Raw genomic sequence first — 72,089 nt, 5'->3', positions numbered from 1 at the left:
ATTGAGATATCTATGACTAGGGGTCCCTTAGGGTGCCACAGGAAGTTACAAGGTCAACTAGCAAGTGCTACAGGATAAAAGGCAGTTTCTACAGGATCGTAGAAATTGCTATATGATTGCAAAACAATGCTACATGACCTTGACGAGAAGTGAAAGAGGATTCAATTTGATAAGAATTTTCCTCCAAACCCAAAAAATATTGAATAAATCATCTAGGGAAGGGTAAGTAGTGTTTTCTCCTCACCTTCCATGGTCAAAAAAATGAAATAATTTGGTTGAAATTCTTCCTATACAGACATCCAATAGCAAACCCTTGTAGAATTGAATTTCTCTTAATTTTTTTTATTTTTATTTTTTTTCATATGAGAGAGGAAAGGTGGCAGCAGAGGTAGTTTACTTGAATTTTGGCATATAATTCTCCTCCCTCTAACTAGAATAAGAGTACCAACCCTCTCACCCCTGTCTTGAAACCCTAGGCTACTCAGAACACAACCCTTCATAGAAAATTCTTTGAGAAAACTTGAGGAAGAAATAGTAGGAAACATGGGAGGGGGTTTCAATAGAAGGGAGCCCACAAACACTAACAAAATCCATCAACACCCTCCTATCAGAGATATCTTCCTAAGCCACTAATGGATAGGGTTCTTTGAAAAATTAAAGGGGTATGATGATGAGATAACCCATGAATTTGCCATGGCCCTTCACTCTCAAGGGGAAGACAGTGCCACCATTGTTGTAAGGGGACTTTCCATCCATTTGAATGCATAGCTCATTATCAGAGTCACCACCATTCCTTTAGGATATATGGGGTAAGGAAATGACAACAGAAGCCATCACAACCAAGAAAAAATTCTTCCTCCCTGAATAAAATCTAGTTGAAGACAAGAATGGAGTTAGAAGGGAGAGCCTTCCTTACCCTTGGGATGAAGTGGCCTATAGCATCCTAAAGTACATATCTTGTGAAGGAAGGTTGAGTGTTGTGTATGCCTATCAATTTAGACTACTCTATGAGCTAAGGTTCCAAACAGAGTTTCCCATCCCAAGTAGGCTCAATATTCCACATTTTTTCCTTCAGTCAATGATTGAAATGAGCCATAGGGTGAGAGAGGGAAAGAACTCATATATTTACCATCATGGAATCATAAGGCTCATTATTATGAATGACTTAAGTCACCTCAGGAGCCCTGTGCTATGGACTGATTTTGTGGACATGGATAGGGAGGACTTCGTCAAAACACAAGCTCAATCTCTGACAGAACATGAAGAGACAACCAAATCTAGCAGTACTATGGAAGAAGGTGAAAAAGAGAAGGAAGAGGAAATTGAAGAAGAATTTGGAAAAGAGAGAAAGGAAAAGGAAAGGAAAACAAAGGCATAAAAAGAGACCCTTGGGGAGCCCTCTAGACCTCAGAAGAATAGAAACAAAAGCAACAAGTAAGACTCTTAGGAGGGGATGCAGAACAAGAGGTGACTGCCACCATGGCAACCCTTAGTACACCAATTAAACCCAAAAGTATAAAGCCCAAGTAGGTCCCCTTATACTTAAAAGGAGGAAAATCACTAGGATCAAATAAGGGAAGCCTCAACCTCCTTCAATAGTCCCAATCACAATTGAGGAATTTGCCATCCATCGAGAAGGAGAATTGGGACGAGAAAAAAGGAAAACTGAGGAAGTCACCTTCCTCAAATTTAAGGGAAATAAACCTCAGGCATACCAAAGGATGCCAACCACTAGGGTATATAAAGTCAATCAGTCACAAAAAGAAACTACCCTACTACAGGAAAGAACATAATTGCTACATGATAAAGAGAAACTACTACAGGAAGGGATAAAAACACCTCAAGAGGGAGAAGGAGGTCCACAAGGACTCCAAGAGCCTGATCCACAACCTGATCTTGGATCCTATTACAATTTTGTTGAAGCAAGAAGAATTATACCTGAAAATTTTGCAATTCCCCTCCTATTTGAGTTAGAAAAGGAGAGAAGTCAAACTCACCAATGGATGCAGATTGCCAAATCGAAGAAAGTGGAGGATGTAGGCTTCATGGAGGAAAATATGCAACAAATGGGTAAGGAAATGGCTAACTTAATATTCAAAGAGTCAATCAAGAGATAGTAGTGCAACTAGAAAATCAAAGGTTAAGAGAGCAACTACAAGAAAAGGAGGCACAACTTGCCACCATGGAAAGCTTGTCCATGGAGGTCATCTAGTGTAGGCAACCATCCAAATCATATGCCATCTTCCTCAAAGAATAATGGTTGAAATTTCAAATAAAGACATTGGCACAATATGGCTCTCTCCCATTTCAGGATTATAGGAAGTTCATTGACTTCTGCCAACAAGAAAGCATTGAAGACAGGGCCAAATTGGTTGAATTCTATATGCACAACATGATCCTCATAGACATGAAATTTTGGGACCCCAATTCAAGGTTGGGATATGCACAACTGATGGCCCTATCCTCTTGGCTTGTCCATGAGGAAGCAAGGGCTGAGGAAGTGAATAAAGTTATGGCCAAGGAAGCAAGTGAGCCTCTATATATCAGAGCAGAACTAACAAGTCCCAAGGCTATCATAAGCAACCATAGCCTCATCTCTGCAAACCCTAAACTAGCCCCTCACTACCTGGAGAAGCAAGAGAAAGTCATCCTTCATTTTGAAGACATTTTTAGGCTTTTGGGGACTGAGATTTTGTAGGTCTTCTAGAGGAGATGGCATGCTCTGCCCCACAGTCTATAGATCAGGGAATACCACTCCCCTAAGAGGTTGAGGAATGCCCTAGAAAGGACCCCACTCTACAAGAGAATTGTTCAAATATTGAAGATCAATTGGATAGGGCTAAATCTCAGTCCTCCCTTTCTATTAGGCTTACAGGAGAGAAGAGATCAAGCAAAGGAAAAAAGGGAGTGGGAAGCCATAGAGGCAGATGCAACGTATCCACAGTAGGGCACACCATCTGAGGTACCTTGGGATGTTAGAGAGGCCACTAAGTCCATGCATGAGTTACAAATCAATGAGTAAGTTTCTCAAAGGGTGAGAAACACCTTCAGCAGGGGGGTGATGATGGGCTCCATCAATTGGTATATTATAAGGCAAGTTTCGTTATCCTTCGGCCTATAATTTCCTCTTTTCTCACATTAATTAACATATGTTTTGCCATAATGTGCTTAATATGAAGACTAAAGGATGTTTGTCATACTTCGTGGCCTAATGTGGTGAATGTGCAGGAAAAAGAGCATTTCTTAGTGCATTTTCTATGAAGAGGCACGTTGGAGGAAACTAGAGCAGATGTAGGAGGTTTTCCCCTTGCATTTACTCTCCTTAAACTCAACTGGATCCCTAAAATCACTCATCTAGTTCCAAGGAGGTTTCCCCTCAATCATCTTTGTATAAATAAACAAGACTAAGGGTTCAATAGGATTGGAATTTTTGAGCAACGAAAGAGTTGCTAAGAGCTAATAGATTGAGACTGTCATTTTAATTTTCCTTTACATGATGTACTTGAAATTATTTTAAGTTAATGAAAGGCTTATTGTTGTCTTCCATTTGATTTTGTTTTAGACGGATGAGTTCCCTTGGGCTAGGACCCAACTCAGAGGCTCCAATCTATCTTTATGTGTCTTATATATGCATTAATTTTTTAGTAGCAACATCTCTTTCTTTCTTAGTAGAAGTTTACTCGCAAAAAATGTTGTTGTTGGTCTAGTTACCACCTCTCTTGTGTGAAGTGTGGTTGGACTATGCAGTAGCAAGCCAAAAATATGTGGTTATTTTCCTTTGCAAATTGTTAGACCTTAGATCAATGCTCTTTTACATACTCTATTTTTGCATATTTAGGAGTTAAATCACATTCTTCTTTAATATTTCATGGATATATGGCAGAAGCATGTTGCAAGATAGATTCAATTTTGATGAAATGAAATTTAGCCCATCCTTTTGTGTTATTTGGTTTCATAAAATTAAACTCATCTTTTCTTGTTTAATTCATTTTGTTGCAATTTGATCATTAGTTTAGCATTCTTTTCAAGTGCAAAAAGGGATTTTTTGTTGGTCTGCAGGTACTACCAGTGGCTTTTAGGGCCAGCACACTCATCCTACATTCCTATTAGGGTCATCAACCTCTTCCTTTTAATCTCACATTTCCCTCAAAACTCTATCACTGAAACCATATTTCTAAGTCATTGAATGACACCATGTGCATTTTATTTTGTGCAAGATGGGCCTTTGAGAGGTGCTAGGCTTGGGAAAAGCCTCATCCAGCCTTCATATGCTTTCATTTACCCTTTTCCGCCTTCAAGAATCATTTTCCACCCTAAGGATGCTCACGAATCCAATCCTGTAGAAAAACAGGGAAATCCTAGAGGATCATGTAGCAATCTTGTAGCAGTCATGTAACATTCTTAAGCATTGTGTAAACTTGACCAGATGTGCTCCAAAAGATTTATTTTTGTCTCTTAGGCTTGAATAATGACCCCTACGCTCTGAATCCATGATTGAGGAGGACCAAAGACCACTTTAGACCTACCTTTTCTTCACTGCAACACAATTATGTAATCAGGGTTAGAGGACATATTTTCAAATTTGTATAGTAATGATGATTTTCTTATGAAATGTATATGGATTTTGTCACTAAAGCTAAGTTTCTTTCAAAACAGTGATTGAGAGGGTGATTTATCGATGCAAAGTAGATTAGACCTGTTTCCTTGAATTTATGCTCTCTTAGGGTTTCAATTACAAGCATTGTTATTTCATGAGTTCATTTCCTTTTTAAAGCAACTTTTCAGCTTCTACAATTAGACCAATGCTCACATTCTTGCAAGTAGCATAGAGTTTACATTCTCCAAGTAGATTAATATTTCCATTTTTGCAAATAGCACAATCTTTACATCCCAACAACTAGGGTTAGCTTTTACATTTGGATGAATAGAATTTTCATTGCTGCAAGTAGAATAATGTTTCCATTCCTGCAATTATAATAGAACTCTATCTTTTCATGCAATTTCCTTCCTTGAGCTAGCTGAAAAAGTGGTCTCTATATGCTTTAATATGGTCCATTGCTTGAAGATGGTATGAGTAGAACTTGACCCACTGTACATATAGCACTATCACCTTTTGAGTTTGTACGAACCCCAAGTTGATAATTAAAGTTGCTAGCCATGGGAATCTCAACATTATTATTATGATAGTAAAGCTCATCACATTACAACATGATAAGAAGAATCAATTTCTTTAATTAAACCATTAATCTCAAATAAAAAATCAATAAACACTATCAAATCAATTTCCATAACAACTGTGAACTAATTCTAGGGGACCACAAGTACCACAAGAATAAACAACCTTTGTGATTTAATTACAATAGTCATATTCATGATTAAAAGGTTATAAACTCTTATGAGCTTTTATCTCTCTTACCCTATGTTGACCTTAAATTCTATCTTTTTTTCCTAATATGTACTTAAATTATTTATTTCGCATATTTATTTTCTAAAATTTTCAATGTTTGAATATTTTATGGACTTCTTTTTTGTGGCTTCATTGTCACATTTTATCTTCATTCCATGTAGCCTTTCTTGGTTCACACATTTCCTTTTTTGCTTCATTCCCTTGTATTGTGTTGTCTTATTATAATTTTTCTTTTTCCCTTGAAATTAATCCATATTCTATTCTTATTTTAGAAATACATAGAAAAGTCATTTATCTTTCTCAACTTGAATATTAAGATACCAAATTTTCCACAATAATTTGGTTATTATTAAAATTATCATCCTCTAATTTCTTCTAAATTGTCAATTCATTAATAAACAAGTGGTATAATCATGTCTCAAGTAATTTACATTGTTTATCTTATTTTACATGTATAAAAAACAATATCAATTACATAAAATATAGTGTATCTATAATGATATACTAATTCTACATAATAATTTCATTAATAAACAAGTGATGTGGCATGAATTAAAAATTGAGATGTGAAGTGAAGAAGTTAATTGTTTCCTTAGGCCCAAGGTCCTACATGAATTTTGGTGGGTAGTAACTGCTAGTGAGCCTATACGTTTACAATTTTACAAAACATAAGTGCTAAGAAAAACATAAATAATTGTGGGAAGTAACTCTACGTAAATATATATTTACATAGTATTCTTGTTATTCATGTGCATTTTTTATGCAAAGATTTGCATAAATTATGGGGAAGTAAAGTATGAGCTATTTTCAAGGATTTTTTTGAATGGTTTTAGTGCAGAAGCTCAAGAATAAAAAATCACTACACAAATAAAAATCCTACATGAATATTGCAACCACATCCATAAATTATGACATAAAATATGTGAGAGTGTTTCCCACATGACACTATATTGTGAAAAAGATACAATAAAACCCTCAAATTATGATCCAATCAAATATTTGAAAAATAGTTTTTTTATAATATTAAATAAATATTATCTTTCAAAATTATACATTATAAATTACATTAATTAATGCTAAACTAATAATAGTCTCTTAGCAAATTGATTACTACAATCTTTACTTGACCAATACTAATAAACAATATAATCATGATATTCGTCTGAAATAATTTGCATTATTTATATTATTTTTTACATCTATAAAAATCAATATCAATTATATGAAATAAATATATTAATAAAAACACAATTACCATCTTCCAATTTCTACATGCATATAAAACAATATTTTACCATATTTATACTATTTGTTACGCATAAAAAAGTCTCAATGGTATGAATTAAAGGTAATAATAAAAAAATAATGGCCATCTTCCAATTTCTATAAAACAATATCAATGATTGAAATACACTGCAGCCATAAGCACATCAATGTCAAATTTTATTATCCCCACATGTTGATTGATTGGATTGACAATGAAAACTTTGGCATACACATTCCACAGTATTAGGTTTAAACTTGCAATGATGTCTTTAAAGAATATAAAAGGAAAATAATGGATTCACATTACAGAATTCCTTTCATCTTTCCTTTCAACTAATAATTCCTTCGAACCACATCATTAGATCTTTAAGCGAGAAGTCTCTTTCCCCTGTCATAATATGACCTTCACTGAGAAAGCTATGCGGCATGTGCATGGTGGTTGTCATCTGCATCTCTGTACTGAGAATAACGACGTAGGCAAACAGTCTTATTTTTTTCAGGGGAAGTGCATCCCTCCGAAGAAGTAACAATTACATATATATGTCGAAGCGAACAGATACAAATAGCCGAAGTTGTGGAGCGAATCTATCACAATACATTGATATACATTCTCATTACATTTTCAATGAAACTATATATGTTGCAGCGCAACGTCACAAATTGGGACTTGATCACTGGTGGGACTTGATCACTGGTGGGGTGCGTGGCAACCGACTGCCCCAACCGTTGACCCGTGCACTCCTGTGCAAACAGTCCTATGTGAGCTGTGGTTTATTGTTGATATGGGTTTTCAACTCTCCAATAAGTTTCTGTCAACCAACCAACAACATAATGTCAATGTAGAATAATAGTAAAGAATTTAGTTTTTGATATATTAGACTGAAGATATTAATAATTATATGAGATGGAATTTGATGAACAAATTGTTTAAGTTATTTTTCCATAAATTAAACATTTTACAAAATTATCGAAAAATTTTCATTTAATTTCGTAAAAAGGTGTTAAAACCATCCATTCTATTTTGAAATTTCAACCCTCAAAAAGCAACCAGTCCAAAGGAAACTTGGCGATATTCACTTGAATTTATGAGGACAAAGCAGCTTCAACGTGTCTGTCTATATACCAATCATTGAGGATTGATTGTCCTGACAAGGATGGGGAATTTGGAATAAACTTTAAAGCCTGTGAAACGAGTTAGAAATCCTGCAGAAGATTTCAAATATGTACGAAATGGTAAGTAGGAAACAGCTTGTGCAAGCTGTTTTGGGTCCCATGATATCTCTAGACATAGGAACAATAATTAAAAGGATTTGATCAGACAAAAGAGAGTTCAGATTTTGCTTTCAAAATAGTTTTCATGAGATTGGAAGAGAGTCAACTTCATTCCTGAGATATTAGTTTAAAATATCAGTTGTTAAGTAGTGGCTTCTATTTTGGAAGGTGAAAACTAGCCCATGAAAAAGGTGCATACTCCATAATTATGATAAGTTGTATTTTAAATATTTTCCAAATTTTATATTCATTTTTTCATTCATTATATATATAAAATAAAAAGCTTATTGAGCCAATATTACTGGTTTCACTTCCATTATTATTTTTTAGTCAAAAGCTTATTGAGCCAATATTACTGGTTTCACTTCCATTATTATTTTTTAGTCAATTAATTGGTTGGATATATATTTTATAGTAAATTACATTTAGATATTTCTCAATGCACTTTCCACATTTTTTTAACATCTATCCAAATTACATTATTATATTCCAGTAAACTAAGTTTACTAGATTGTTAGTTATATATTTTATAATAAATTGTATTGAGATATTCACAATATTTCACATACATTTTCGCACCTAATTTTTCTTGTCCATAACACTTGTGCATATTACATCACTATATCGTATTAAACTAAATTGTTGTGTGGGTGTATTCCATAATAAATTGCATTTAGATATTAACTCCTCATATCACATACACTTTCACACCTAGTTTTTCTGGTCAATAACACTTGTCCCAATTGCATCATCATATCCTTGTAAACTAGATTGTTTGTAGTTATATGTCATATTTAATGAATTTTCTTTATATAGTTGAGGACTTTTTTCACATCCACTTAATATTGCCCCATTGGGTTAGCCATAACGTAGCCAACAAGTCCCATTTATTGTATGATGTCTAGTTGTTTATTAAGCCAATCACTTTTTTAGCTAGACTTTGATGTAGGAACATTTTCATTAACTCTGGTTCACGATGGATTTAAAAAGTCATTAACCTTGATGGTTTAAAACTAAATTTTGTGACAGGCTTAGAAAATTTGTAGTTTATTGTTTTGCATTTTTCCCCTTGTTTTTTGGACTTTCTTTTCCTTTTTCTTTTCCATTCTTAGAGGTTAATATCTATAGAATTAAAGTGCTACATAAAATTATATGATTTATTTTTAGATTATAGTTTCAGCCAGAATAATAAGCAAATTTTAAGTTTCTTGTGAATGTGATTTCAGTTAAAATTGTTTTTCGATTTTAGAATAAGAGCTAAAATTGATTTTAATTGGTTAAGAACTTGTTTTTTCTAAACATAAAGAAATATATCATGTATTTAATAAGAATGAAAATTTACCTTTTTATACAACTCCAAATGATTATTTCACATAACATAATTTTCCTTAAATAGCAATGATAAGTCAATTCAAATTCACATATAATAATTAATAATTAGTATCCACATTACTAAATAATAACTAAATTATAATAAATTTTACTACCTTAAAAAAACATTTCTATAATATTAAATCTTAATTTCCATTACTAATACGCTGAAAATGTTATCTCACTATAAATTAACATGATAATCAAACCTTCACTCAACCCTATCATTCCTATGTCACCTTTGATCATAAGTTTTCATTCACATACCATACTGATTACCACATGGGATAACCTAAAGTGGATTCAGTGGTCCTCCCCGGGGTTTTCTTAAGTGGTTTTCTTAAGTACATATACAATTTTTTCAAGAAAATCTTTCATATATATATATATATATATATATATATATATATATATATATATATATATATATAGATATTGATTTATACATCTTTATCTAAGTATGTATGAAGAAATATTGTCTTTCCAAGTACATGGAGAAATAGGAGAATAAAATCTAGATTTTTCAAAAGAATAAAAACAAAAAGTGGGCCATGCAAATAATCATGGAATTATTTCTCAATTTTTCTCATAAAATAATTTATGGCTAATAGCTTTGGTGCTTTAAGAAGAATCATCATTGTAAAGTTTCATTATGTTTTAATGATTTTATTTACTTTTTCATAATATCCAACTACTTGTTTGTGCCCTTGTAACTAAGTGAATTTAGCATTGGTGTTGGTTTTTATGTGAAAATTGGTAACTCAAATAACATAAGTAGTTCATGGGGTATGCTTATCTATAGAGATGTACACACCAATTCTATTTATATTGACTTATCTCTCTTCACCTTCTTTGACATTGTCAACTTCAATTTGGTCCACATTGATTTCTTCATCACTAGGCCAACCACCAATCAACCAAGTATTTGTTAACTTAGTACCAAAAGTATAAACAAGGTCAAAGTGTTTTCCTTAAGAATTTTCCATATTTTTATTTAGGAGAACATCTATTCTCATTTATTTATGTTTTCAATTTTGAAATAAATAACATAAAGATACGTCTTTTTAACTTATTGCCAAACTTTGAATTGAAATTATTATATATACATCGCATCCAAACATTCTTAAATGCCAAGCATAAGGATTCACACTTATCCAAATATTATTATAGAATGACACCTTCCACTGTACATTAGGAAATCATTTATTGAGGTAAGTCATCAATTGACTAATCTTTACCCAAAATAAGTTGTCAAGTCTTTCTTATGTCACCATGCACATAGCCTTCTTTTATAAATTCTTATTTTGTTGCTATATCACTATCTTTTGTCTTGGTGTATAAAACATTGACGGATAACTTAAACTTACTTTATTTTTTACAAGAAACATGTACACACATAATTCTTCTACCAAAGTTTATTCCCCAATTATTTTAAGGATTGACTTTCAAATTAGCTACATTGTTATATCACATTTATAGTAAAAGAATAGAGGAAGAAACACAACAATGAAGATCACATCAACACAATCATAAAACGCACACCAAATTGGATTTTTTATTTCATTTATCTCAGGTTCAATTTATACACATAGGTATTTTACTAAAGATAGACACACTATCTCATTAAAACTTTAAGCCAACGACAACTCAACTCCACATTTTAATATAGGAAAAAATATACTTAGAAAGAATATGTGATATCCAACTAAGATTCAATAAACTTCACAATGATAACAATTGCATATATATGTATACAATTTAAAACACTCATTAGACACATTAATAATAAACTCTAGAAATATAATGATTTCTTCAACTACTAGACTCATTTTTTCTAACACTCCTTGAGGATAGTGGTAGGAATGCACAAACCAAGTTTGGTCCTACAATATTCAAATTTTGGCTTACGTAAGTCTTTTATGAGTATATCAACTACCTTATCTTCAGCCTAATAATACTCCATGTGAATCTTCTTCCTGTTGATCAAGTCTTTGATGAATGTACTAGATCTCATGGGTTTTGACCTATCATGAAATAAGATATTGGTTTCAAGCTTCACAAGTGACTGATTATCAAAATAGATAAGAGCAGGACCCTTCTCCATCACTTTAAGATGAAGAATCAATTTCTTAAGCCATATTGATTTGCACCTTCGAATAGTAGCAACAATATATTCAACCTTTATGACAAAGCAATAGAAGTTATCTATTATTCCTCAATATATAAGAGTACAAATTTTCTCCATCGTTTCAACCTCAAGAAGCAATTTCTTAAGCCATATTGCTTCATGATTACAAGTAGTAGCAATGCTATAATTAACCTATGTGGGTAAAAAAGCAACATAATCTTGTCACTCCAAGAAACCATGCTAGAGCTTAATGGGAAACAATAACTTTGTTGTCGCTGCAACAAACGCCCTCCAAAATTTTTCCTACATACAAATTTTGGAGCCTCCTTATGATCATGACACATTTCATTTCAAGCCCTTAATTTCATGCTTAGTCATGTCATTCAAGTGTTCAAGTCCTCCTTTAATAATTCTAAGTGTCAAAGCGACCTGCTTTTACATACCTATCTTGTCATGCCTCCATAGCAAAATTCTTTTGAGTAAGCCTAACAGTCAATGTGTAAGTTCTTTAAATTCAAGCATTGTGTAGTGCTTAATCATAGTGACTCTGCAGTCTCTAGAGACAATGCTTGAGCAGTCCTTGATGTCAATTCTTGCACAGTTCCTAGAGACAGAGACTATGTGATCCATATCAATAGAGATAGTGTGAGGGCATCCTCTGCAGATAGAGATTTCACACTCTTCGTTGATAGTTAGAGTGTAATTCTTCAAGTCATTCAGTTCAATTTTGGATCCTAGTAGCTCGACATACACTAGGCACCCTAACAAATCTTAACCATAACTACATTTATGCTTTCCCTATGTAAATATTCTAGTCTAGAGATAATCTTTACATTCATATTTTGCTCATGAGCTCTGAACACTTTTGGAATATAAGGATCATCCTCTCACTCATGGTTGCAAATGCTTCATCTTCTGGGTGAGCTTCTCAACTGTCACTTTTTCTTTTACAAGATTCGCTTTTTCTTTCTTTTTCTCGTACATGCATCAAATTTTCTTGATTTATCTTTCCCAAGTGTCGCTTTCACCTTCTTTCACTCTTACACGTGTCATTTGTGTTTTTTTGTGTGTGTTTTCATGCATCGCTTTTGCTTGTTTTCACACATCTTTAATAGCACCATGACACACCTTATAGAGGCAGCTCCAACACACTCTCTTGCACTAGTTGATGTTATCTGTCATAAGAACATGTTTCGGACACTCTCCCATGGCATAGTGCATATTTTGACTACAGTCAACACTTGTGTCACCACTTGTATTTTAAGTTTCAAAATCTTACATTTTAACTGTCGCACTCAAAAACAAGTGTCGCTTTGTTGTCGTTTCAAGTTATGCATGTTGGTTTTGGCTACAGTACATATTTTACCTTTTATTTGATGGTATACATGTGTGGGATATCTTTTTGGGACTTGTCTGGATGTATTTTTCTCTCATGTTCCATTGATCCCACACTTAGCCATTTTGGAACTCTTCTTTGTCCTCCCATCAGGCATAAGTTATGAAAGCACTAACCCTCCACCAGATGATGAGCACTATGCATTCACAAGCCTAAGTTATGAAACCATTACCTCATGGACCTACACACTGATCCTTTCTTGAGGACAGCTCCCATTATTTTTCTTTGAGCACTTTCAGAGCATAGTCATTAGAACCTTGTTGCTTGTACTACCTCACTACACAAATCATTGATCAATTATGCCCTGTATGGTGCATTGATCACTTCTAGTTGATAGTGAGTACTTCTCTATCTCCTTGTAATAACAAACTGTGTAATACAAAAGATTCCTCCCCTTCATTGTGTAGTGAGCATCCCCAGGGTATAGTGACCTAACATTTTATTACTTACAATGATGTCCTCTACACAGTTTCTTCACTAAATGTTACTCCTATTGCACATTACATAAATCTAGTAGACAATAAGCTCATCCCTAGGGCACTGTCAAGGAAAATTTTAAGGACAAAAAATTATCTTAAAGTTTCAAAACCTTGGAAAATGTTACTAGTCTCTAATATGTAAACTATAAAATATTTGGTGGTATCTTTCTAAAAATATTCAAATTTATAATGATTTTACATATTGTATTTATATAATTTTGATGATCTTTAAGGTAAAATAATTCTACACTATAGAACTTGGGCAATTCTTCTTTAGAAAAAAATTGAAATTGGCGAATCTTATTTTTTGAAAATGATGTAAAATTATCCCACCTGCAATTATTAGCCCCTAAAATTTTCTTTGGGCATTGTTGATCTCAACTGCACAATCCTAGAGTCTTCTCCTGAAACATTGTACATTATGCAGTTACAATGCATAAGTAAATTTGTCACTCTTGTTGACTGGATCAACCTACTGTGCAATTCCTTATCCTTCCTTGCCTCAACTACACATTGTGCAGATCAGTGGACAGTGGGGTCATCCCTCAGTCCATGTAGATCTCAACTATGTAATCCTTGCCTCCTCTTCCTTGAACACTACACATTGTGCATCCTTAGTGAGCAAGGCTCATAACCCTTGCCTCCTGGACTTTCCCATTGTGCATGACCTTGATAAGCCTTCCCTAACTATGCATTGTACAATTTCAAAGGATAGCATGGTCATCCCTTATTCCCTACAGTTCTCAACTGCGCAGTTCGTAAACCTTTTCTTTCAAAGCCCTTGCATATTTCCCCATCACATTCAATATATTACATGGCCAAACAAAGTTAGAATATGTGATTATGGGATTGATGTTTCATGAGTAAGTTTCATTCGCAGGTGATCTCATGTCACCATGACAAGATTAAGTCAAGGAGGTCATGAAGGAGAGTTTCAAGAAGGACACTTGTAGAAGCAAGACACGAAAATTCTTTCATTCAAGTGTAAAGGAATCTTGGACCACTACAAAGAGATGGAAACTCATGTTCACTTAGAAGGTTATAACACTCATCCAGGCCCTTTTGAGGGTGAAGATGAAGCACATCCTAGATCAGTCATCAAGAGTTGAAGACATAACAACATAGAAAGGAACCTCACATCAATATGTTGCTATCAAGTCTCATGTCACAGTCACCAAACTATGTTCATTCAAAGTGTCAACACAAGAGTGTTGTTTGGTCCCATTTTTTTTTCCACTTTATATGTGGAATGTAATATTGTATTTTAAAAAGTAAAAAAATGTAAAATGTGTGGAAGCCCAAGGGTCCCACATGGAATGTGAAAAGTCACTAGAAAGTTCTAAATTCATCTAGAAACTCAAAGGTTGCATAGGAATTTGAAAAGTCACATGGGAGTTAAAGAGTCATGAGGGAAGGTCAAGAGTCACAAGGGAGGTGGAGAGTCACCTAATTTGTTATATATACACTCTCATAGTTCAATAAAAGGAATTTTCACCTTGGCTTTTCTAGCTTGGCATAGGAGAGAAGATCATTATTTGGAGCGAGTGGTGACTTAATGTTCCACTATTGGGGTTAGTGTTGCATCATTGTAATCATATATCTTATGAATTTCACTTAATATACGAAGCTCTTAGAGCCGACGCACTTTCATGCATATGTCGTGAATGATTGTAATATTATTCTTTCATTATTTGTGGTATATGTTTATGTTTACACATACTAATGAAAATGAACTATTTCGTTGGATTTAGTATGCATCTTGTTGAATGTGCATTTTTACTTGCTTTCATGATCATTGTTACTATGTGAACTATTTCGTAGGTTAACTAATGATTCTTTCCATGCTATTGTGTGTCTTTACTAGAATAATACTATTATTTTTCTCTCAAAGGATCACTCTTTCTACTCTGTTCGTGGAAGACCCTTATATGCATTACAATTGTATGCCTCATAATGTCAACTTACTTGCTTGTTTCAAAGGTTGTTTGCATAATCTCTTATGTTGATAATTACAACCAAGGAAAATATCTAAGAAGAATGGTGGTTAGGCCTACTATCCAGATGGGGCTCCTACTCCAAACGTTTTGAGGTCTAGTTGGGACTTCATACTGTAACACCCTCCACCCACATTTACCCAAGTTAACTAGTCCCCTGGGGTAAAAATGTGACGAGAGGCTACTATGATGTGATTCAACTCCCCATGTACATTTAAAGAAGTGGAACCGATAAACCCAAACCAATATGACCTTCCACACATGTTATAGAACCTTTAGGAGCCAACCAATGCTTCTAGGTGACCAACCCTTGAGGAAGCTTGACATTTCATTGGTCAGGACCTCCAATCACTCACATGATAAGCCATGCATGAAACTGAGGCCTTCCAGTCACTCCCACAGCAATGACATCCCAGTGACTATGGACTTTTTCAGCTAGTTCTGAGCTAGCGACCCCATATTTTGTGCCACTTTTTCAAGGCCAAGACTTAGGCCACTTCCTAGAACTTCATGAAAATTTCATAAATGATAAATGATATTAGAACAAAGGTACTAATGAAAACACTTTATAAATGACTTGACTGGACCCCTACTAGCCATGACATGAATTTTGTCAAACATATCACAAATATGTAATCTACAGGTCATAACAACATATCTGAGCATAAGGGTCTCATATTTATATAAGAATCATAAAGAAGCATTGTTTCCATATCACAATAGATGCATTATCATTAACTAGGTCATGTATTCATTGTACTATAAATTAATAATCAAAACATTATGAGAGCCATACATCAAGTTTTTCATAAAACAAACTCATAACCAATATATAACCAACATAAATAATAGTGAATATCCTACAATAAACTAATGAAGAGCAGTAGAGAGATTAAAAGAATGAACATACTAGTAGCACTACTACACCAAGGGAACTTTTAAGACATTTTTTCAAGACAAAAGAAATCTTTTGTCTTAAAAAGTCACTTTTTATTTTAGTTATTTTATATTAAAATTTAATATCAATTGAATTGTCTTAAATATAAAATTTAAGACAAAAACAATTTGAGACAAAAATATTTAAGACAAACCTTTACATTTAAGACAAAAATATTTTAAGACAAGACTTTACATTTAAGACAAAAATAGTTTAAGACAAAAATATTTTAAGACAAAACTTTATATTTAAGACAAAAACAGTTTGAGACAAAAATATTTTAAGACAAAACTTTATATTTAAAACAAAAACAGTTTAAGACAAAATTATTTTAAGACAAAACTTTATATTTAAGACAAAAATAGTTTGAGACAAAAATATTTTAAGACAAAACTTTATATTTAAGACAATGGCCACTTAAGACAAAACCCATTTAAGACAATTAACAATTAAGACAAAAACATATCAATTTAAGAATTGGCTATGAGGATACATTTTCTCTTGTAGCAAAGTACTCATCCATTAGATCAATTCTTGCTTTGGCTACACAAATGGGGTGGAAGATCTACCGAATGGATGTAAAAACAACATTTCTCAATGGGGTTATTATGGAGGAGGTGTACATCGAGCAATCAGAAGGTTTTGAGACATTTGAATGGGAATCTCATGTGTACAGACTCAAGCGAGCATTGTATGGTCTCAAATAGTTACTCCTTGCTTGGTACACCAGGATCGATAGTTATCTCACCAGTTTGTACTTCACCAAAATTGAAGCGGATGCAAACCTAAATCACATCTTGATAGAAGGTAAATTTCTTATTATTGTCTTATGTGTTGATGATTTTATTTTAACTAATGATGAGCAGTTGATCAGATCTTGCAAGGAGGACCTTTCAAGGGAATTTGAAATGAAGGACATGGGTCTCATGCACTACTTCCTTGGATTGGAAGTATGACAAGACGATGGGGAGATTTTTGTCTCTAAAGGCAAGTATGCAAATGAGATACTCCAGATATTTTGCATGGATATTTGTAAACCCATGGAGACACCTCTAACAAACAATTGGAGGAAGGAGGATGCCACTTCAGGTGAAGAAGTGGATGCTACCATTTATTGACAACTAGTGGGTTCACTCATGTATCTTGTGAACACATGACCATAAGTGTGCTATGCAGCCAACCAGCTAAGCCAAGCTATAGTTAGGCCAACCAAATTATTTTGAAGGTAGTTAAGAATGTTTTACAATACCTCAAAGGCACTACCCAATTTGGACTATGGTACAAACAGGGAAAGGGAGTGAAGTTGTGTGGCTTCGCAGATGTAGATTGGGCATGAAGTCCATCATACCAAAAGAGTACATCAGGTGGAATTTTTAGTGTTGGGTTTTCATTTGTTTCTTGGTACAATAGGAAGCAAATATATGTGGTTCTCGGCTGGACAAAAGTAGAAGACATGGTTGCAAGTCAAGCAGCATAAGAGGTGATATGGATGAGAAGGACACTTGTTGGATTGTTTGGTCAGATGATGGATCCAACTATGGTCTACTGTGATAATAAGAGTTGGATCAAACTCTCTAATAATCTTGTATTTCATGATTGATCCAATCATATATATATCTAGTATCACCATTTACAGGACTATGTGCAAAGGCAGATAATGTTGCTACACTACATTCTGATAGAGGAACAAGATGTTGACATTTTGAAAAAAGCTTTTTCAAGAGGGAAGTTCGAGTTCCACAGGTGTAGGATAGGGGTGGTTGATAATCCCTTTCTTGTTGAGAGGAGTGTTTGAAAAATGGAGCAAGAAATTCTCAATTTGATTTTGCCTTGATTAAATTGATAAAATTTGAATTTCCACATCAATAGACAACTTGGATGCAGTTAACTTGTGTGACATGGCTTGTGTCACCCAATTTACTCAGTAAATTCAATTTGGAGGAGTTAGATTTTAGTTAAGCATGTGTGATTGATAATTTTTAGCAATCAAAGTCAGTTATCTCAAGTTATTTTCAGTTAAACTAGTTCCAATTGTTGGAGGAACTAGTGGAAGGTCAGTTGTGTAGTGGGACTTCAGTGGCGAGACACATGTGGATGGTGACTACAAAGTGAGTTGTGAATTGATGAATCCAACAATAGACCTTGTTGATGATGGTGAAGCTTCCAATAAATAAGTGAATAACATGTGTGATCTAGTTGGTATGATTGTAGTTGATGATGACCTCTTTGCATCAGAGTTTGAGGCATTTAAGTTTGAGAATAGATTCAAAAGATGATATTATTGGTATTGACTGCACCTTATTTGGAGACATCATTTGTATTGTAGGGGTTGGTACCTTTCCATTGGATGTGGTTGGTGATGTGAAGACTACTCAACTTCTAGTAAAGATTCATACTGACTCTAACAATCCTATGGATGCTTGTTTACAAAGGGAGACCCCTCTCGACTCAGCTCATTGGATTCTTTGTTTGTTCATGCTATTTTTTGTTCTCAAATTTCCTTCTCCAAGGGGTTGAGACTATTTTCTTCATTTATTTTACATGGCCCAGTGAAATAAGAAGAATGGAGCTTGTCTCCACAACTTTTCCATTTCGCTAAGTTACAAATAAAAAGAGTCCAATTCTATAGCCAATAGACTAATAGCCTCTTGATACACCTTTAGTGAGCTATGCATAGCTCTCACCTATCACTATAGCTCAATGAAATGGAATCTAATAGCTCTAGCAGGAAAGAGTCCAATTTTATGCCCAAGACACTAATATAAATGGAGTAGTTGTGAAGGAAATGATATCCATTGGGGATTTCCATTTTTACTACAACAGACAAGAAGAATCTTGGTGTTGGAGGAAGAGATAAAAGATATCTGCCAAAAACACAATATCATCACTCTCCTGGTGCCATTATTTTTTGTTAACTCATTCAAATGTAGGTAATGCATAAGGATTCGTTAGTATCTATGAAATTTTCTCTCTTTCCAATAGAAAAATAGGTTCATCCTAATATTAATATATAAAATAAGGTTCATTAATATGTATGGTTCAATTTTGTTTGATGATCCTATTTCTCCAAAGGATATATTTTTTTTTAATTTTGTTTGGTATAAGATATGGTGATACCTTTAAATATGAGGTAATTTTGGGTAAAATTAGAAGTGGAACAACAAGTTGGGGTTTGAATTTCCTTTGTAGTAGTAGGCTACATGAAATTTCTATCGAAATGTTTTGTTGTGGCCCAACATAGAATAATATTTGGATGGAAAGGTTTGTTATGGGTGGTATGTTTTTTAGCCCTTCAACTCATTAGATTCTTTGTTTGTTCATGGTATTTGTTGTTCTCAACTTTCCTTTTCCAAGGGGTTGATACTATTTGCTTTATTCATTTTTCATGGCCTAGTGAAAGAAGAAGAATGTGCCTTGTCTCCACAGCTTTTCCATTTCACTAAGTTACAAATAAAAACAGTAAAATTATATATCCAAGAGACTAATAGCCTCTTGATACACCTTTATTGATTTATGCACAAAGACCTTGGATGAGGGTATAACTACAATCTAGGTTTTTGAAATCAAGAGTTGGTTGTTACACACATTTAAAATCTACCCCTTTTCCCATTTGATCATTGTTTTCATACCAATGTTTTATATTTTAGATCATTTGATTAAAATTTGTAAGTCTATCCAAATGTATTCATGATTTCGCAAGCATATTTTGATGTAAATGAAGCTTCTATATCTTCAAGCAAGACCTTTCCAAGAGTGGACAATGAGGTAGTGAAAAAAGTTATATGTTCACAAATTCTTTGTTCCTAGTGTTTGGATTATTATCTTTAATTTATTGGTTATATCATTGTTTCCAATTCTTGCATCTTAAATTAATTTGTTCACATTTTATGCTCATGTTTCTTGGGCTATATTGATCTCAGTTTTTTGGTTTTTCTCTAGATATCTTAGTGAATTGTTGTCACTATCTTTTAAATCAATGGTTGTAGATTCTTCACTAGCATCATAAAGTGAAGGCAAAGAGTTGCAACTATTTTTAGTGCCATGGTTATATTGTTAGTTGTTGTATAAGCACTTGAAATATCATAAAACAACCCATTATAGTTGGAACCAGATTCCCACAATCTATATATGTAACCATGATCAACAGGATCCAATGTTTCATGATGAGAATAAATTAACAGTCTCATATGTGGGGATATCATGTAGTCACTCTCATTCATGGATGATGTAGTGTAAGTCCATTACTTTTTTCTGAATTTGGATTATAACAAAAGGAGCCTTCAATTGGGTTCAAGATGTTGTAGCCATGCAATGTATTTGAAACTGGGAGTCCTTGAACCTGCAAACCATTGTGCCATTGTAATATATATTGCAAATTATTATTCTTACATTTTTTGTTTCTAGAGATGGTTAAAATTCTTGAATTTTTAGCATCTTACTCTCATTGCCGAGAGTTACAGATTATTCAAACAAGAACTATGGAAAATTAATATGTACTTTGGAAGCCTCAATATTCTTTGAGATTATCTCACCCTTAACAAGCTCTTTCTTTATCCAAGAGTTCTATTAATTTTAAATATCATTATCTATTCTTCTAGGTGGATGGAATGCTATGTATGCACACCTACACATATTCAATCCATTAAAATATATCAAATGTCAATCCTTTAATGCACCACCATGAACTAATAAATCGATGAAACTTAAACCAACTTGTTTCTAAAAATGGTATGCAGATGAGCGATAAGCTTTTATTCATTTGGACTAAAACTACCTCACTTGATATCAACTCTCAAATAGTTGATCCATCGTAATCTGTAGCTCTTTCCACAATGAATGTTGAAGACCTGCCATTAAAGTAAATATGAATCGATGCACAATAATGCTAAAAAAAAGCATAGTTTCAGTTGTTGTTAGGCATCTTATTGTTGGGTAAGGAGGGTTTATAGCAATAGGAATTGTTGGTCCCACATTTGTTCAACCAATATTTGCATAAGGATGGATTTTTAGGAGACTCTTGATTTATTAGAGATTTGACAAAGAGTCGTGGCCTTACCTTTTCAACACCAGAGGAACCCTTGGAGTGGACTCACTATGCAGAGCCTTGGAAATTTATTTTCCCTGCTAGAATCACTGTGCAGAGCCCCAAAAAATTATTTTTCGGGCTATTGATGTGATGATTAACTAAAGAAACTTTACCGACTACATTCAATGGTTATGTGCTTAAACCCCATGACGAGAGAATAACAGTGTTCAAAGTTGATGAGTGAAGCCCAATAAATTCCATATGGTCAGAGCTAGATCCTTCAAAGGAGAGTCTCAAAACTAACCCTATCTTCGTGACTCATCATTCTCACTCATGGTTGAGGTTGCATCCACACTTATGTTGACCAGGCTATTGAAAAGGATCTATTAGATTTTCCACAACATTAAACAACAAAGCATGTTGAAACATAGCAGCAGATTATGGAAGTGGGATAAAGAAAGCGTTAAAGAGTTGTCGCATGAAACATACCTCACTAGGGATTCCTCGGAAAACCTCAAGAACACTAGAGATTTTTTTTTTTTAATAACATATTTAGAGTGCGCTCAAAACACACTACCGTTAAATGGAGAAATGTCATTTGGAGGTACCGAGTATGCTGAGAAAAATGTAATATTTTGATTCTAGCAATTTCATTTGGAGGTACCAAGTATGCTGAGAAAATTTCATATTTTGATTCTTGTAACACTTATCCGTTGAGTAGAGCACTTACTAGAACAAAATACCATTATATGGATATTCCATTCTATTTTAATAAGCTATATGATGTGGAACTGTCCAACTAGAGTAGACAACACCGTTTTCACACTTATCAACTCTCTAGTTTTATTAACCCTTCAAGCTTGTCTTCGTGCAATCAAACTGTAAAATAAAAGTAAACCTAATCCACTCTCATAAGGAATCATATCCTATATGAAAATCTCTAAACCCACCCTATTGGAGGTGCCAATCCTGATTTCATGCATCTGTTGGACTTGAGACTAGCTCACATGTTGATTAGTCCACTGATATATCGAACTTATCCTCATGCAAGAAAATTGGAATAGACTAGAGGTCATGCAAATGCTGAGCTGGGGTGGTGGATTCCATGCACCAATCCTATCTAATGTTGTTGTTTTTTGTACTTGCAATATCATTTTAATGAAATGAAACACTAACCTTCAAATAATCAAAATAACCATTTGCGATGGCAACCTTTTCAATGCTATAACTTCGTCTATACTCTTATCACCTTCTTATGTCTTCTATTCATTATTGTAATGCAATCAATTTAGTTTTTAATTACAAGTCAACACCATAACAAAAACCATAGCAACTTTTAACCTTTAAGCCTATTTTTTCCCCACAGTAGGATAGTGTTGTAATATTCTCTAATGTCATCTGTAACAAACCCAACACCTTGAGTGTTATCCAAGCTATAGGGTCAACTTCTCTGGAAACACACAATGGGAGAGAGATATTATCACTTTAAAAGGAAACTTCCTTGTGATAACGTCTATAGGTATCACTTGAGATGAACCCAACACCTTGAGTGTTATCCAAGCAATAGGGTCAACTTCTCTCAAAACACACAAAGAGAGAGAGATATATATTATCACTTTAAAGGTTAACGTCCCTACAATAATGGCTATATGTATCACTTGAAGTGTCATTTATCCAGTGATGTAGGGTATAGTGTCACATAGACCAAGTGATGTAGGGTATTGTGTCACATGGAATAAGTGTTTTCTAATGATAAGGGGGTTGGAGATCTTTCTTCATTACATCAAAATTTCCTTCTCTAGTGACATATTCTAGATATTGACATATTTCCCTCTCAAAGAAGATCACTGAGAATTATACACTAAACCCATAAAATTTGAACTCAAGTCCAAACTAGACCCATCAAAGTTGAGCTAAAGTCTAAACTATTGATCAATACACCATAGGAGAAATATTTGGTGATCTTGGTCAACTAAGAGACTATTGATCAATACACCATAGGAGGAATCCTTGGTGATCTTGGTAAATTAAGAGGTTGGATTTTTCTAGACTCATAACTAGGATTTTCATGTGAGCTCTAGGTTATTTTTTAGGAGAGTAGAATGGGTTGTGCAAGCTATGTTTCATAGTTGACTTTGCTAACCAAGAAATATGTCATTTTTGGCCCAAGGAAATCATGTTATTTATGAGAACTCGCTCCCTTTAAAATGAGTGTCATTGAAAAAATAGAAAGTTACTTTCATAGGAGTAAATAGCTTCCCAAATACCTTCATTCAAAAGTTTCGAAAAATGGCTTCTAGTCATTCTAATCAGTATTGTCCCACTAGTGTATCTTTTCATACTACAGATGAGGGTATAGGGTGTAACCATATATGTTATATCCCTCAACAATTGTTTCTTATGTCCCATTTCACAGGAGTATAATGGTGGCATATATCCATATTTTCTTGGTGTCTATACAAAATGGTAGACCAAGCATTTATATTATTTTTGGTACTTGCAGTATCATTTTAATGAAATGAAACACTAACCTTCAAATAATCAAAATAACCATTTGTGATGTCATGAGAAACAATCTTGAAATAGGTTTCAAATGGGATCTTTTCCATGTGTTGCTGGCAGTTGGGCCATGCTTTTGAATCTTTGATGGGTTTTACAACTTCTTATAGGGATTTCTTCTAGCATTGCTAGAATTTGTTCCTTGCTACAATTTCTTCTAGATTTTAGATAGACTATGTAGTAACACAACATTCAATTATAATTTCCTTTAATGGTCCTAAATTATCCTTTTGGTGGCATCCATGCTTATTTGGTTTATTTTGGTTATGAGTCCCACATTCATGCTTGGAATATGGCACAGGGGTGATTGGCTGAAGAGAGATTTGGTTCAACCAATCTATGGTCGGGTGGAACATGGAAGTCCCAAACCTAGTTGGCCTATTCATTCATTAATAAGAGTTTCTTCTCCTTGGTATTCTATGTGTAAATGATTAGTTCATACGTAGCATTTATGGTTGTTGTATCCTTGTTTTTTTGTTATCTATATGTTGGTTATGAGTATGCTTTATGATAGTTATGATGTATGAATCTCATCACGTTTTTTATTTATAAATGAACGAGAAATGAATATATGACCTAATATATAATATTGCAGCTAATGTGATAAGGCATCAATGCTTCTTAGCAATTCTCATATAAGTATGAGACCCCTATGCTCATATATGTTGTTATGACGTGTAGAATGCATATTTGTGACATGTCTGACGAAATGACTGTCATGGTTGGTATTGGTTATTTCAATTCCTTCATCAAGTTTTTTGTTAGAGGCTTTGTCTTGGTGTCATTCATTATCTCAGAAAGTCTCATCAAGTTCCAGGCAGAGGTTTGGAGACTAGCCCTGGAAAAGTGGCTTAAATCTCACAGTCTCTAAGACAGAACTGGTTGAAAAACATTGTAGTAGCTCCCTTGCAAGCATTGTAGGAGCGACCGTAGGGTTCCCTTCGCATGCATGCCTTTTTATGGGAGAAACTGGGGGTTTAATCCATTGAAAGGCTAGGTTAACTTAGGGTTTGGGCACCAGGAGTGGTGGATTAGCTCCTGGGGTTCCTGTAGCACCTGAGGGAGGTGTATAAAGTGTTGGTTAGTCGGTTCCACTTCCTTAACTACACTTAGGGAGTTGAATCATATCATAGTAAATCTTCATCACATGTTTACCCTAGTGGATCAATTAGTTTGGGTAAATGTGGGAGGAGGACGTTACATAATAGAAATTATTTATTCAAGCATAAGCTTGTATATTTATTTGTCTTGTGTTTGCATACTTATATTTTCCTCTAACTAACAAGAACTTATATCCCTACACTTTTCATGTAAGAAAATTGTGTCATGACTTGTGAAATGACCCACCAAATGATGCTAGACATTGGGTCATGACTTGTCTTATGGATGCTTGTTTACAAAGGGAGGCCCCTCTCGACTCCTTTAATGTAATTTCTACTCACAAGTCTGCAAAATCTATTGGATGACTATATGGATGATTCTCAAATTATTTCAATAGATTAGCTTGATTGTATGGATATTTGTCTTCCACACTATGTTATTTGTCTTTAGTGGAAATATTATTTATATGCAAGATGGATTTTTTATTTCCCCATGGTATCTTGGTTTCTCTTGGATGTACTTTTAATGGTAGTTTTTGTGCAATTGACAAAAAGTGTGGTCCTTGGTGCTCCTCTAATTGAGCAATGTACTTCACTAGTTCCTTCTTTCTGACTTCAGCCAAAAGACCCAATTACCAAGTTCTAGTTCCTTCTTTCAGACTTCAGCCAAAATATCCAATTACTAGGTTGTGGAATGATGTTGGTATTGGTACTATATTGTTCACTAAAATAACCTTTATTGGTACTATATTGTTCCAATTTTTTACTCTTGGTTAATTCAATTTCTTTATTTCCTCTTGCCCCAAGTTAGATACATATGTCTCAAGTTTTCTTGTGAGATTTCAATTATGAGATAAATTAATAAGCATAAATATTTGTGAACACTAGGCAATCTACTACATTTTGAAAAATAATTAGGTTGCAATTGTGATCGAACCATGTTTTGTCGATCCAACTACTTGTTTGTGTATTCGTAACTAAGTGAATTTAGCATTAGTGTTGGATTTTATGTGAAAATTGGTAACTCAAATAACATAATTAGTTCATGGGGCATGCTTATCTATAGAGATATTCAAATTAATAAAATTTCTACATCGATTATATTTATATTGACTTATCTCTCTTCACCTTCTTTGACATTGTTGTCTAGTCAATTTAATGTCTTAAATTGCTCTACATAAATTATCAATCCGGGTATCGTAAACTGATGAAGTGTGGTGCACCATATGTGCTTAGTTAACCTTTTTCTTACTTCGTTGTTTTATAGATTTTATTTTGTTTTGGGGTTTTGTTTTTGTTGGTTTCCTAAAGTGTCTAATGCAAATGGAAATCCTATTCTAAGGTCTTAAGAATACTTTCAAAGGTCAAGTATGGGTAGAGATTTCAAGACAAGGTTTATGTCCCTAATGATAACTTCCAAAACTTAGCACTTCAAAAGATCTCAAAACATGTTATTGATCAAATCAGTACCTGAACAAAAGTGTAAATATGTAGCTACTTAAATCAAACAAAAGATGAATATTGATCGTGAAATCATTGTCTCTGTTGCTTTTCTAAATACAAAAATAAAAGTTAAGCTATTGCACTCAAACAAATCAAAAACTGAAAATTAATAAAAGTAAAATCAAATCACATCATTCATAGTTCGATTCCTCGCCAATGAGTCTAAGCTATGGCTTTCAGAGATAATCGTCAATGATATGAGCAAGTTGATATCTAATTGCAGAAAAGTAAAACTAAAATCAAATCACATCATTCATAGTTTGATTCCTCGCCAGTTAGTCTAAGCTATGGCTTTCGGAGATAATCGTCAATGATATGAGCAAGTTGATATCTAATTGCAGAAAAGTAAAATTAAAATCAAATCACATCATTCATAGTTTGATTCCTCGCCAGTTAGTCTAAGTTATGGCTTTCAGAGATAATCGTCAATGATATGAGCAAGTTGATATCTAATTGCAGAAAAGTAAAACTAAAATCAAATCACATCATTCATAGTTCGATTCCTCGCCAGTTAGTCTAAACTATTGCTTTCGGAGATAATCGTCAATGATATGAGCAAGTTGATATCTAATTGCAGAAAAGTAAAACTAAAATCAAATCACATCATTCATATTTCGATTCCTTGCCAGTTAGTCTAAGCTATGGCTTTCGGAGATAATCGTAAATGATATGAGCAAGTTGATATCTAATTGTAGAAAAGTAAAACTAAAATCAAAGCATAACTGAAATTGAAAAGCTAAAAAACAAAGTCAACGGAGAGGAAAATCTAATGTCACTATTTGATGCAAAAACATGTAAATAAAAAACTAATCAACAATCAACCGGTTGAACACACTTACATGAATTAAAATTGCATGAATGGAAAATCTAATCTATCAAACTTGAAAGCAATCAAATGACATAATGAAATCAAAGCAAAATTACAAAATGAAATCTACTCTACCTTAAATTCTAATATGCTCCATGACATCTACTTCACATCTCCTTCCATGTTGAGAACATCAAAGCTTTATTAAAATTCTTCAAAATTACAAAGTACAACAAAGATTTCCAAATCCATCTCACAAGCTAAAAAGCTTAAGAACTAACAAGCTGAGACTAACAAATGAAGGAGAGAGATCTCCTATTTATACAAAAAGATGAGAAGCCATCTCATTAATGAGAGTCCATGAATCTCTCCCTCTACCTCTAGAGTCCTAATCAAAATAGGAACTGATAAGACACGTCTTCTTAGAGTTTCAATAAAATTAGGAGATGTGACACATATCCTCATGATCCCATGATTCTTTCCACTCAAATTAGAATGTGGCCTTAGAGTGCCACATAAGGGTCTTCTAGAAGCCTCCTTTTGACCTACACATGTCAACAATCTCAACCCACTTGTTAGGTATAAGCATATGCACATTATTTTCTAATTTTTAACCACAAATTCACTTACAAAGACTAAGAATTAATAAAGTTTGGAAAAACATAAATGTGGCCCAATGATAATGAAAGGGGGATGAATGTGGTGACATAGTAGTGAAATGGAGGTGATATAATGAACATAATAGTGAAAGTGTAATGGAAATGACTGACATTTTCAAGACCCAACCATTGTCAACTTCAACTTGGTCAACATTGATTTCTTCATCACTAGGCCAACAACCAATCAACCAAGTATTTGTTAACTTAATACCAAAAGGCTAAACAAGCTCAAAGCATTTTCCTTAATAATTTTCCATATTTTTATTTAAGAGAACATCTATTCTCATTTATTTATGTTTTCAGTTTTGAAATAAATAACATAAATATACGCTTTTTCAACCTATTGTCAAACTTTGAACTGAAATTATTATATATACATCACATCCAAACATTCTTAAATGTCAAGCATAAGGATTCACATTTATCCAAAACTTATTATAGAATGAACCCTTCCACTGTACATTAGGAAATCATTTATTGAGGTAAGTCATCAATTGACTAACCTTTACGCAAAATAAGTTGTCAAGTGTTGCTTATGTCACCATGCACATTGCCTTCTCTTATAAATTCTTGTTTTTTTGCTATATCACTATCTTTTGCCTTGGTATATAAAATATTGACACATAACTTAAACTTACTTTATTTTTGACAAGAAACATGTCCACACATAGTTCTTCTACCATAGTTTCATCCCCAATTATTTCAAGGATTGACTTTCAAATTAGCTACATTGTTATAACACATTTATATTAAAAGAATAGAGGAAGAAACACAACAATGAAGCTCACATGAACACAATCATAAAACACACACAAAATTGGATTGTTTATTGCATTGATATCAAGTTGAATTTATAAACATAGGTATTTTCCTAAAGATAGACAAACTATCTTGTTGAAACTTTAAGGCAACAACAACTCAACTCCACATTTTAATATAGGAAAAAATCTAATTAGAAACAATTATCTCATATCCAACTAAGATTCAACAAACTTCACAATGATAACAACTGCATATATATGTATACAATTTAAAACACTCATTAGACACACCAATAATAAACTTTAGAAATAAAATATTTTCTTCAACTAGCACTAGACTCATTTTTTCTAAGACTCCTTGAGGATAGTGGTAGGTGTGCACAAACCATGTTTGGTCCTACAATATTCAAATGTTGGCTTAGGTAAGTCTTTTATGAGTATATCAACTACATTATCTTCAGCATAACAATACTCCATGTGAATCTTCTTCCTATTGGTCAAGTCTTTGATCAATGTACTCTATCTCATGTGCTTTGACCTATCATGAAATAAGATATTGGTTTCAAGCTTCACAAATGACTAATTATCAAAATATATAAGAGAAGGACTATTCTCCATAACTTTAAGATGAAGAATCAATTTATTGAGCCATATTTCTTTGAACCTTCCAATAGTAGCAACAATATATTCAACCTTTGTGACAAAGCAATATAAGTTATCTATTGTTCCATAATAAATAAGAGTACGACTCTTCTCCATCCCTTCAAGCTCAAGAAGTAATTTCTTAAGCCATATTGCTTCATGATTTCAAGTAGTAGCAGTGGCATAATTAACCTATGTGGGTAACAAAGCAACCAAATCTTGTCACTCCAAGAAACCATGCTAGAACTTAATGGGAAACAATAACTTTTTTGTCGCTGCAACAAACACCCTCCAAAATTTTTCCGACATAAAAATTTTGGAGCCTCCTTATGATCATGCCATATTTCATTTCAAGCCCTTAATGGCATGCTTAGTCATGTCGTTCAAGTGTTCAAGTCCTCCTTTAATAATTCTAAGTGTCGAAGTGTCATGCTTTTACATACCTATCTTGTCATGCCTCCATAGCAATGTTCTTCTGAGTAAGCCTACAGTCAATGTGTACTCTTTCAATTCAAGCATTGTGTAGTGCCTAATCATAGTGACTTTGTAGTCTCTAGAGATAATGCTTGAGCAGTCCTTGATGTCAGTTCTTGCACAATTCCTAGAGACAAAGACTATGTAATCCATATCAATAGAGATAGTGTGAGGGCATCCTCCGTAGATAGAGATTTCACTCTCTTCGTCAATAGTTAGAGTGTAATTATTCAAGTCATTCAGTTCAATTTTGGATCTTGGTAGCCTGACATACACTAGGCACCCCCACAAATCTTAACCATAACTACATTTATGCTTTCCCTATGTAAAGATTCTAGTCTAGAGATAATCTTTACATTCATATTTTTCTCCTAAGTTCTAAACACTATTGGAATATAAGGAGTATCCTCTCACTCATGGTTGCAAATGCTTCATCTTCTAGGTGAGTTTCTCAATTGTCATTTTTTCTTTTCCAAGTGTCACTTTTTCTTTCCTTTTCTCATGCATGCATCAAAATTTCTTTCTCTATCTTTCACAAGTGTCGCTTTCACCTTCTTTCACTCTTACAGGTGCCGCTTATGTTGTTTTTGTGTGTTTTCATGCGTCACTTTTTCTTGTTTTCACACATATTAAAGAGCACCATGACACCCCTTATAGAGGAAGTTGCAACACACTCTCTTACACTAGTTGATGTTATATTTCATAAGCACATGTTTTGGACACTCTCCCATGACATAGCGCATCTTTCAACTGCAATTGACGCCTGTGTCACCACTTGTATTTTAAGTTTCACAATATTGCATTTTAACTGTCGCACTTAGAAACAAGTGTTGCTTTGTTGTCGTTTCAAGTTATTCATGTTGGTGTTGGATACTATACATTTTTTTACCTTTTATTTGATGGTATGCATTTGTGTGATCTCTTTTTGGGACTTGTATGGATGTATTCCTCTCCTGTTCCATTGATCCCACACTTATCCATTTTGGAGCTCTTCTTAGTGCTCCCATGAGTCATAAGTTATGAAATCACTAAACCCTCCACCAGATGATGAGTACTACGTATTCACAAGCCTAATTTATGAAACCCTTACCTCCTGGACCTACGCATTGAGCTTTTCTTGAGGAGAACTCCCATTATTTCACTTTGAGCATAGTCAGAGCATAATCACTAGAAGTTTGATGCTTGTATTGCCTCACTATACAAAGCCTTAATCAATTATGCTTTGTATTGCACATTGATCACTTCTAGTTGATAGTGAGGACTTCTCTATCCCCTTGTAATGAAAAACTGTGTAATACAAAGGCTTCCTCCCCTTCATTGCGTAGTGAGCATCCCCAGGGTATAGTGACCTAATATTTTACTGCTTACATTGAAGTCCTCTGCAGATTTCCTTCACAAATGTTCCTCCTATTGCACATTTTGTAGCTCTAGTAGATAGTAGGCCCATCCCTAACGAACTGTCAACAAGGAAAATTTTAAGGACAAATTTTTTTCTTAAAGTTCCGAAACCTTCGCAAATGTTACTAGTCTCTAATATGTAAAATATAAAATATTTGGTGGTATCTTTGTAAAAATATTCAAATTTATAATGATATAATTTTGATCATATTTAAGGTAAGATAATTTTACACTATAGAAATTGGGCAATTATTCTTTAGAAAAAAATTGAAATTAGTGAATCTTTTTTTTTTGAAAAACAATGGAAAATTAGCCCACCTGCAAATATTAGCCCCTAAAATTTTCCTTGGGCATTGTTGAGCTCAACTACACAATCCTAGAGTCTTCTCCTACAACATTGTGCGTTGTGCAGTTGCAATGCGTAAGTAAATTTGTCACTCTTGCTAACTGGATCAACCTTCTGCGCAGTTCCTTGTTCTGCCTTGCCTCAACTACACATTTTGTAGTTCTAGTGGAAAATGGGGCCATCCCCCAGTGCATGTAGAGCTCAACTATGTAATCCCTTCTTCCTCTTCCTTGAACACTACACATTGCACATCGTGTTGGAATAAGGAATTGCTGAGACGAGGGGGGTGAATCAATAATTCAAGAAACTTTTACTTTTCTTTTCTTATTGTACTTTGAGTTCCTCCTTATGTTCTTTCTTATGTGAGAGAATTCATTCATGAACCATTAAATTACTAAACTTTTAGATACACATATTCAAACAACAATCTCATGTAAATCATACATTTGACACAGTGTTTTCACATGGAAACCCAGAGGGAAAAAACCACCAATTTGTTGTTTGTTTTATGATGTAATTTAAGCACCAAATTAGTTACCTTTTCTTATTGTGAGAACCCACTCACTGAAGGCACCAACCCCTTAGTTTCAGCAAGAACCAAATTTCCAAGAGGCACCAACCCCTTAAGTATTCAGGAAACAACCTATCACTACCATTGTTCTACTTTTTCATACAATTTTCAAACTAAAAATAGAGGCATATAATATTACAAGTAAAATAGGATCTAATGGTTGTTTGCATATGCAATTTCTACACTCTAGTTTCTAAACACTTGTGGTGGTCCTCCTCTTGCTTCTATTTATGGGTTCTGTAATCTCTACTCAGGGCTTTCCATTTTTTCGACACTTAGGCCACAGCTCTGCTCTTTCTTCCTCTCACATCTGCTCACTCTCCCACCTATCTCAATGGGGGTTCACCATTTTGTTCTTGTGTTGTTCTTGGATCGATGTACTCTCTATCCTCATCAAATCTACTCAAATGTGTACTACTCGCATGGCTCTTCATCATTTTTCTGAAACACACTTCCCCTATGTTGTTGTTTCATTCAGAATCAGAGGAATGGGTGATGATCACTTCTCTATCTCGTTGCATACACTCCATGATTTTGCTAAAACACACTTCCCCTATGTTTTCGATGCCTTCAGGATCATAGGAATGGGAAATGATCACGTCTTTGTCTCATTGCAGGCACTCCATGTTGTGTATTAACTCTCAGCTCTCCTTACATATTTCACAAAGGCTCCCCATGATCACTTATGGCTCGCAGACACTTAGCTTTACATTCTCACAGCACCTCTATTCTTCATTTATCTTTACAATACGTGCACTGGAGTTCTTTGGCAATCAACCATATTGAACTGCATTCAAAGCAACAAATGTTGATTCATACATCTTTAATACACCTTTGTATTATCGTTATATCAGATAATTTGCACTAAAGAACACTATTAGAGAATTTTCCATATCAGTTCTTTTACGCATAAAAATAATATAAAAACAATCAACTTTAATAGTCCTCATCACCTTATATATAATCCCCTATTTGTGTTTTCCTCCATAGAACTGAGGGTTGTGACCGAGGGCTCATCCTTAAGGTGCTAAGGCCTCCAAACCCTTGACGGGGGCTATATTTCCTTTGTTGGCCCCTTACACATTTGTTTCATAAAACTGATGCTTTATACCCCAAGAGGCCATTTATTGGAGAATTCTTTATGATGCAGCTATGCTAGCCACCAAGGATCGTCAATCATCAATTTCTGAAGTGTTTTCATCACATGCCATGTGGCGTCTTTCTACCGGTGACAAGTGTCGCCCGGATATGGCTCATTAGGCCATCCAAAACATAAAAATAGCTTGCCATGTGTCCCTCCATATCATGATTTCATGCTGACATCAGCAGCCAGGTAGCATTATCGGAACCTATCAAATGTTATCATGTGTCCTCATCGAAGCTTCTCTGATGCTATCATTTGTCCTTATCGAAGGCAACCAGACACCTCCACATGTCCTCCTAGAGGAGAGAGAAAAAGGCCCACCATGCTTGGTTTTGCAGTGAATTGCTTTGTAAAATTGTTTTTGGCTCTCCAACGATTTAACACTGGAGGCCTCAATCCCGACGTCACTTTTGAAACATCGAATAACAATCATCGATGCACCACTGTGTGCTGATTTCCAAGACACCCAATACATGATATCAAAAATCGCACACCGCAACTTTTTTTGCGCCACACCCCTGATTCTCCATCCTCCGATCTCTGATATGTCGGGACCACTGACTAGAAACTTGTCACATGGACACTAGAAGTTATCTTTTGAAGGGGCAGAACTTCAATTGGATCTTACTTTCGAACCACAAGTCCATTTCTAGACTTCCACATATTGTTGGAAAGCTCTTCTAGAACACTTTCCAATGAAATAAGTATGATTAGCCACTAAGCCCATCAGTTGACTCAAAACATGGCTCCAAAGTCTCTTCATAGAATATCATCACAACCAACAAGGCATGAAACCCCATCATCAAGTTGAGTCTTGTTTGACATCAATGCCAACACTTGCACAACTAGCCACCTTCATACCATCAAATGTCCAAAAATCTCTCCATTTGGCATTGATGGCAACACTATAGAATCCCCCTCAGGCTTGACATGATCTGCTCCGATGCCAAATTTCTCTCCCTTTGACATCACTGGCAAAGAAAACTTCACTTGCACTCCCCCTAAACCAATGCAACCTACTCTCCCATGAGTTCCTCTTGCTGAGTAGCTGCCACCTCCTACCAATATGAAGTCATTTGGAGGGAGGAGTCACAACTCCTATCTACTGCCTGAGATACTCAAATGGTTCTCTTGCAAGTGGCTTGGTAAAGATATCTGCCAGTTGCTCTTTAGTGGGCACATACACAAGTTTAACAATGTTGGCTGCAACTTGTTCCCTCAAGAAATGATACTTGATGGGAATATGCTTGGTTTTTGAATGCATGACTAGATTTTTTGAGATGTTGATTGCACTAGTGTTGTCACACATTATTGGAATGGTATTAAAAAACTCTACCTGTATATATTTTAAGGTCTTCTTCATCCAAAGAATTTTTATACAGCAAGTCACAGCAGTAATATATTCTTCTTCAGCAGTCGATAGAGAGATGGAGCTATGTTTCTTACTAACCCACGATACCAAGCAGTCACCCAAAAAGAAGGTTGCACCTGAAGTAATTTTCCTGTCATCAAGACTTCCAGCCCAATTTGCATCTATGTAGGCCTTCAAATTGAAGTCTTCACTCCTAGCATACCATAACCCATATTTTGTTGTACCTTGAAGATATTTGAAAATCCTCTTAACAACCACCACATGACTTTCTCATGGACAGGCCTGAAATCTTGCCACAATTCCCACTGCTTGCATGATATCTAGCCTTGACACTGTTAGATACAGTAAGCTTCCTATCACCGATTTGTATTCAGTCTAATTTACCTATGGTGTTGAATCTTCCTTGCACAATTTACAGCATGTAGTCATGGGTTTGTTGATCGGTTTGCAGTCCTCCATTCCAAACTTCTTCAAAGTTTCCTTGAGGTATTTGGATTGAGATATAAAAAATCCTTGTGGAGACTGTGTAATTTGCAGACCCAAGAAAAAGGACAACTCACCAATCATGGACATTTCAAACTCTATTTTCATATAGTTTGCAAACCGATGCCCCAACTGCTCCACATCGCTACCAAATATGATGTCATCCACATACACAACCACTATCAGAAGATGATCATTTTCAGATTTTACATAGAGATTGTTGTCAACTGAGCCTTTCTTAAAACCTTGTTGCTAGAGATACTTATCCAGCCTTTCATACCAAGCTCTAGGGGCCTGTTTCAAACCATACAAATCCTTCTTTAATTTGCATACAAGCCCTTCATCAGAGGAGAGTAGAAAACCTTCAGGTTGCTCTATGTAAACCTCCTCTTCTAAGTCTCCATTGAGAAAGGCAGACTTTACATCCATCTGATAAAATTTGATGTTCTTATGAATGGAAAGAGCAAGGAATATTCTTATGGCTTCTAGACGAGCTACTAGTGCAAAGGTTTCTTCAAAGTCTACTCCTTCTATCTAGGCATACCCTTTGCAGACCAACTGAGCTTTGTTCCTGATTACTTGACCTTTTTCATTCAGTTTGTTCTTGAAAACCCACTTGGTTCCAATAACATTTTTCTCCTTTGGTCTTGGGACAAGCTCCCATGTGTCATTCTTCTCAATTTGGTCTAGCTCTTCATTCATGGATTTCACCCAGAACTTATCTTCACTTGCTTGATAGAGGTTCTTGGGTTCTATTTGTGACAGTAGAGCCAAATTGGCAAGATTTGTACCTCCCACAAGTTTCCTTCTAGTCTGGACTCCCTGTCTTTGATCTCCAAGGATCTGACTCTCAAGGTGTTCTTTTGTACATACCTAGAAGGCATTTTTGGCCTTGAGGATGTGATTTCTTCCTCACCTTCATTGTCTGAATTTGTTTCATTCAGATCTGCAACCCTCAACTCTGAACTCTCTTCATTATCTGAGTTCAAATTACTTACAGAGGGTTCAAGTTGTGAGCCTACTTCATCAACCACTATGTCAATGCAGTCTTCTATCTTCCTTGTCCTCTTGTTGTAGCATATGTACCCTTTGCTTCGAATACAATATCCAAGCAGTGTTCCTTCATCAGCTGGTGAGTCAAGATTTCCAAGGTTCTTTTGATTTCTTTTAATGAAGCACTTGCTCCCAAACACCTTGAGGTGTTTAACTGATGCAGGTCTACCCATCCATAACTCATATGGAGCTTTGTCACTATTAGGCCTGAGATGTGTTCTGTTTGAAAACTCTCTTCATTATCTAAGTCCAAATTACTTTCAGAGGGTTCAAGTTGTGATCCTACTTCATCAACCACTATGTCAATGCAGTCTTCTATCTTCCTTGTCCTCTTGTTGTAGCATCTGTACCCTTTGCTTCGAATACAATATCCAAGCAATATTCCTTCATCAGCGCGTGAGTCAAGATTTCCAAGGTTCTTTTGATTTCTTTTAATGAAGCACTTGCTCCCAAACACCTTGAGGTGTTTAACTGATGCAAGTCTACCCTTCCATAACTCATATGGAGTTTTGTCACTATTAGGCCTGAGATGTGTTCTGTTTGAAAAGTATATTGTTTCTTGAGTTGCTTCTCCCCAGAAGTGGTGAGCCACTCCTGCTTCATCTAATAGCGCTCTGGCCATTTCCTATATTGTTCAATTTTTCCTCTCCACAACTCCATTTTGTTGAGGAGTTCTAGCCACTGAGAACTTCCTTATAATACCTTCCTTGAGGTGAACTCTCCCCCTCTGTCTGATCTCAAGCATTTTATCTTCAAATATTTCTCATTCTCTACTTGAGCCTTAAACTTCTTGAAGTGCTCAAATGCTTCTGACTTTTCTTTTAAGAGGAGAATCTAGGTAGCCCTAGTAAAATCATCAATGAACAGCAAGAAGTACCTTTCTCCTTTTGATGTTTTTGTTCTAGTGGGGCCACAAATATCTGTGTGGATAAGCTCCAGAGGTCTGGATGAGAATAACTCTTTTGATTTGAAATGAGTCCTAGTCTACTTGCCAAACTGACATGACTTGCAGATGGTGTTATCAGGCCTTGAAAATATAGGCAATCCTTTTACTGCACCTATCTTGCTTATCTTTATTAGGCTATCAAAATTCATGTGCCTGAGCCTTTTATGCCATAATTGTGCTTCACTTGTTTTACTCAAATAACAGTTGACCCTTGAGTCATCGAACACATAAACGTTATTGTGAGTCCTGACTACCTTTCCCACTAGTTTTCCATATTTTATATTGCGGATCTCACAATCTTTAGATCGGAAGGTCACATTATACCCGTTGTCACACATCTAACTAACACTAAGCAGATTGTGTTTGAGGCCTTCCACATACATCACATTTTGTGCTTCTGTCTTCTGATCAAGGTTGACCACTCCTTTTCCCTTGATTCTAGCTAGAGCATTGTTACCAAAGGTGACATTGCCTCCTCTGTCTTTTTCTTTTAGTGATAGAAACTTGCTTTTGTCTCCAGTCATGTGTTTGGAGCAACCATTATCTACATACCATTTGTTTTCCTTATCATGCACTGATAATGCGAGCCCACATGGCATGTTATTTTTGGTATTTTGTTTCCAGATTACTTTATGCTTTTGTAGGTTTGTTTGTCTATCATTTTGAGATTTAGACAAGTATTCAAGACCGCTTCTACAATTGTGGATTTGTGCCCGAAATTATTACATTTAAAACATTCAACTTCACTTTGTAGGGGAGTGAAGGCATTTTGATTCCTTAAAGAGGAGTCTTGAGACTTATTAGTCCAATGTGTATTAAACCTGATATTTTCATCTCTTTCAACTTTGACACTTCTACAATCAAGAGCTTTGTGTCCAAATATATGACACTTATAGCAGTGACCATAAAACAAGTAGGCATGCCTATTGTTAAAAACATTGTAAGATTTGGCAGATAAATACCTTGGTTGACTATCTGTTTAAGTCATCCTCCATTGATGATATCCTCTTTGTTTGGCTGCTCTTTTATATTCGCGAACCCATTCATGATGATTCCTCCTATGACTGTGATTCTTCATCTATTGCGGACCTGAATTTTATCTTCTTCTTCTTCTCGATAGAAGATTCTAGTTCCTTTGAGTACCTAAGTCTGGTTATAATTCCTGAGGACCTTTGACAACTCAAAATCTAATTTAGTCTTCTAGTCCCTTCTCAAATATCGCATTTAGACCTTTCTTGGTCTTTGATTTCTTAAGGTCAATTCTTAGAGAGACCACCTTTGCTTCAAGATACTAGTAGTTTTCTTCCCATTCTTGAATCATACCTTGAAGTACTTCCTCCTTTCGTCTAGCTTCCTCCAACTCAACCTTCAAAGACAGAGAATCATCTTTGCAAGTTTTTGAGGTTGTTTCCCTCTTTAACTTGAACAACTCCTGTTTCAGTTGCTTGTTCTCCACTTCTAATATTTCATAGTTTCCTTGTTCTCCTTTCAATAGAAGAGCCAGACTATCCTTGCTCTTGATAGCTTCTTCAAGTTTTTCTTTCTAGTATGCAAACTCCTCATTATCTGAGTTGTACATTCCTTCTTCTGCACATTGCAATTGTTCCTTCAGCTGCTTTTTTTCTTTCTTTCTTTCTTCAACTCATCAAGGGCACTGATGAGTTCTCCTTCAAGGTCTACCACTCCTTCCTCTTCTTCCTCTTCAGAGTCCGTAAGACCCTATTTCTTGGAGTTTGTTTCAAGGGCCATAAGAAGATACTTATTTGACTCATTTTCTGATGAGTCTTCACAGTATGATTTCGGAGCTGAACTATCTTCTTTGGAATAGAATCCCTTCTTTTTGTAGGGTTTCTTCTTCTGAAATGTCTAAGACTTATTTTCTAAATTTCATATCTTCTTCTCCTTCACCCTTTTCTTTGTATGGGAATTTGGAAGAGAAATTTCCAACTCTTCCATAGTCAAAACACTTAAAGGGAAACTTCCCTTTATATTTACCAGAGCCACACTTTATTTTTCTAGCTAGTTGAGCCAGATCCTGATCATATTCACTACTAGAGCAGTCTTGATGAACTTTGTGCTCCTTGCCCTTATTGGATACTCTGAATGCTGCTTCCTTTGGTTCAGATTTCTCCATTCCTACTCTCATCTCATAGGCTATGAGAGTACCATGTAGCTGATCCATTTTTAGATCCTTCAAGTTGACCATTTCCTTTATGGCTAATATTTTGGGATTAAATCTCATGGGTAGAGATCTTAATACCTTTTGAACAATAAATTCTTCCCGAACTTCCTCACCAAGTCCTCTGATCATATTAACTGCTTCATCAACTCTAAGGAAGTATTCAATAATGCTTTAATTTGGTCTAAGTGGATATTGGTGGCCACCCACCTATTCCACCTAGAGCCTCCAATCAGTTTCATATGTTTATTTCAGCATTTACTATTTTTAGCAGTTTTTCAGGTCCTGAACTTCCGGAGTAGTTTTGACCACCTCAACAACGTTTTTTTAAGTTTGTTGCAAGCCCATAGCCATAGGAAGGGGCTTGTGGTGAAACCTGTACTACTTAGAGAGACCTTTCCAACAAGGTACCGTACGCGCCAAATGGAGATAATATGACCAAGTTATGACCCTGGGAAGTTGGATGCAAAACTAACCCCAACAGGGCCCACAATCTCTTGGTGTTACATCTCATGGGGTTATGGTTTTGGTTGTTTATGGCTTTATCATGTTTTTCAATAATAAATAGGACCTTGAGCCTCATTGTAACACAGTTCAAATGCATGTAGCCACACATCTCTTCTTAGAGATAAGCTACCATTTCCCAAGCTATCTTATTTCCATTCTTTTCTGTAAGCATAGTTCAGTATTTTTCTATTAATGAAATAAAGTGTTTTTTTGTTACATCTCTATAATTTGTTGTGTTCCTGTTTAAGTTCAGATTAGTCTTCTCTTTCTCTGTTTTTCTATGCATGTCCCCAACTAGGTCAGGGTATAAGGAGTTAGGGCTCGATCTAGTTGAACCACTGCAAGATCAACCTCACAAACCTCAACAACCTCCCATGGCGGAAGAAAAGAAAGGCAATGGGGTAGGAGATCCTTTCAAAATGTTGTTCGATGAAGCCCTCGAGTTACAGAGGAATGTGATGATAGATAACTTTGCTCATATCCTTCGATGGCTACCCATAGGCGACACATCTTCATTCAGCAACCACTCTAGAGGCTCCACTCCTTTTAAGGTACAAGTTAACTTCGATATTCCCATATTTGAGGGCCTAATAGATGCAGATGTCGTAGATAAATGGTTAAATCTGTTGGAAGGATATTTCTCAGCTCATGACTTTTATAATCAAGAAAATATTACTTTTTCACTTCTCAAAGTTGCCCCACACATCAAGGACTAGTGGGAAACCTACTGTGAAAAAAACGATGAGAGTGAACCGTCATTGTTTTCAACCGCACCCACTTGAGATTCTTTCCGAGACGTCTTCAAGGGACAATATTACCCTGTCGGGAGCTATGAAGATAAATACATAAAATGGACCATGCTACAACAGTGAGGGGACCAAGATGTGCTGGAGTTCACAAATAATTTCCATACCCTTCACACAAAGCTAGGTATCAAGGATATTGAGCGGAATTTGGTACTCAAGTATCGCAGTTGTCTACACAAGTACATCCAGGACAAGATGGAGTTCCTGGACATTTCCTCGCTCAGAACAACGTATCGATACAATGTCAAGATTGAGCAGTAGTTTAAACAAAAGAAGTGGGACTTTGGATTTGCGAATCCAAAGAAAGGAAAAGTTGACCCCAAACCACAGGGAAAAGGATAGAGCCAAGGCGGGGCTACCTAAGATAGCCCACCAAAGCTACAAGAAAAGAACAACACCACGAAGACAAAGAAGGACATGGGAAAATGGTGTGAGTTCCATAAGAGCTCCACTCACAACACAAGTGAGTGTCCGACCAAGCAATCACTAGTGTTCAAGCTAAAGGCCTCTGAATGAGATGCATGTTACGACTCTGAATCAGAACCCGATAAGGGGAATGAAAAGGGACATAGATCATTGATGCAGAGCCCAGTGCCACTGTGGCCACCACCAAGATCTAGAAGATTGAACCTGAAGATCCATAGGAGGGGGAACGCCTCTTCCACTCACAAATGTGGGTGAAGGGTTATCCATTGCAGTTCATTGTCGACAACAGGAGCCAAAAGAACCTCATTTCAGTAGAGGTCGTGAAGCGGTTGGGCCTAAATACTACAACACATCCACATCCATACACCATTGAGTGGCTTCACCAAGGACGAGATCTCCATGTCAACGAGCAGTGTCGCCTTCCCTACAACATCAAGCCCTTCATGGATGAGGTATTGTGTGATGTTGCTCCTCTTGAAGTTTTTGATGTATTATTAGGACAACAGTACTTGTGGAAGCAACATGTTGTATATGAGTCTAGACCTCTCTTTGTGATTATTACTTTTGCCAATAAGTTGTACAGGATACTGGAGGTAGCCCCACTGCGGTCATCTCTTTGATCACTACAAAGCAATGAAGTAAGATCATTTCCCAGAACAAGAAATTTGTTTTCCTTATGATTCGCCCTTAGGGCAAGAAGAAGGTTGTGGCCATGGCTTACAGGCAAGGCTCTTCTGCAAAACAACATCAGATGGACAAGGTTGTGGAAGAGTACAGGGATATTTTCACCTCACCTACAAGGGTACCTCTACACTGTCAAGTCAAGCACTCCATTGATCTGACCCTGGGGCCGCTACCGAATTGACCAATCTATCGATGCTCTGTTCTGGAGAACAATGAGATCAAGAGGAAGATTCAGGAACTATTGTAGAAAGGGAACATCATGCCAATCTCATCACCTTGTGGGAGCCTGATTGTATTGGTACAGAAGAAGGATGGGACCTAGAGACTCTGCATTGACCATCGGGCGCTAAACAAGATCACTGTCCAGAATAGGTACCCAATCTCGCGGATTCATGACCTTCTGGACCATGTCAAGGGGGAAAAATATTTTAGCAAGATTGACTTGAAGTCATGTTATCACCAAGTTCCTATCAAACACTTCGATGTGTGGAAGACTACCTTCAAATCTAAGGAGGGCCTTTTTGAATGGTTGGTCATGTTGTTCAGATTGACGAATTCCCCTACAACCTTCATGAGACTGATGGATGATGTCTTGCGACCCTTCACCAATGCATTCGTGGTGGTGTATTTAAATGATATCTTGATCTTCAGCCAAAGTTGGGAAGAGCACCTCCACCATATTCGACAGGTCCTTCAAACCCTACGAAAACAGAAGTTGTGTGCTTTCTTGGAGAAATGCACTTTTTGCCTGACCAGGGTTCAATATCTAGGGTATATCATTGATGAGCAAGGTGTACATGTCGACCCAGCCAAAAGACAAGTCATTCGGGATTGGCCAGCCCTGACCACTCTAACAGAACTCCGCAACCTTTTGGATCTTGTCAATTTCTATCGTAGGTTCGTGTTGGGGTTCTCTCATATCACTTGGAATTTAAGTCAAGTCACCAAGGGTGGAGCAAAGGAAAAACAAATTTGGTCAAAAACCCAACAATAAGCATTTTCTAAGTTGAAACATCACCTATGATCGGCACCAGTGCTCACATTACCAAACCTGCAACAACCATTTGACTTTGAGATAGATGCCTCCAACTATGTTATTGGTGTGGTTCTTACTCAGCATGGGTGTCCAGTGGCTTACCACAGTGAGACACTTTCAAACGCAGTCTACAAGTATCCCATTTACGAAAATAAAATGTATTCCATTGTGTAGGCCTACCGTCAATGGAAGCATTACATTCAGGGGAAGGAAACAGTCATCCACACATACCACTAACCCCTATAGTTCATACAAACACAAGGGAAGTTGCAGAACGATCGCCATCAGAAATGATCCACCTACCTACAACAGTTCGATTTGAACATTAAGGATAAGAAGGGCAACACCAATAATGTTGTTGATTTCCTCAGTCAACCATTGATCACGGCATTGATCACTATGCTCGACTCCTGTGGACACAAGACTTTGGGGTGGCCGCATCTTTACAAAGCGATCCAAAATTTGGTAGCACATAGCAGACACTCCCAGAAGGGAAGCAAGTTCCAAATTTTCACCTACAGGATGCACTGTTATGCCACCTAGGACACATCTATGTTCCTTCAAGCGAGTGTGCCAAGATTATCTAGGAGGCGCACTACAGTTGGGTCGTTGGACATTTCGGAGGAGAAGACAATGGCGATATTGCAAAAATATTTTTATTAGCCGAAACTTCATTAGGATGTTGGGAAGTACATAGATCTTGCACTGCCTGCGCCATTTCCAAACCAACCATCAAGAAGAAAGGCATGTATACTCTTCTACCTACTCCTAGTCAACCTTGGGAATCTATCTCCATGGATTACATGTTGGGCCTTCCTTCTACTAAGCACGAAAACGATTGTGTTTTCATAGTCGTCGACAAATTCTCTAATATGGCCATCATGGTTGCCCCCAAGAAGAGTATCACAGCAAAGGCCACTGCTAAACTCTTCTTTGAGTGAGTGTGGGTACACTTTGGGATCCCATAGTCCATTGTCTCAAATTGGGACAACATATTACTGAGTGCATTTTGGTCCAGTCTCAGGTCGATGTTAGATATAAAACTTACCCAAGTCCATGACTTTCCATCCCCAAACTGATGGCTAAACAAAGGTTGTCAAGAGTATGATCGTACACATTTTGCACATGTACAACTCGAAGCATCCACACACATTTGTGAAAGTCTCCATTATGTCCAACACAGCTACAAAAAATCTCTCCACAGCTCAACAGGCCAAAGCACCTTTCTAGTAGGACTGGGATTTCAGCCATTATGTCCCATTGATGTGATGATACCATTTGCAGCCACTTAGGCAGCTTCGGTTCACGTCCAATCCGCAGCCAAAAGGGATAAAAACTTCATTGATCACATTCAACACATCCACTAGCAGGTCCATGATATATTGGATAGAGCCAATGCTAAGTATAAGCAGCACCATGATCAGCATCGTGTGTCGCACAAGTTGAAGGTGGGTGACAAAGTTTGGCTACATTTGAAGAAGAAGTGCCTCGTTGAACCCCACCACAAGGTTCGCCTACTTTGATATGGGCCATACACCATCACCAAGGTTTTCGATGGCAATGAATTCGAGCTCAACATCCCACTGTTCCTTGGCCTGCACCCAATGTTCAATTTAGACCGTCTTCGGCCATACTTTCCACCATTGTTGGACACATCCTACATTGCAAAAAAACTCACACCAACAAAGCTCAACCTAGATTGCATGGAATAGGCCAAAAATGATCAGATCATGGATACACAAATCAATAACACCCACCAATATAAGATATAGCTATATCAAGTTATCAAAGCAGCCTAACTCCTTCACTAGGATAAGTGGTTCACTAGGGACCAGGTTCAACATAAATTTCCTCACCTAATGGAGGCTTTGCACGCAATGGGGACCAGTTCTTCCTAAGGGGGAAGGAATGATCCAGGTGGATATTGGTGGCCACTTGCCTATTACACCTAGACCCTCTAGTCAGTTTCATATGTTTCCTTGTTTATTTCAGCATTTACTACTTTTAGCAGCTTATCGGGTCCTAAATTTTTGGAGCAGTTTTAACCCCCTAAACGGCATTTTTTTGAGGTCCGTTGCAGGCCCATAGCCATAGGCAAGGTCCCACGATGAAACCTATAGTACTCGAAGTGACCTTTCCAACAAGGTATCGTATGCGCCAAACGGAGATAATATGACCAAGCTATGATCCCGGGAAATTGGGTGCGAAACTAACCCCAACCGGGCCCGCAAACTCTTAGTGCTACATCTCATGGGTTAGGGTTTTGGTTTTTTAGGGTTTTCTCATGTTTTTAAATAATAAATAGGCCCTTAAGCCTCATTGTAACACAGTTCAGAGGCATGTACCCGCCACATCTCTTCTTAGAGACAAGCTACCATTACCCGAGCTATCTTATTTCCATTCTGTTTGTAAGCATAGTTCAATATTTTTCTATTAATGAAATGAATTGCATCTTTGTATTTATGATTATATCTATAATTTTTTGTGTTCTTGTTTAAGTTTGGATCATCATTCTCAGTCATCTTCAAGATTTCAAACCTCATTCTGAAGGTCTGAATTTTTTCTTGCTTCACTTTCTCATCTCCTTCATAACACCGGTTAAGCTTCTCCCACATTTTGTAAGAGGACTTAGAGTGCATGACTTTCACAAGTTCATATTGACTAAGACCAGCCAGAATGGCATGCTTGGCTTTACCATTGCTTAAATACAATATCTTGCCATCTGCATCTGTGGAAGGTATATCTGGGACATTGTAATTTACTAGTACAGAGGTCAAAACATCTACCCCCAAGGACATGAGATATGCCTCCATTCTTACTTTCCAAAAGGCATAATTGGCTCCATCAAGGACTGGTACCTTACTCAAGTAAACTTCTTAACTCTCTTGCTTATTCATAATTCCTTAAGGATCTACCTTCTAGAGGTTAAACTGTTACTAAAGGAATCCTGCTCTAATACTAATTGTTGGAATAAGGAATTGTTGAGGGGGCGGGGGGGTGAATCAGTAATTCAAGAAACTGTTACTTTTATTTTCTTATTGTACTTTGAGTTCCTTCTTATTTCTTTCTTATGTGAGAGCATTCATTCATGAACCAGTAAATTACTAAACTTCTAGATACACAGACTCAAACAACAATCTCATGTAAATCATACATTTGACAGAGTGTTTTCACGTGGAAACCCAGAGGGAAAAAACCACCAATTTGTTGTTTTTTTTATGATGTAATTTAAGCACCAACTTAATTACATATGTTTGTTTGTGAGCACCCACTCACTAGAGGCACCAACCCCCTTAGTTTCAGCAAGCACCAACTTGCCAAGAGGCACCAACCCCTTAAGTATTCAGGCACCAACCTGTCACTGCCACTGTTCTACATTTTCATACAATTTTCAAATTGAAAATAGGGACATATAATACTACAAGTAAAATACCATCTAATGGTTGCTTGCAAATGCAATTTCTACACTTTTCTTTCTGAACACTTGTGGCAGTCCTCCTCTCACTGCATTCTCTATGTTCTGTAATCTCTACTCAAGGTTCTCCATTGTTTTCAACACAACACTCATTAGGGGAATTTTTAGGTCTAAAATGGGCCTCCTAAGGAAATTATAAAATAATAGTGGAAATAATAAAATAAGATTTGATTACATCATCAAATTTTAGAGGAAAAAAAAAAACTATTTTTTCAACTCGTATTTTCCACTTATCTCTCTATGGGTTTACTCAAATTTCGAGTGGAAACACTTGTTGGATGCAAAATTTGATTCCTAATTCAAGGATTACCCATGTTTCATACTTTTGATGGATCTTGCTACATGAAAAATGAGAAATACATGAAAAATGTGATTGCAATCATGTTTTTTCATGTATTTTTCATTTTTCATGTAGCATGGTCCATGAAAAGTATGAAACATGGGTGCTCCTTGGATGAGGAATTAAATTTTGCATCCAACAAGTACTCCCACTCAGAATTTGAGTAAAAACTTAGGGAGATAAGTTGAAAATATGAGTTGAAAAAGTAGTTTTTTTTATTGTATTATTTTTTAATCTTTTTACTCTTTTACTCCAAAAGTGGTGAATCATCCCCCATGGTTGACATCATCATCTTGAATCCTATTGGTTATTATAAAGTTTATTTTGGTTGTACATTTTTCTTAAGAAGCCCATTTTAGACCTCAAAATTCCCCTAATGACCCTTGCAACACTCTACACCTATGTCTTAGGCCACAACTCTACTCTTGCTTCCTCTCACATCTGCTCACTCTCCCACCTAGCTCAATGGGGGTTCACCATTTTGTTCCTGTGTTTCTCTTGGCTTGATGTACTCATTTTCATCATCAAATCTACCCAAATGTGTACTACTGGCATGGCTCCCCATCCTTTTGCTGAAACACACTTCCCCTGTGTTGTCGCTGCATTCAGGATCAGAGGAATGGGCGATGATCACTTCTTTGTCTCGTTGCAGGCACTCCATGCTTTTGTTGAAACACACTTCCCCTGTGTTGTCGTTACCTTCAGGATTAGAGGAATGGGCGATGATCACTTCTCTGTCTCGTTGCAGGCACTCCATGTTGTGTATTAAATCTCAGCTCTCCTTACATATTTCATAGAGGCTCCCCATGATCATTTATGGCTCACAGAGACTTAGTTGGACATTCTCATGGCACCTTTGTTCTTCATTTATCTTTACAATGCATGCACGGGAGTTCTTCAACCATCAACCATATTGAATTGCATTCAAAGCCACAACTGTTGATTCATACATCTTTAATACACCTTTGTATTGTTGTTATATCGGCGAATTTGCACTATAGAACATTATCGGAGCCTTTTCCATATCGGTGCTTTTACACATAAAATTCATACAAAAACAACGAACTCTAATAGTCCTCAGCCCCTTATGTATAAGCCCATTTTTGTTTTTCCTCTATAGAACCGAGGGTTGTGACCGAGGGCTCATCCTTAAACTACTAAGGCCTTGAGACCCTCAATGAGGGCTATATTTCCTTTGTTGGCCTCTTACACATTTGTTTCATAAAACTGACGCATAATACCCCAGGAGGCCATTTATCAGAGAATTATTTATGATGCAGCTATGCCAGCCATCAAGGATTGTCAATTTTCGATTATCAAAGTGATGTCATCACATGCCACGTGGCGTATTTCGACCGATGACACGTGCCACCCGAATATGGCCCATTAGGCCATCCAAAACCCCGAAATAGCCTACCATGTGTCCCTCTGTATCGTGATGTCATGCTGACGTCAGCAGCCAACTAACATTATCAAAACAAATCAAACGCTGCTATGTGTCCTCACCGGAGCTTCTCTGATGTTGTCATTTGTCTTTATCGAAGCCAACCAAACAGCTCCACATGTCCTCCTAAAGGAGAGAGGAAAAGCCCGCCTTGCTTGGTTTTTCAGCGAATTCCTTTGTGAAAATGTTTTTGGCTCTCCCAATGATTCAATATTGGAGGCCTCAATCCCGGCATCACATTTGAAATGTTGAACATCGATCATCGATGCACCACTGTGTGTTAACTGTCGAGACCTTCGACACGCGATATCGAAAATCACACATCACAACTTGTTGTTGCATTGCACCCTTGATTCTCCATCCTCTGATCTCTGATATGTCAGTACCTCCAACTAGACACGTGTCACATGGACACTGGAAGTTCTCATTTGAAGGGGAAGAACTTCAACTGGCTCTTATTTTCAAACCACAAGTCCATTTTTGGACTTCCGCATACTGTTGGAAATATCTTCCAAAGCACTTTCCAATGAAAGAAGTCTGATTAGCCACTGAGCCCTTTTGTTGTGTCAAAATATGGATCCAAAGTCTCTTCATATCATATGATCACAACCACCAAGGCATGAAGCCCAATCATCAAGCTAAGCCTTGTTTGACATCAATGGCAACACTTGCACAGCCAACCACTTTCATACCATCAAATTTCCAACACCTCCTTAATGAGCAAGGCTCATCACCCTTGTCTCCTCGAATTTCCCATTGCGCATGACCTTGATAATCCTTCCCTAACTATACATTGTATAGTTTCAAAGGATCGTATGATCATCCCTTAGCCCATGCAGTTCTCAACTGCGCAATTCATAAACTTTTCTTTCAAATCCCTTGCATATTGCCCCATCATATTCAACATATTACATGGACAAACAAAGTTAGAATAGGTGATTATGGGATTGATGTTCCATGATGAGTTTCATTCGTAGGTGATCTCATGTTACCATGACAAGATGAAGTCAAGGAGGTCATGAAGGATAGTTTCAAGAAGGACACTTGTAGAAGCAAGACACGAAGACACTTTCATTCAAGATTAAAGGAATCTTGGACCACTACAGAGAGATGGAAACTCATGTTCACTTAGAAGTATCTAACACTCATCCAGACCCTTTAGAGGGTGAAGATGAATCACGTCCTAGATCAATCATAAAGATTTGAAGACATAACAATGAAGAAAGGAACCTCACATCAATACATTGTTATCAAGTCTCATGTCATGGTCACCAAACTATGGTCATTCAAAGTTTCAACACAAGAGGGTTTTTTGGTCCCATTTGTTTTTCCACATTATTGGTGGATGTAATATTGTGTTTTAAAAGGTAAGAAAATGTAAAATTTTTGTAAGCGCAAGGGTCCCACATGGAATGTTAAAAGTCACTGGAAAGTTCTAAAGTCATGTAGAAACTCAAAGGTTGCATAGGAATTTGAAAAGTCACATGGGAGTTCAAGAGTCATGAGGGAAGGTCAAGAGTCACAAGGGAGGTGGAGAGTCACCTCATTTTTTATATATACACTTTCATAGTTCAATTAAAGGACTTTTCACCTTGGCTTCTCTAGATTGGCATATGAGAGAAGATCATTATTTGGAGGAGCATGTGAATGTTCCACTATTGGGGCTAGTGTTGCATTGTTGTAATCGTATATATTGGAACTTTCACTTAATATATGAAGCTCTTCGATCCGAAGGACTGTCTTTCATATGCCGTGAATTATTGTAATACTATTCTTTCATTATTTGTGGTATATATTTATGTTTATACATACTAATGAAAATGAACTATTTCGTTGGATTTAGTATGCATCTTGTTGAATGTGTGTTGTTACTTGATTTCATGATCATTGTTACTATGTGAACTATTTCACAAGTTAAATAATGATTATCTCCATTCTCTTATGTGTCTTTACAAGAATAATACTATTACTTTTCTCTTAAAGGATCACTATTTCTACTCTGTTCATGGACTACTTGTATATGCATTACAATTATATTCCTCACAGTGTCAACTTACTTGCTTGTTTCAAAGGTTGTTTGCATGATCTCTTATGTTGATAATTGTAGCCAAGGAAAATATCTAATAAGAATGGTGGTTGTGCCTACTATCCGGATGGGGCTCCTACTCCAAACAGTTTGAGGTCTAGTTGGGACTTCATATTGTAACGACCTCCTCCCACATTTACCAAAGTTAGCTAGTCCCCTAGGGTAAACATATGACGAGAGGCTACTATGATGGGATTCAACTCTCCATGTACATTTAAAGAAGTGGAATCGACAAACCCAAAGCTATATGACCTTCCACACATGCTATAGAACCTTCAGGAGCCAACCAACCCTTCCAAGTGACCAACCCTTGAGGTAGCTTGACATTTCACTAATTTTGACCCCCAAACACTCCCATGACAAGCCGTGCATATGACTGAGGCATTACAGTCACTCCCACAACAAGGGCATGCCAGCGACTGTGGACTTTTTCAGATAGTTTTGAGCCAACGAACCCATATTTTGTGCCACTTTTTTAGAGCCAGGACTCAGGCCACTACCCAGAACTTCATGAAACTTTCATAAATGATAAATGACACTAAAACATAGGTACTAATGCAAACACTTGATCAATGAATTAACTGGACCCCTACTAGCCATGACATGATTTTTTCCAAACATCCCACAAATATGTAATCTATAGGTCATAACAACATATATGAGCCTAGGGTCTCATACTTATCTGAGACTCGTAAAGAATCTTTGTTTCCATATCACAATAGTTTAATTATCATTAATTAGGGAATGTATTCATTGTATTATCAATTAATAATAAAAACATGATGAGAGCCATACATCAAGTTTGTCATAAAACAAAATCATAACCAGCATATAACCAACATAAATAACAAGGATATAACAACCATAAAATCTGCATATAAGCTAGTACATTTACACATGAAATACCAAGGAGAAAGATTTGTTATTAATGAATACAAAAGCCAACCAGGTTTGGTACTTCCATGAACCACCTGAACATAGATTGGCTGAACCAAATATTTCTTTCATCCAATCACCCCCGTGCCATATTCCAAGCATGAATGTGGGACTCAAAACCAAACCAAACCAATTTTCCATAGGCTTTATCGCAATCCCCACCAGATCACTAGGCCCTAAACAAGCATGGATATCGCTGAATTTCTCCACCTACACCGTGAGGAATTTTCCTATCTCCTAGTCTTTAGGTTTTAGCATATATCCCACCATACACGGTCGAGGATTCCCAAGCCTAATCAAGACTCCACCCTCCAGGATTTACCATATATATTGTCATTCACCAGTCAAGGATTCTTAGGTATGATCGAGGGCGCACACCTCTAGGCTTTACCGTATATCCTCCCATTCACTAGTTGAGGATTCCTAGGCCCACCAAGACACACAAAATGTAGCTTTACCGCAATCACATTCCAGTTCAAGGATTCCTAAGCCTTGTGTTCTTTCTTTCATAGACCACCTCACTCAATTTTGAAACCATCCAGAAATATGGCTTAACCAAATAAAAGAGAACCCATCACACCATGGATAGTAGTAAATGGCAAGGAACAGTTGAACAATATTGTCACACTTGGCAAAACCCATGCCAATGACAGCAAGAGAACAAAATTCATACATGCATGTACCACGCATGCCAAATCTATCAAGGAAATCACACAAGCAATCGATACTTGCAAATAATCCCATTGTAGATGCTTGATCTTGCTCTTCCTTGCTTGATATTTGCTTCATCTTTGCCTTCTTTGATTTCATTGATCCAAAGTTGAAGTGCTCCCAGAAAACTCTAAGTGTCCAAAAGTGTGAGATAGAAAGAATAGAGAGAGAATCCAAAATTGAACTGACAAAAGGTACCAACTGATCCTCATAAGCCTTTCTATTAATGATGCCTCTATTTTCTTCAATTTCCATCAGTTTTCCTTAATTTTCCTCCTCACATCCAACCTATGACCTTTCACCTTCCTTTTCTTCTAATTTCCATTATTTTCACAAATAAATTGCCAAAAATGCCATTTTGCCTTTCTAAAGCCTTTGCCAATTTCCTTAGCCATAATAAACAAAATGGACACCCAAACTAGGATGTTTTCCAAACATTCAGATTGGAATACATTTCTCATGACCTTGGTTATTATTTTTCCTTTATTAACTTTATTTACATGGAATTTTGACCAGGGTTATTATACATACCGAGGAGACCCCCTATGTTGGAATATTTATAGCCTCGTCAATGAGTGGTGCTAGAAGGAGGTCTAGATGGAAATTTCAGCCCATTAAGTATGTTTTGAATATGTTATATTAAATGGATTCTTCCCAAGTCATTATCTTGATATGTTTTTCAAACAGATCAAATCTTACAATCCCCACGGAAATCATTCATTTCTTACCATATATCAAGTTTGATGAAAAGTGTCCAACAACGGTATTTTGGTATATGCTTTTATTCATTAAATTTTTCATTCATAATGGAATATATTGTAATGATGCTCAAGCCAAAAAATTTACCCTCACACTTGAAGGTTGTGTTAAGCATTGGTTTCATACTTTACCAGGTGCTTCTATTCATTCATTTGAGCAAATTTTTAAGGATCTTCATGAAGCTTTTGATAGGTACGATAAAGATGTATATAAAAGGATCAATCAACTTAGAATGAAACCTGAGGAATCATTAGAGGATTTTATTAATAAGTTTCTTCACCTTTGCTATGAATTTTTTGAAGAAGATTTCAATTGGGATTTAATGAGTAATTTGCATAAGATTCTTCTAATGATTTTACTCTTCTAACTTTTCTCGATCATGAGGCACCTCCATTCTCAGAGGAGGAATCCATCACTCCTTTTATTACTTGTTCTCCTCCTTTCTAATTACAAAACAAAGGGGTTCCTCATGTTGAAGTTGGAGTTGTGAAATCTAAAAACCAAATTGTTGAACCATTTTTCCCACATTCATCTTCTTCCCATGAACCAATTTTCATTCAAAAGGGCTTTCATGGTTCTTATGATTCCATCAAATCTAATCCCTTTATTCTTCAAGATCACACTATTATGCATAATCTTAATCTTAATCTATGCAGAGTGGGTACACGTTGGATGTGTAATTTAAGTCTGCATCCAATGGGTGTCTACACTTGATATTTGAGTAAGACTGTAAGGATATAAGCTGAAAATACAATTAAAAAAGTAGTTTTCTTTCTTTTTCTTTAAAAATTCATAACTATTATTTTATTAATTTAACTATAACTACTTTATTGTTTTTCTTAGGAGCCCCATTTTAGACCCAAAATTCCTCATAATGGTACATAGGTTATGGCATTATGCAATAGGGTGGTGATATTGTGAGGAGTAAAAGTACTAGTTGCTCTAATTTTGCAACTTCTCATAGGATGTTTCAGTAGAGATATTTTGAGGTCAAAAATGGGCCTCAAAACAAAAATCTACAAAAAAATCAAGTTTATAACAACCAATGGGATTCAATATGATGATCTCAACCATGGGGTACGATTCACTATTTTTAGAGTAAAAAGGTAAAAAGATAAAAAAGAAATAAATGTACTATTTTTTTCGCTTGTATTTTCAACTTATCTCCCTACAATTTTACTCAAATTTTGAGTGGGAGCACTTGTTGAATATGAAATTTAATTTTGAATCAATGGAGTACCCATGTTGCATACTTTGGATGGGCCCTACTACATGAAAATGTGAAATACATGAAAAAACATTATTACAATCACATTTTTCCACTTATTTCACATTTTTTGTTGGTCCATTCAAGTTACGTAACATTGGTATTCCTTGGATGAAAAATTAAATTATGCATCTAATGAGTGCTTTCCTTCCAAATTTAAGTACAATCATAGGGTGATAAGCTCAAAATATGAGTTGAAAATTAGTTTTTTTCTTTTTTCCTTCCAAAACTTGATGAAGTAATCTGATCTTATTTTATTATTCCCACTATTATTTTATAATATTCCTTAGGAGGCTCATTTGAGACCTCAAAATTTCTCTAATGAGACATGCTCTTAGGTAGGTATTTATTATAATAATTTTGGTTATAAGCATACAAGTCTCGATAACATTACAAAATAAATTATAGACCCTATAGTAAGTTGTCTTATTCCACTGAGAAACTGAGCTATTACACTCTCAACCATGTCAATTTAATGAATGACCATAGACACATAGTTTATCACATCAACCATTAACAAAGTAATGGACAACACAGCCTGTACATTCATATAATTTGTAACATCCAATATATCGTGCAAATCATGAGCATAATGATGATATTCACCATTTAGGAATTCATTAACATTCAAGATAATACAACAACTCATATTATGCATGTGAAATTCATAAAATATCATTAGTTTATAACTCAAGATATCATTGCATTTTACTTATCTGCGTAAGTAAAGATGGTTGGTAATCGAAGGAGGGACTTCAAATCCTCACCCAACCATAGGCTAGCTGCATTACAACTTTCTTACAGTTGACCACCCCTAAACTAGATCCAAATTATGAGGGGATGCTTGGTTAGGGATAATTAACACCAAAGCTTAGTAGACATCCACGAGACAAAGTTCACTATCCTAGTTGTCTAAGAAATCTCTCCGGAAATAAGCACCATAGTGACTCACTTACTCTTTTGATTTCAAGCAAAGGGATTCACCTAGGGTTCTGATGGGATATTTCTCAGTTCTAGGTGATTGAATCCATTTTTTTAGATGGTTTCATAACTTTCTTTTCATAGAAAGCATAGTAGGGGTCTGTAGTCCATTAGATAGGTGGTTTAAAAACTCTCTAGCAAGCACCACAATGGTTAAGATTACCCTATCAAAGTGGTTGGATAGATATATAGCAAGCACCATGGTGATTCATTCATCCACTAAGCCTCTCACTGACCACTTAGGCTTGGACACATAGCCCAGTGGCCTGAAAGACAATTATACCAGGAATAACACTTGAGAAATATAAGCCCAGGGCTCGGTCACAACTCCAACACTACTCTTTTTCACCCCTCTTAGCATCAATTTTTTCTTCTCTCCTTAGAGAGGGTGCCCACTTACCTTCTCTTATCTTGCATCATCTCTCTAGGGGCCAATGTTTTTCACTTCTTCCCAATGTTATTCTGCTAATCTCCTCTTTTTCGTTCTCTTCTACTGTCACGAGTGACTGGAAAAAATACTCCTCTTCTTCTTCTCAAGGTTGTCATCCCCAACATTGATCTATAAGAGGTATGGATGAATAAGGTCCTCTTCCCACATCATCCAATCCCATATCTTCATTTGTCTATCAGCATTGTTGGTAAAATGATCAATATGGGTTCCAAGACTTCAATGCAACTAGTCATGGTTGTTCACGACATTCAACAGGCTCCCCCCTAGCTTATCTCATCACTAAATTTTAGCAATAAAATCCAACCTAGGTTTGTCTCCCCTTGAGGCATGGAATATCTTCCCATAGAAAATGAATCCGTAAGGAGTTCCTCTCCTTCAATGGGTCATAAATTTTAATTAATTTACAATATATGCTACAACAGATTATCTCAGTCATTCGTGGCTTCCTTGTTGGATTTCATAGTCATAATTTAATATTACAAGAACAGGGAAAAGTGAGGGATGATACAATTGGCTTCTCCGAAAAATGGTATATATTTCCTCTTTAATCTAACGAATTAATATATATGGTTCTAAATGAGATTTATTTCCTCTTCCTTAATGTAAATCCGCGTAAATGGCTCAACTTGTAGTGATTTGTTGTACCAATCGGCTTCATCAATGTACAACAATATCTTTTTTTTTTCTTTAGGAAAATAGTGCACACTCCAACTCGAATCAGTCCTTTATTCAACCTTCAAACTGGTTCCATATGTGATTTTAAATTGAGACTCACAATGCTCCACAACCACACAGCTCAATTCGCAACATACTCTCGGTCAGTTGATTCGCAACATCCACATCCATCCAACGTTCAACACTTTTACTACACTCTATAATCTAGCAAGGCTTACACATAAGCCAAACCTTAAATCCACACAAATCCTAACAAGAATTTCTCAGGTTATAATTTCTTTTGGCTCGGATACCAAATTAATGGCAATAAAATAAAATTAAACTCAAACAAAACCCACAAATAACTCACAAACAAGCTTTTATTTAATTATGAAGCTCGCGGCCTTTCTTTCTTTCCCAACATATCCATTACATCATATTTATTCTTTAGGAGGGAAATATCACGATATTCCAAGAGATAATTCCTCTCCTATAAACTTGGAGGAAGTTTAGAGAAATATTCTCAAACTTAGGACCCTATTTTAACTACTTTCCAAACAAATACAAATAGTTTCAATTACATATTTTTTTCTAGGATTTCACATATTCAAGAATTTCTAGAACTTCTTAGACTTATATATATATATATATATATATATAATGGAGAGATTCTCTTACATCATAAATAAAAATGTTTGTAAACCTAATTAGAAATAAGATTTTTTATTCAAGTAGAATCGACTCAATGCAACATTATAATAAAATATAAAACTGGGTAAAATTCATTTCCCAAGATATAATGGACCATTTAAATTATATATCCAACGTTGAATCCTACCAAACCTTTAAATAGGCTTCACAATATCAAGTATCATGGGCGTAAAAACTATTTATGGCGAAAATTTGTCCCCTTTGTTTGAAAATTGATAAACATGATTCCAAATTAAAAAGAAAATTGTGGTTGAACCTTTAAATAGGATTCATTGCACTAAATACCGTGGGATTAAAATCTATCTATGGCAAAAATTCGTCCACTTTTCTTGACAATAGGTGAATATGATTCCCAATTTCTCTTACCCACCTAAAAATAAGCGAATATGATTCCTTCCTTCTCTTGTCTACTTGAAAATACACAAATTTTATTCCTTATGAGATATATGGTGTGGCTATTTATAACCAAAAATAGTATAGGATTTTATTATAAGGTGAGAGATATGAGATATTTAAATAATATAAAATATTTTCCAACCTCAAACTATTATCCTAAACATTGGCCTTTTTGTTATAATTCACCCCTAAAAATACCTTGCTTGTGGAACATGCATGAGCTAGTTGAGTAAACTTGGCAAGTAAGCTAGGTTAACTCCCTCATGAAATTTCACTTCACTTGGATAATTAGGGCATGCATGCTCCCTCATGTTTCAAATGTAGCTAATTCTAGCATAGTTGCATGAGCTATTATTCCATTATATTACATTAAATTGCATTATAATTTTATCATTATTTTTCATGTTTGGATGGTTTCTTTTTTAGATGTATTGAAAATTACTTTCCTCCATTTTTTACTTATTTTCTTCTCCTCTCTAAAATTTAATTATAATGCTTCTCTATTAGATTATAGATTCTCTTGAAATTCCATTAGTTGAATCTCACATAGTATCAGAGCTTAATTGAATATAATGGATTAAAATATAGGTTTTTAGGTGGAAGACATAAATTTGAGTGCACTAGATAGGATGGATAAATCTCAGTAGATAATCCTCACACCATTCAGCTACTATGAATGGAAGACAATGTGGTTATTCTCTTGTAGAGTAAAATCCTATATAGGATCATAATGGGAATTCAAACCAAATTAAATTCCATTGTTGAAAAGATAAAGTGATCTAATTGAATGGATGAACCATATGGATTGTTATGTTTATCCATTTCTATTGACCTCTTATTCCACATCAAATATGAAAAAACATCCAGTGACTTTTAGGTCACATTGAAAGGACTCCTTAGGAACAAGGAGTGGTAAGGAAATCATTTGGGGAATAAGCTCATTAATTTGAGCTTATGAAACTTCAACACTATCCAATATTTCTTCACCAATTTTATATCTCTATTGTTTTAACTCAAAGTATGTGGCATAGAAAAGAGGAAGAGAGACTCATTCCTATATTTTTCCAAGATTTCTCTTGAATACACAATGTTTGTCTCTACCTTCCATGTAACAAAATCCATATTATTCGTTGCCTGGAATATGCTTTTTATTGGATGATTTTGCTACCTCTCTTATCCATGGGTAAGATAACCTTGTTCAAATGGGTGCCCTCAAGACAGCAAAGGCACATGCACTTGCTAAAAATGAGGGAAGCAAGACTAGCAATAAACTTAAACAACAATTTAAAGGCAAGAAAGACCAATTTCAGAAGAAGTGCAATTGAAGATCTACATAGGGTTCCTCCTACTTAAAATCGAAAAAATAAAAAATGAGAAAGTGATATGATTACTGCAAGAAATCCAATCATGAAGAGCATGCATGCATGAGAAATAAAATTGATCAAACGATCCATCTTCTTGGGAAGTATAATATCAATGTACTTCATAATATCAAGAAGAAAGATGAGAAACCTAAAAAGCCTTGAGATGATAAAAGGAAATGCAAGGAAGTAGGCCATTCACTTATTAATGTCTCTTCCTCATCATATATTCAGGTTTTTAATTCAATAGGCTCTAACATTATGGGTTCATCACAAGAAATATTTACACATTTGGAGCCATGCATCATTTCAACCATATTAATGGGAGATAATACATTTGTTTAGGTATTCAAGAAAGGAACCATTTATTTAGGTCATGGGTGTTGTCAAAATGTGTCGCATGTATATTCCTTTTCCATCAACATGTTTCCATATATTTGATCACCCAATGGGATAATAGACAGTGAGTCAAGTTCACACCTGATTTAATAGTCAGTAAAGAAATTTTTGATAGAACAAAGGTTGTAATTAGAAAAGTAGATCTAGTCTAGGTTGTATGTATTTTCTAATTTTATTCCAAATTTTCCTTCTACTATACTTCTAAGATATTGTGATGAATTATGCAGGTCATGGCACAAAATATTTGATCACCCTAACTATTGTTGTTTGTAGCAGCTCAACAAGTAGGGTATGGTGACAAGATTTAACAAACATGAAGTATTTTGATAATGTATGTAAGGGTTGCATTCTTATCAAGCATCCAAAAGAAATTTTGAAAAGGGAAAGGCATGAAGAGCCTCATCATATCTTGACCTTGTTCATAGTGATATCATAGCTCTATTTCCTCACTGATCCATGAGTAGTGCTAAGTATGTCTTGACCTTCATAATGATTGGTCAAGGTACTGTTGGGTATACTTTCTCAAGTATAAATAAGTGGTTTTAGAGTGTTTTAGAGACTTCAAAACTCTTATAGAGAAGCAACTATGAAAGGGAATCAAGATCCTACATATCGACAATGGGGGGACTATGTGAACAAATATTCCCAACATCTAAGTGTAGAGTTAGGTATTGAGTTGCAACATATGCTTTATTTACTCCATAGGATAATGAAATTAAAAAATGGAAAAAAAAATTCTTGAAGGAGATGGAAAACAACATGCCATAGTCCAAGTCCCTTGCTCTAAAACTTTGGGTTGAATATATCAACTATGCTTCCAACATCTAGAACTAATTTCCTCACAAAACATTAAAATGATTCACTATGTTCAAATCTTAGAATGGTCAGAAAAATAGAAGTAAAGCACTTAAATTTGTTTAGATCTACAATGGAAAAAATCCCATAAGTACCATTAAGGATATGGGGTCTTGAATTTTTTTTATTATTTAAACACCACTCAAAATAAAATTCTAAGCTAGTGATCATATTATATTTATTAATATATTTCCAACGACTATAATTTTGTCAAAATCCAAGTTCAAGGCACAAAGTTATGGTCCTTTGAATATTGTGTAGATTTTCCTCTCTCCTAGCCACATCATCATCCACACAATGTCCACATGGCACTAACCCATGAGGTATATGTACAGTGCCACAACATACACCCTTAGGGTTTAGGGCCTTTGGATTATTGTAGTTCGAGATGAGTTCCAATGTTTGTGGTCACGCTCCTCAAAAATACATATTGCATCCTTCCATGGCATGAATAACGCCTAATAGCATATTCAAGGCTTTCAATAGGTTGTCTAAGGCATTAGAAACTTGATTTTATAAGACTTTGAATATTTTAACACCCTCAATCTCAAACTATGGAGGTCAAACTACTAACTTTATTGCTTGAAATGGATGGTTACGCCTCCATTTAATTTTCTAGAATTCAACTTGTTTAACCTCCTTCCATTACTTGGGTAGAATGTAGGGATATCAAGATCCCAATAAGACTCATATACATATCTATTGTTACAAGATGGCCTTCCTTTCTTGTGTATGTTAATGTATTTCAACAAAACTACTTGCCTCATTTGTTGGAAATAATACTGAGAGGGGGGAGGTGAATAAGTATTATCAGGTCAATTATTTTTCATTTCACAGTCAGATTTGTATACGCTACTTTAGTTAGTAAATACCACGTATATACGCAACTTCAGTTAAGGAAACAAGCGTATATAAGAAGACTTGTAATTTAAATTATTCTTCAGATGTTGATCATTAATCTGTGCATCAAAACATATGAACAGTAACCAGGAACAGTAAAACAGAACAGGAAATCACACATAAGAACACAAGATATAAGGTGGAAACCCAATGTGGGTGAAATCCACCTACTGCAATTCGTCTCTATCTTCTTTCAATTAGAAACTTCATTTTACAATGTTTCTGTACTGGTGCAATCTTATACAAGTGTGTAGGCTGCTACCTGCAGAAGGCTACAACCTTCTCTCATTCTCCAGCTTCTCCTGGAAGGGAGCTACAACCCCCTTAGCTCTTGTACTAGCTAAGGTACTAGTACGTAGGTGCTGACCTACAGAAGGCTACAACCTTCTCTTTTCTTCCAGGGACCACGTTTCATAAATTTTTAGACTGGATCCATGAATATCAATCAAACATCAAGTATATTTGCATTAACCAAACTCCTTTGTACAAACAAATACTGAATCAACCAATAACTTCTCAGAATGTTGTAACCAGAAAACAATACCAGTAACCAAACACCAATTATGAACCCAAAACACTGCAGCAATAAACAGAAGCAGCTAAAACATATTTCATGAGATATACGCTACTTCAATATGTGGAACCTGTGTGCATACGCTGTTTTAAGTTAGTGAACCAGCGTGTATACACGCCTCTGCTGCACTGAACCTGCGTACAGATCTATAAAAGATAATTTATCCTTTTTACTTATTCAAACATTAGTTATACCCAGATTATCATATTTATAGATCACGTCATGCGCCAAATATAACAGATCAAAAATTACACAAAGATACTTCTCTTCAAACCACCTTAAGATCTTGACCCATCAATAGAACTTATCCTTCTCCTTGCGCTCAAGTTCCTCCTTAATTCAGATCTAGTTATGCACCATAACCCAATGACAGTATTCTAGATCTTGCTCTTCATAAGATATTCAATGCTTCAGTTGATACCTTGCCAAATGATCTCCTTCCCTTTTTATAGACTTAGGCCTTACTCAAACCATGGTCCAAAACCATAGAGATCCAATACTAGGGACTCAATACCTGGGTTCAACACTTTGGTTGCAATACCAAGGACCAAAACCATAGGTTCAAATATGTCAGACTAAATACCATGGACCAACCATAAGTTTTCCCACATGTACGTGCTTTTCTTTGCATGAAAGTGTGTGCATATGTATATGCGCCTTTTGATCGGTACACCCGCGTGTATACGCGATTTTGTTAAGAGGAACCTGCGTATACCTCATTTTCTTTCATTCTGAGAGCCTGAACTATGATCTGCCCTTTGAGTGAGTTGCCATCAAGGACAACACATGTGCCATAGTGCCAAACCTATGTCATAATGCCAACAATCTCCCCCTTTGGACTTGATGGCAACCCCAAGTCACTCAAAATCATTCTCCCCCTTTGACATCAAGGGCAAAGGGTTATGCTCCCCCTGAATACATGCTGAAATCTCTGCTCTGTTGTGCTGTCCAAGCTCCCCCTGATTGTAGGCAAGGTCTGCAAGAAGATGTTCTACAAAAGAAACATGACTTTATACATTATAAATGACCTTCCTATCACCAAAGACTCATACATACATCCATCTCCCAACCAAGTGGGGACTGATTCATCTACCCAACCATGTGGGGATACACCAAGAATTTACACATGATAACAACAAGAACGTTACTTCATCCATCCCAGGCATAGTGGGGAAACCAAGATAGGTCGTTACATGGCCTTGATAAGAAAAGAAATACATGACATAGAGACAAAATATCTACAGCAAGACTAGCATCTATCAATCATCAATCATCATAACCCTCAATCATCATTTAGACCAGCAACCATGCTCTTCCTCATGCACCTGTTCCACTTGAAATTAAAACAACTGTGAATGTAAACCAAGATCTTCTAAGATAATGCCAACAATGCATTATTAGAAGAGTGGTGGGCCCCAATATTGCAGCAATAATGTTGCAACTCCTAGGGCTCCCTTCTTTACTTTTATCAACTCGGTAGTTCATAACAAACTTGGAAGCCACGGTGTTGTATGCACGAGTACTATCTCTTGCCGCGACTGTCACTTGATCAGCTCGCAAAAGTCCGCTAGGAGCTTAAGCCAACATCTATGAGCTCTTATAAGAATCTTTTTAACTGATGGATGAAATTTAACTCAAAGGAGGCTAATCTACTTGCAGAAAGAAACTGAAATCGGAAAGGAAATGCAAACCCTAGCAAACCCTAGTTTTACCGACTAACACTACTGGTGCAAGAAAAATGATGAAAGCTACAGAAAGGAATGCCATTGACTCTTAGAAAGGTAAAATGTGTGTGACTAAGCTACTTCTAAAGTGAAATCTGAAAAGAAACATCTTTTTGTATTTTTTAGTAAGTTGGCAGAATTATTGTGCATGTGCTTTAGCTATTTTTGACTGTGCAGAGGTGGATTGGCGAAAGGAAATGCTTGCAGGAGGTTGGGAAGGTTAGAAGAGGTCCTAAGGGGTCCCTAGCACCCTTCCAGAGAGTTTCACAATGTTCGGATATCAAGAAACCGCTTTCGTGAGCTTCTACAAGAAGTTTGCAGGGGTTCTACAGGATGTTCTATAATTTTCTACTGGATGTTCCGAAAAGAGGACTTTGGAGGGTTGATGGAGGAAAAACGGTGGGAAAGTGGACATGGAGGTTGGATAAGGATGTTAAGGGGTCTAGGACCTGGTGCATGAGGCTAAGGAGAGATTGGATTTGTTCGAGGATGGAGGGAGCAATGATGCACAAGAATGTAGAAATTAGGGCAAAGCGAGATAATGTAGCAAATGTAAGGCAAGAATCTGAGTTAGAGGATGAAGCAGGTTGCATGGATGGGGTAAGGATAGATGAGGAGGTATCATAGGTTCTCTGCAAGTTATTTCTCAAACTGAACAAACAAAGACTCGGAAAATCAAGGACCTAGCTACTTTAACCTAATCTGTCCTAAATAACAGCAAAGAAAATGAACAGCAGTTTATTTGCAATGAAATCATGTGAAGTAGCTATGCAAAATAAGCAATCATGAACCTAAGCATGTAACCACAACTGGTATCAACTTTTGCAAATGAGAATCTAACACTAATAATTGCATGATGAAGCAAAGACAGTGTTTTTGGTGGTAGGGAGGACACCTTGGTCCCAGCTCATGGTCCCACTAAGGGAGAGGTCAGATCAGAGGTGCTTGATAGCCTTTTTCTGAAGATATTCTCTATTATTAACCTATCAAATCAATCTAAACGTGAAAATCCTTTTTAATCATCAAAAGAAACCTAAATAACAAAACAAGATTTAAATCTAAACAACAGATTTTCTTCTAAGAATGCAGCAAAAACACATAAAAGTAAACAAAGGAGGTACTGGGCACTTGGGTTGGGCCCAACCCCAAGAGCTACAGCCTCCTAAGAGAGATTAGAGCTGGTGCAAAGCTGGATCCCTCTTTATTTATCAAAAGAATAGTTACATTCCAAAAACTATCCACAAGGAAAAGCTCGAAAATGTGCTAAAATGCAGAGCTAACCTACTGCCTAAAAAATGACTAAAATCGAACTGCCAACTAGCTAACTTCTACCAACAAAGTGACTAACTGAAATGAGGCCCTAAGACTTCCTATTTATACAAATTGGGGACCCCAACAGCCCTCCTAAACTTTAGGAGCTCAGCTGCCAAAACTTGTAGTTAACAGCAACTTTACTAGCCCTTGCTCGGCTGCCCTTGTGATAATCAATTTGGTGGCCCTTGAACTCCGAGCTGATGGTGGAGAATTTGAGGTAAGGGCCCATAAATGAAGGGGACACCTTCCTACAAATCCTCTCCCTTGTTCTTCCACGAATTTGGCTGCCAAGTGCTCATTAAAACCTTTGATTTTGTCTCAAAATTGACCAAAAAACTACACAAAGCACCCATTAGACTTGTTGGCATAATGACTAACCCAATTCACTCTATTAGCATAAATATAATCAAAAACATGCAATAAACTAATGAGAATGGTGGATTAAGTCGAATTAGGAGGCTGAATGAGCCCATATAATTATCCATTTTTTGGGCTCATCAATATGCTCCCCCTGAACCTGTGCCAGATGGTCTCTGCCTATATTAGACTCTTTTCATCCTAAAGCTGGCCCACTGTTTTTGTTTAAACCAACATATACATGAATGTATCTTCATAAACTAGTGTATGTATGCGGATCCTCCTCATGAAACTCGCGTACAACCACTTTTCTCTGAAACAAACAAGATTCAGCAGCAAGATGATGCATCAACTACCCCCAGCTTCTGTCTGAGGTATTCAAATGTCTCCCTGGGCAGTGGTTTGGTGAGTATGTTAGCAACTTGTTCCTTATAGGGAACATACTCCAATTTAACCTTTTTTTCAAGCACTTGTTCCCAGAGAAAATGATACTTTATAGGTATGTTCTTAGTCTTTGAATGCATGATAGAATTCTTTGAAATACTGATTGCACTTGTATTATCACAAAAAATGGAGATAGGTGGAGTACAAGTGATTTGCATGTCCTGCAATGTTTGCATCATCCAAAGGAGTTGTGTGCAGCAAGATGCAGTAGCTACATATTCTGCTTTAGTTGTAGATAATGCAATTGAACTCTGTTTCTTACTGAACCAAGATACCAATCTAGGACCCATGAAGAATGCACCACCACTAGTGCTTTTTCTGTCATCCATGCTTCCTGCCCAATCTGCATCTGTATATGCATGAAGTGCGAGATCTGTACCTCTAGGATACCATAAGCCATAGTTTTGAGTTCCTTGAAGATACTTGAAAATTATCTTAACTGCCTAAAGATGAGTTTCCTTTGGATTTGCTTGAAACCTTCCAACTATTCCCACTGCATGCATAATGTCTGGTTGGGTACCTATTAGATAGAGTAGACTACCAATCATGGATCTATAGGTTGGTTGATGCACTACTGCTGATTCATCATTTGTGCTGAGGCTACATCGTGTTACCATAGGGGTACATACTGGTTTCAAATCCTCCATCCCATATTTCTTCAGGATCTGCTTGAGATACTTGGTTTGTGATAGAAAAATACTATCTTTGTTTTGTTGGACTTGTAAACCAAGAAAATATGTGAGCTCACCAAGCAGGGACATTTCAAATTCTTTTTGCATCACCAAGGCAAAGTTTTGACTCATGTCTTCTTCATTGCTACCAAAGATGATATCATCAACATATACAACAAGTATTAGCAACTTATCATTGTCAATTTTTATATATAGATTGATGTCTGTTGATCCTTTTGTAAAACCTTGTTGATGGAGGTACTTATCCAACCGATAATACCAAGCCCTTGGAGCTTGTTTAAGGCCATAGAGAGCCTTTTTGAGTCTGCATACAAGTTTAGGATCATTTCCAAGAATAAACCCATCTGGTTGCTCAATATATACTTCTTCATCCAAGTCTCCATTCAGAAAGGCAGACTTCATGTCCATTTGAAATACCTTGAACTTTTGAAAGCTAGAAAGAGCAAGGAACATTCTTATGGCCTCAAGTCTAGCAACTGGAGCAAAATTTTCTTCAAAATCTATGCCTTCGTGTTGAGCATACCCTTTACAAACAAGTCTAGCCTTGTTTCTAATAACATCTCCATTTTCATTCAGCTTATTTTTGAATATCCATTTTGTTCCTATGACATTCTTATCTTTTGGTCTAGGAACCAAATCCCAAGTGTTATTTTTTTTCAATCTGCTCAAGTTCTTCCTCCATGGCCTTGACCCAGCATTCATCTTTGCATGCCTCTCTTACATTTTGTGGTTCAGTGGAGGAGAGCAATGCTAGATATCTTGAAGCTTCTGAAATGGTTCTCCTTGTTTGTACACTTTCTTCTTTCTGTCCCAAAATTTGAGTCTCTGGATGATTCTTCTGAACGTACCTGGATGGAGTCTTTTCTTCTATCCCTATCTGTTCTTCTGGTGCCTCATGGGTTTCTTCTTCATCATGAATCTGATTTGATGTTGAAGGATATTCCTCATCATCTTCGAAGTCTTCAGATTTTATTTGCCTAGGAGTGTTTCCTTCTTCATCAACCACTACATCAATACTTTCAACAATTTTTCCAAGTCTTTTATTGTAACACTTATATGCTTTGTTGTGGGGAGAGTAACCAAGGAGAATGCCTTCATCTGCTCTAGGTTCAAACTTGCCAAGGTTTTCATAAGTCCTTTTGAAGTAGCATTTGCTTCCAAAAATTTTGAAGTATTTTACCATGGGAGTCTTACCATACCAAATTTCATGAGAAGTCTGAGTGTTATTTACCCAGATGTTTGTCTTGTTGAGAATAGTAACTGCAGCAAATGCGGCTTCACCCCAGAAGGTTGCGGGAGTTCCAAACTCATCAAGCATAGCACGAGCCATTTGTTGAATCATTCTGTTCATCCTTTCAACTACTCCATTTTGCTGAGGAGTCCTTGTAGTAGAGAATTCCCTTATTATTCCATGTTCTTCACAAAAATTGAAAAAAACATCCAAGGTAAATTCCCCACCTCTATCAGACCTAAGGCATTTGATTTTGCAATTTGATTCATTTTCAACCAAGGCCTTGAATGCTTTGAACTTTTCGAAAGCTTTGTCTTTATGCTTCATAAGTCCTAACCAACACATCCTGGAAAATTCGTCAATGAACAATATAAAGTATTCTTCTCCTCGAGGTGACCTTTTCCTAGATGGACCACATACATCAGTATGGAAAAGTTCAAGGGGCCTGCTAGCTGATTCTTCCTTCTCAGGGAAATTAGTTCTGGTTTGCTTACCAAACTGACATGATTTGCATATTGTATTGTCTGGAATTCTGATGTCAGGAAGATCACGAACCGCCTGATATTTACGTGCTTTCCTTATCTGAGAGAAGTTTAGACGCCCCAATCTTCTGTGCCATAGCCAATGTTCATCATTCTTGCTAAGATAGCATTGTTGTTGTCCTCCCTTGAGTATGTATAAATTATTTGTAGTTCTTATGCCTTTGATCACTATTTCTCCTGTATCAAGCTCACGAACTATACATCCATTTGATCGAAATACTACCTCATTTCCTTGATCACACATTTGATTGACACTTAATGATTATGCTTTAAGCCATCAACATACATAACGTTCTTGGCTTTGACCTTTTCTTTCAAAAGAACAGAGCCTTTACCTTTTATGAATGCAGGGGTGTCATTTCCAAATGAGACCTTCTTTTCCTTTTCTAAGGCGCTATATGATTGAAGTTTTTCTTTATCACCTGTCATATGTTTAGAGCATCCACTGTCAATGTACCACTGATTTTCCTACCCTTCCACATATAAGGCTATGCCACATCTTTCTGGTTGCGGTTCTTTCTTCCTCCAAGTTTTGGGGCTCAATGAAGCTTGCTCCTTCTGAGTTGTTTGCCGAAACCTACTCCTGCATTCAGAATCTTCATGACCAAAGTTATTATAGATAGAACATTCTATTTCATTTTCAAGAGCAAAAAAGTTGTTGTAGGTTATTTTCATGATTCCAATCACACTCCTTTGATTTCGTGCTTCTCTGGTCATGATGGTCTTGTAGGCAACGCATTGAGCTGCTTTATGTCCAAAGTTATGACAGGAGAAACATTGGCCATTGAAGAAGTTCCTGTGATCATCAAACCTTCCATAGTAATAGCCATTCATTCTTGAGGTAAATTGAGAATGATTTACCTATGGTTGGTTGTAGCTTATGTTCATCCTTGAAGTAGATTTCCCTCGATTTACTTGGTGATTTCTGTTCATTCTTGAAGTAAATTGTCCCTGATTTACCTGGTGATCTTCATTGTGCCTTTGTTGTCGATTTTCAACCTGTTCACTTCTCCTTGCAGCTTCAAGATAACTTTTGGAGGTAGATGGCTTATGTGCTTGAGATGTTTCTTTAGTATACCCAAGACTTGTCTTGATTAGAGGAGAACGCTGCACTTTGATAATCTCATCTAAAGTTTCAGATCCTTTAGCAAATCTAAGATTAAGAGCTTTCGTCTTCTCAATGTCCTTTCTAAGTCCAACAATTTCACATTCTAACTTTTCATTGTGTTTCTCCATTTCAGCAAGTTGGAATGTCAGAGTATCTATAATCATATTTTTCTCTTCTAAGCAAATTTTGAGTTTATAAATTTCTTCATAAAGACCTTCTTCATCTATAGCATCCAAGAAATCATCATCTTTAAAAGCCATCAAAAGTCTATAATCATTACCTTGTTCATCTTCATCACTATTTGAAAGTCCATCACTGTCTTCATGTGTGTAATAGCTCTTCTTACTTACATTCTGTTTTCTATTCCATCTAACTGGTTCCTTACCTTTGTCAAGCTTATCTTTATGAGGACATTTGGCAGCATAGTGACTGACTCTTCCACAAGCAAAACATTTGAAAGGTAGCTTACCTCTGAATCTTCCAGAACCCCGTTGAAGTTTCTTGACAAAATTTGATTCTTCATCTTCTTCCGACATATATCCTGAGTCATTGTAATCTCCTTTTCCTGAGGCTTTAAATGCGGCTTCTTTCTTGTCTGATGATCCCCCTTTTCTCATTTCGTAAGCGATTAGGATTCCGTGTAACTGTGACATGGTAAGGCTCTGTAGATTCTGTTTTTCTTCTATGGTAGAAACTTTTGATTCAAACTTAGAAGACAAAGATCTTAGAACCTTTTCAACCAAAACAACTTCTTTTATTTCTTCACCCAAATTTTTCATACAATTAACAATCTCATCTATACGTAGGAAATAGTTAGACACACTTTCATTATTGTACATTCTGAGATTTTCATATTGAATTCTGAGGGTTTGTAGTTTTTCTCGTTTTACCTGATCATCTCCTTCATAGCTCAAAATGATCTTGTCCCATATTTCTTTTGCGGTTTTGAGCTGCATAGCCTTGACGAATTCTGATTGAGATAGACTCCCTAATAGAGTATTGACAGCCTTTGCATTTGTTTCATACTGCTTCTTACCAACCGTATCTGTAGGGGTTGTTGATGGAAATGTGTATCTTATTTCCACGATATCCCAGACTTCTGTACCAAGAGATTGAAGATATGTTATGATTATTACCTTCTAATAGAAAAAATTGCTCCCATCAAAAATTGGTGGCCTGATCGATGCTTCTTTCTCATAATTGCTCATGATGATGGATCTTCCTTCAAGCGATCAAGCTTCTTCTGAAGGACCTGCTCTGATACCAATTGTTGGAAATAATACTGAGATGGGGGGGGTGAATCAGTATTATCAGGTCAATTATTTTTCATTTCATAGTCAGATTTTTATAGGCTACTTCAGTTAGTAAATACCGCATATGTATGCAACTTCAATTAAGGAAACAAGTGTATATAAGCAGACTTGTAATTTAAATTATTCTTCTGATGTTGATCATTAATCTATGCATCACACCATATGAACAGTAACCAGGAACAGTAAAATAGAACAGGAAATCACACATAAGAACACAAGATATAAGGTGGAAACCCAATGTGGGTGAAAACCACCTGCTGCAATTCATCGCTATCTTCTTTCAATTAGAAACTTCTTTTTACAATGTTTCTGTACTAGTGCAGTCTTATACCAGTACGCAGGCTACTACCTGCAAAACGCTACAACCTTCTCTCGTTCTCCAGCTTCTCCTGGAAGGGAGCTACAACCCCCTTAGCTCTTGTACTAGCTGAGGTACTAGTACGTAGGTGCTGACCTACAGAAAGCTACAACCTTCTCTTTTCTTCCAGGGACCACGTTTCATAAATTTTCAGACTGGATCCATGAATATCAATCAAACATCAAGTATATCTGCATTAACCAAACTCCTTTGTACAAACAAATACTGAATCAACCAATAACTTCTCAGAATGTTGTAACTAGAAAACAGTACCAGTAACCAAACACCAATTTTGAACCCAAAACACTGCAGCAATAAACAAAAGTAGCTAAAACATATTTCATGAGATATATGCTACTTCAATATGTGGAACCTGCGTGCATACGCTTCTGTATCAAGGCTATCCTGCATATACGTTGTTTTAAGTTAGTGAACCAGCGTGTATACGTGCCTCTGTTGTGCTAAACCTGTGTACAGATATATAAAATATAATTTATCCTTTTTACTTATTCAGACGTTAGTTATACCTAGATTATCATATTTATAGATCACGTCATGCGCCAAATATAACAGATCAAAAATTACAGAAAGATACTTCTCTTCAAACCGCCTTAAGATCTTGACCCATCAATAGAACTTATCCTTCTCCTTGTGCTCAAGTTCCTCCTTAATTCAGATCTAGTTATGCACCATAACCCAATGACAGTATTCTAGATCTTTCTCTTCATAAGATATCCAATGCTTCAGTTGATACCTTGCCAAATGATCTCCTTCCCTTTTTATAGACTTAGGCCTTACTCAAACTATGGTCCAAAACCATAGAGATCCAATACTAGGGACTCAATACCTGGGTTCAACACTTTGGTTGCAATACCAAGGACCAAAACCATAGGTTCAAATATGTCGGACTAAATACCATGGACCAACCATAAGTTTTCCCACATGTATGTGATTTCTTTGCATGAAAATGTGTGCATACATATACGCACCTTTTGATCAGTACACCTGCGTGTATACGCAATTTTGTTAAGAGGAACTTGTGTATACCTCATTTTCTTTCATTCTGAGAGCCTGAACTGTGATCTGCCCTTTGAGAGAGTTGCCATTAAGGACAACACCTATGCCATAGTGCCAAACCTGTGTCATAATGCCAACATCGTTTTCTATGGAAAAGTGTAAGGTCTATAGATATGAACACATAGGCACATGTAACTTAAATATGGTCATCAATATGAAAGCTCAAGCATACTATGATAAACTTATCACTAGGCCCTTCCACACACACACACAAATATATATATATATATATATATATATATATATATATTGAGAGAGAGAGAGAGAGAGAGTATGATGGATTATAGACCAAATTAGAGGATAAGCAAGGAATGCATTTTAGTCAAGTGATACACATATAAATACAAGATATACGCCCATTGCATTCATCTTCCAAGGTATCTTGGAATCTTGATTATGGTTGAAATACCTCATCATAACCCTAATATATTATGTGTATAACATTCCCCCACTTAATTTGAAGGGGCTATTGTGAGTTGAAGCAATGAAATGAGGACAAATACCAATGGATGAATTTACTTTCTGAATCTAGTGGTTTTGGGGTGACCACAAACCAAAAAGATAGTGAAAGTTGAAGTATTTTACTAAATCAACCCTAAGGATCAATAGTTCCTGAAATTTTTTCCAAATTTGGATAGAATTTTAAGGCTTATACTGATTGGAAGTGCTCGTAAATGGTGATTTTAATATAACCATAAAATATAGAACTTGGATCTAAGGATTAACAGTTCTAGAAATATTTCATGATCTAGCTAGAATTTGATGTCTTCTGCTAACTGGAAGTGATAACAAATGATGATTTTATGATCCAAACTTATGCACGAATGCAACAGAATACAGATATAAATGTAAACACAAAGATGCAACAGAAATAAAACTTCATTTCATTAATATCA

At 36.1% G+C, this 72,089-nt stretch overlaps 1 pseudogene; it reads right to left on the bottom strand.

Moving 5' to 3' along the window:
* Nucleotides 1–20,141: 20,141 nt before the first annotated feature.
* Nucleotides 20,142–45,546, bottom strand: LOC149188018 (uncharacterized; annotated as a pseudogene).
* Nucleotides 45,547–72,089: the final 26,543 nt, after the last annotated feature.

Source organism: Pinus tabuliformis, chromosome 3_1, assembly GCF_031772625.1.
Source record: "Pinus tabuliformis cultivar Carrire ecotype Pingquan chromosome 3_1, CPIR1, whole genome shotgun sequence".
In the NCBI taxonomy this organism is placed as follows: domain Eukaryota; kingdom Viridiplantae; phylum Streptophyta; class Pinopsida; order Pinales; family Pinaceae; genus Pinus; species Pinus tabuliformis.
The sequence above is the reverse complement of the archived record's forward strand: the minus strand, read 5'-3'. Positions and strand labels throughout refer to the sequence as shown.